This window comes from Bidens hawaiensis, unplaced genomic scaffold (assembly GCF_021521415.1).
Source record: "Bidens hawaiensis isolate Kalapana, Puna unplaced genomic scaffold, B.hawaiensis_p1.1 tig00021328_1, whole genome shotgun sequence".
NCBI lineage: Eukaryota > Viridiplantae > Streptophyta > Magnoliopsida > Asterales > Asteraceae > Bidens > Bidens hawaiensis.
The window spans coordinates 280,693-352,781 of record NW_027493298.1 but is presented as its reverse complement, the minus strand read 5'-3'; the positions used below and the strand labels follow the sequence as shown (position 1 = coordinate 352,781).

General features: G+C 36.9%; 5 protein-coding genes and 3 pseudogenes across 7 annotated transcripts; 4 read left to right on the top strand and 4 right to left on the bottom strand.

The window, feature by feature from the left end:
- Positions 1-5,610: 5,610 nt before the first annotated feature.
- On the bottom strand, positions 5,611-9,410 carry LOC143563172 (GDSL esterase/lipase CPRD49-like). Its single transcript, XM_077050778.1, has 6 exons — positions 9,171-9,410; positions 7,888-7,965; positions 7,570-7,710; positions 7,099-7,175; positions 6,860-7,006; positions 5,611-6,070 (listed from the first exon to the last, which is right to left on the bottom strand). The coding sequence occupies exons 1-6, from the start codon at positions 9,279-9,281 to the stop codon at positions 5,857-5,859; spliced, it is 768 nt and encodes a 255-aa protein (XP_076906893.1). The 5' UTR covers positions 9,282-9,410; the 3' UTR covers positions 5,611-5,856.
- A 14,704-nt stretch (positions 9,411-24,114) lies between these two features.
- LOC143563197 (protein yippee-like) lies at positions 24,115-26,595 on the top strand. Its single transcript, XM_077050797.1, has 5 exons — positions 24,115-24,222; positions 25,528-25,571; positions 26,001-26,109; positions 26,190-26,245; positions 26,324-26,595. Exons 1-5 carry the CDS (start codon positions 24,127-24,129, stop codon positions 26,403-26,405), a joined length of 387 nt encoding a protein of 128 aa, XP_076906912.1. The 5' UTR covers positions 24,115-24,126; the 3' UTR covers positions 26,406-26,595.
- Positions 26,596-28,357: 1,762 nt separating this feature from the next.
- On the top strand, positions 28,358-32,736 carry LOC143563192 (uncharacterized; annotated as a pseudogene). Its single transcript, XR_013140618.1, has 6 exons — positions 28,358-28,671; positions 29,687-29,798; positions 30,026-30,140; positions 30,231-30,484; positions 30,517-31,381; positions 31,907-32,736. The product of XR_013140618.1 is annotated as an uncharacterized LOC143563192 (transcript).
- A 2,184-nt stretch (positions 32,737-34,920) lies between these two features.
- On the bottom strand, positions 34,921-38,290 carry LOC143563171 (signal peptidase complex subunit 2-like). Its single transcript, XM_077050777.1, has 5 exons — positions 38,122-38,290; positions 37,131-37,295; positions 36,930-37,010; positions 36,069-36,214; positions 34,921-35,160 (listed from the first exon to the last, which is right to left on the bottom strand). The coding sequence occupies exons 1-5, from the start codon at positions 38,236-38,238 to the stop codon at positions 35,067-35,069; spliced, it is 603 nt and encodes a 200-aa protein (XP_076906892.1). The 5' UTR covers positions 38,239-38,290; the 3' UTR covers positions 34,921-35,066.
- Positions 38,291-39,829: 1,539 nt separating this feature from the next.
- LOC143563170 (syntaxin-31-like) lies at positions 39,830-42,788 on the top strand. The gene is made up of 6 exons (XM_077050776.1): positions 39,830-40,194; positions 41,166-41,416; positions 41,511-41,653; positions 41,781-41,819; positions 41,943-42,146; positions 42,473-42,788. The coding sequence occupies exons 1-6, from the start codon at positions 39,942-39,944 to the stop codon at positions 42,630-42,632; spliced, it is 1,050 nt and encodes a 349-aa protein (XP_076906891.1). The 5' UTR covers positions 39,830-39,941; the 3' UTR covers positions 42,633-42,788.
- A 1,067-nt stretch (positions 42,789-43,855) lies between these two features.
- LOC143563180 (putative zinc metalloprotease EGY2, chloroplastic) lies at positions 43,856-47,531 on the top strand (annotated as a pseudogene).
- A 10,099-nt stretch (positions 47,532-57,630) lies between these two features.
- Positions 57,631-62,574, bottom strand: LOC143563191 (anthranilate synthase alpha subunit 1, chloroplastic-like; annotated as a pseudogene). The gene is made up of 11 exons (XR_013140617.1): positions 62,220-62,574; positions 61,223-61,407; positions 60,958-61,145; positions 60,365-60,516; positions 60,179-60,294; positions 59,861-60,107; positions 59,732-59,788; positions 59,487-59,639; positions 59,334-59,414; positions 58,819-58,905; positions 57,631-58,061 (listed from the first exon to the last, which is right to left on the bottom strand). The product of XR_013140617.1 is annotated as an anthranilate synthase alpha subunit 1, chloroplastic-like (transcript).
- A 5,265-nt stretch (positions 62,575-67,839) lies between these two features.
- On the bottom strand, positions 67,840-68,548 carry LOC143563169 (pleckstrin homology domain-containing protein 1-like). The gene has a single exon (XM_077050775.1). The coding sequence runs from the start codon at positions 68,459-68,461 to the stop codon at positions 68,015-68,017; it is 447 nt and encodes a 148-aa protein (XP_076906890.1). The 5' UTR covers positions 68,462-68,548; the 3' UTR covers positions 67,840-68,014.
- Between the last annotated feature and the right edge of the window lie 3,541 nt (positions 68,549-72,089).

Genomic DNA, 72,089 nt, shown 5'->3' with positions numbered 1-72,089 from the left:
CAACGGATGTGTGGTCGGTACCTCATGGTTCGCCCGACTCATACATTTGTGTGACGGCTCATTGGGTTGACCCCGAGTCGTGGCAAATGATGAAACGAACCGTTGCGTTTCAATTGTTTGATTACCCGCACACGGGTAGAAATATTTTTAAACTCTTGGATAAAGTCATTCGACAATACAATATTGAACATAAAATCTTTTCAATTTCGTTTGATAACGCGTCCAACAATACGGCCGCGGTTGGCCATTTAAAATTAAAGTATAAACCTATTTGTGATGGAGCGTTTTTTCATAGCCGATGCATTGCACATATTATCAACTTGGCCGTGCAAGATGGGTTAAACGTGATCGAAACGCAAAGAAACAATTTTAAAAGAATGTTACGAGATGTTTTTAGCAACAATAAAACATTTTCAAGATACAAAAAATTTTGTGTAGAAGCTAATTGTCAATGGTTGGGGCCAAATTGGGATTGTCCAACAAGATGGAACTCGACTTGTGATATGTTTGAGAAAGCCATCCAACAAAAAGAATCATTAATTGCGTTTCATCAAATTTTGTCAAGTAGGGGTAAATGTGCACCGTACGATCCTAGAAACTGGTTATTGATTGAGATCGTTACGGAGGTCCTTCAAATTTTTAAATCTTGCACAACTAGTTTATCCGGGGTTTACTATCCAACAAGCCCCATTGCTTTACCAAAAATTGCTGTCATGTGCACAAAGTTGAGTGAACTTCATTGTAGGGGTGCACCTTATTTTGATATGGGTGTAAAAATGAAAGAAAAATTTAGAAAATATTTTCAAGAACTACCCGCTGTTTTGACATGTGCTGCTGCGTTAAACCCTTGCATCAATGTTGGTGGTGTTGAAGCTTTAATAGAAAAAAATTTGTGATGAGCTAGAGTTAAACGACGATCAAAACCCCTATTATAGCCAAACTTTAAAGAATGCTTTCAACACCACCTTGTCAAACATGTATGATGTTTACCTTACAAAATACGGGTCGTCTTCCCAAATTCATGACTCGTTAAGAGCTGTTGCCCAATCCCAACCCCAAACCGACCTTGAAATGGGGATGTACTACATGATTTGGGAAGACGCCGGTAAACGTCAAAAGGTAAACACCCCAAGCAGTGAACTTGGAAGGTATGGTGGTACCAACTTTGTGAAACACATGACTCCGGATGAATTTAGAAGTCTTGATTTGCTGGCTTGGTGGAGAGGTATGGAGGATGAGTTTCCGATCCTCGCCGCCATGGCCAAAGATTTACTAACGGTCCAAGCATCCACGGTAGCTTCGGAGTCTGCTTTTTCTGTTTCTGGCAGGGTTATATCGATTAGGAGGACTCGACTCACTCCACCAGCTATAGAGATGTCGATTTGCTACAAGGATTACTTGGACTCTTTAGATAGGGCATAACATCAACGCTCACTCGAGGGGGAAATGGAGTATGAGGCGGGCTTGTATGAAGACGAGGTCAATCAAGGACACACTCAACCAATGACCGATGAAAAAGCCGCGTACGACGATTACCTAAGGAATAGCTCGGGATCGGGTAGCGAAGAAAATTAGTTAAAGAAACAGCAAACATGGAGGCAAATAATGAGTAAGAAACAGCAAGTTGTTCATGTAATAGTGTCTAAGCATTCTTTAATGTTTGTATTTTTGAGTTACGAATATGCGATAACGATTTAATGTTTGTATTTTTAATGTAAAAACTATAAATGAAAGTTATGTGTTTTTAATCTTCCAAGCAAAGAACCCTAACAACGAAAGCAAAGAATGGCTTCGGTCAGTCCGTTTTGCCTTGTAGTTACCGGTTTGCCTTTTAGTTACCGGTTTGTTTATACTGTGAAAAAATAATGGTTATTTAAAAAAAAAAAAAAAAAAAAAAAAAACCGGTTATTAAAAAACCGGTTAATAAAAAAACCGGTTTATTAACCGGTTCTAAACCGGTTTCTAAACCGGTCCTAACCGGTTAGACCGGTTAGGGTTTTGACATACAAAAACCGGTTATTAACCGAACCGGTTTTTTTCCGGGCCAAAAAAAACCGGTCCGGTTAATAACCGAACCGGTTTTTTTAAAAAAACCGATTTGTGCACCTCTACCCATATGGGATGGCTTCCAAACCACATGGCAACACCACCCCATCTCATATGGGTAAGGTGCATGGTTTCATTTTATAGCAAATGTTTGTCACACAACATTGATTCATTATTGGTCATTGAAGAATTAAAATGCAATAATAAAGTTTTAGGGTACTTGTGGAGTTGTGGGTAGGTATTGCCTGTAATTTTATGGTTTGTGGGTAATTAAGGGTAAAAATGAGGTGGCAGTACATAATTGACAAATGCATGGGTAATACCCATGAGTGTCCCTTTCACACTCTCTCTCTCATACATATATATATAAATGCATTTATGCACATTATATGTATATAACTTTAATAATTTTTAATAGGTTCGTAAAGGTTGTTTTTTTTGAAAAAAAAAGTTGGGTTTTTATAAAATGTTTAGAATGTAAAGGTTGTTTTTTTTTTTAAAAAAAGTTGGGTTTTTAGAAAATGTTTAGAATGTGAAGTGACGATGATACGGTAGTTTGTAAAAGTTTGTTACAGTGATGTTTTTACTTAAAACTTTCACTTTAGTTTTTTAACTTCACAATTTAACAATTTTTAGGTAAATCTTTCACTTTAGTTTTTTTAACTTAATAATGCAACAACTTTTGACAAATTTATCTGCAGTTAAATCTTTTCACTTTTTATTTTGTTTCAATATAAACATGACTTCAATAATTAAAGTAACTTTTTACCTGTTTAAACTTATTAGCCTTTTAATTAAATTTTCCAACTTAACCTTGTCCGGTCTTGTCTTTGAAAATTGCAACCTTGAAGATAAGCAAGCAAGAAAATAACAATATTATTTGCTAGAATCATCCACTTTAATTACTGTTTTAGCAGAATTTAATCTAATATCTCAATTTACCCCAAAATTCATCATAAAATCACAGATTAACAAATTAACATAATACAAAATTAACATCATCAAACAACACTTATTATTATTAATATTATTATCTCTTACTCATATCATCCGCATCAATCTCCGATTTCCGTTGATGAAACACGGTGGAGAAATTCGTAGACAAGTCCGAATACAACGATACGATCTTCGAGACGTTGCTATTAATCTCTTGAATTAGGGCAACATTTGACACCATGCTTTCATGATTCTTCGATCGGTGATTCTCGTTAACCTGCTGGATCAATACTCGGTTCCGATCCAATACCGATTGCACTTCACGGAATCCATCGCTGAAGCTGCTCCACATCGCCTGAGACTCCTCGCTGTTTTGTTCATCGTCGGAGATGCCGCCGTCGCCGTTGTTGTGACGGTTGTTGACGGTGGAAGGAGGTGGTTGTTGGTGGTGGTTAGATGGTTCATGTTCATGTTCATCCATGGTTGAATCGGATGAATCGAGGGTTGTCATTTAGTCTAAGGGATTATTATTATTATTATTATTATTATTATTATTGGATTGTTGTTTTGGTTGTTACAAGTCCACGTGAACCTTACTTGTTCGGGTCGGGTTACGGCTCCACCCGGCTTTATCTTGCCTTAAAAAAGTATTCTTTTGTTTTCATAATTAAAGAAATTTTACTTTTTATTAAAATACTTTATCCATCCCAATAATAGTTTGTGTATTCCTTTTTTTTTTGTTTGCTCTATTACAAAAGTTTAATTTTAAAAATTATTACTTAATTTTCAGTTTTACTATTAAACACACATAACTAATTTTAATAAACAACATTGATGGACTCAAAGTTCTAAGGGCATTATTATCATTTAATAAACAAAAATATAATCATTCAGTCTACTTGAACTTTATGTTTGTCAAACAATGATACTTATAATGGGACGAAGGGAGTATTAATTATAACTAGTTAGGGTATCCACATTCAATCCATCAAAATATCTAAGTAAGTTTTTATAATGTTGGGAGTGATTTAGGATGTTGTGACTTGTGAGTGAAGAAGAGAGAAATGCAGTGATTATTCTGTATATTTGAAAAACAACTGTTCATTTCTTATAATTTTTTAATATATTTTGAAAGTCGTGAGAAAAATAAATGATAATGATAGTAACTTATCGGCCCATAAGAACCGAAACTTTGTTTTTAATAAGATTGGGTTTACCATCCAAAAGGGGGGGTTGCGGCGCAGCTTGTTGCCCGCTTACCTGCCACTTCATTGTAAAGCGTTTGAATGTTTTTAATGAAATATGGATTAGTCAACGATAAAGGTATAAAAAGGTATTATTTAATTAAAAATAAAAGAGAAAATGTAGTGATTTTTAGTGTAAGTTTGGATTTAGAGATAGGGGAAGGGATAAAACTGCTCTTACATAGTTAAATAAATTCTTTTTTAACGAAAAATGAAGCTCCATCACCTGGGTATACCAATTGGTAAAATACTAAAATGCCGTCCATTCCAAAGGCTCACTATGGTAAGACCCTTGGCTCGTACATGACATTTTATTACAAATGAAACTTAAACCGGCGACCTTCTCTAGAGAAAATTTCCGGGATAACCCAAGATTACTCCTCCTTTGTACCTCTGGGTATTGTGTGTTTCTTGGCGATACTTTAATTTCTTGTGTCATCCAATGATCCAATCGGCAAACAAACTATTTCAAAGTCTAGTGCGGGCGGAGGCCGAATATCGAGCCATGGCTAATGTCATTGCTAAAACTACTTAGCTGCAAAATTTGTTGCTCAAGTTACATAACCCGTTGTCCAAGGCAACAATTGTTTATTGTGATAATATATCCGTTGTGTACTTATCGCATAATCTAGTCCAACATCAACGAACGAAACATGTCGAGATTGATTTACATTTTGTTTCGAGAGAAGGTTCAACTCGGCTGCGTTTGTCTACTTCATGTTTCATCTGCATTTCAGTATGCCGATATCTTTACGAAAGGTTTATCTCATCAGCTTTTTGGGTCCTTCAAGTCAGTTTAAGCGTCCGTCGAACTACCGCGCAAACTGACAGGGAGTATTAGTCAGCATATTTCAAAACTTTGGTAGTTAAAGACCACTTACGAGTTAAGACTTCAATTTGAAATAATATAAAACACAGTTAGAAGTAAACTTTTAGAAAGTAAAAAAAGAAAACAGTTAAAACTCAATTTGATTATTGTACGAAGTTACAATTAAAAGACTCACTGAATCAAACAGACTATGTCCCAAGTTGATTTGACACTTCTTGACCCATACCATTTACCTTGCAAATTTATTGTCACCTACAATACTGCTACCTCTGTTGTTGCTCATTATCACCACTAGCCTTCATAAAACACATAGAACAAGAAACTTGTTACGTCAACCTACTTTTTAACGCGTCACATTTTTATTCCAACTCATTCTAACCCGTCACACAACCCAACCCAACTATTTTGCCACTCGTGACAAAACATTATCAATGTATTCTATATTTTACATGACTTACCCATTTTCTCACTTGTAATCTTTTCATACTGTTTTTGCAACATGTCTTTCCTTTTATTTGACTTATTTTTTTTCAGATAGTCATTATAAATTAAAAATACTGATCTAAGATACTTTGTAGTATGATAAACCTCATAAAACATATGGTACAACCGTTCGCAGTAAACAAGAAATCTTAAGAGCAATCCTACATGTAGATGTTGCATTAGAAAGTTGCAACATAAGAACAAGAAGTACATAAAACCAGATTAAAGATCACTAATACAAATCTCAGTTATTGCAATACAAACTAATCCATTTCAGTCAAATGCGCGTGTTGTGCGGCTACGAACAAAACCGTTTTTTTAATCCCACTGTATATCTCTGTGGAAAGTCCAGTCAGACGGGTTTAGGGTCGTTTTGCCATCCTTGTAGACTAAATCATAAGGTGAGTCTTCTGAAAACTCGGTGGGCATAGATTTCCAATGTAGACTCGGTTTCCATTCGGCTTCTTTAAGCACCTTTAGTATCTCCTCAACAACTACTTTGCTGCCCTCACCTGATAAATGCACCCCATCCCTGCAAAATCAGTTGTTTTGGGTCAGCCCGACCTACCCATTTTTCACCTCTCGGGTTTTTACTACTTGACAGTTAACATTTAAACACTTTGAAATAATTCACAGTCATAGAATGATACACAGCTAAATAGCTAATCCAAGAGCTAGCAGTCTCATACTTTGACCTAGGAGTGCGCAAGAAACTGAAAAAACCTATCCAAAACCGAAAAAAACCGAATCCAAAAAAAAACAATCGTTTTTTTTTTTATGTTTTCAGAAAAACCTAACTTTCGGTTCGGTTTTAGTTTGCATGTAACTAAAATTGAAAAAACTGAACTGAACTTTTGAATTTTCATTTTTAGTTTTCAATTTTTTGAAATATTAAATTTTAATTAATAGTGTAACCCAAATATTTTAGGCTTTTAGCCCAAGTGTATAATAATCGAATAATTGTAATTAAACAAAAAGATTTAGGCATAAATTCATTATTTTGGACCAATTTAACTTTGTCGGCCACAAATTTCAGTCCGAATTGGCAAAACCAACAACAAATCAAACCCAAACAAAAAAACGAAAAGAATACCGAAACCGAAACTTTTAAAAACTAAATAACAGAATTTTCAGTTTTTGGTTCATTTTGAGCCCTGAACCGACACAAACCGGCCCATGGTTTGACTAGTTGGACAGAGGCGAATGGGAAAGAAAACGGCCAACATAAAAGGGCATACTAAGCAGCTTGTCTCAACTGTCACACCCAAAAACCATCTCGACCAAAAAAATAAAATACAAGTGTAGAAAGGTTAACGCTTACGTAAAGCAAGCCTGCCAATCTTCTCGTTTCTGAATTGCGGTCCAAAGATCGATAACTTTTATTCCCATCTCATTGCACAGCTCGACACAGGCATCTGAATAAGTGTGGCATAACTCATTTGTTCTTACAAGTTCACTAAATATTGAGCTGTTTTACATCACAAGTCACTAGTTTTAGATGAATTACTAGTAGAATACACATATAAAAAAGAAACAAAAAAAAATTATCAATAAGTGTACCTTGTGTTTTCACCAAATTTGACCTCGTCCACTGGTGGGCAAGTGAGGAAAAGTAAAAGCGTCGTGTCTGAAAGCCCCTGTTCATATTTGTATGTGTGTGTGTTAAGTGTGTATTGAAAATGATTATGTGATACTGAATAATCATATCAGATAGACAGATAATAATGAGATACTTAGACGTTTTAAGTGTTTTGCGTATTCGAATTATTTAACAGCTTAGTATATAAAACGACCAAAAAGGACATCTTTTACATAAAAAAATAAATATGTTGTGAAATGGGAGTAAAAATCTGTTAATTTAAAAGAATAGTTAAATTATCATATAACCAGCAGGAGATGTGTTTATTCAAACATAACAAACTGATTATAACGACTTCAAGTCACAGTTTTCAGATAATCAGTTCCAAGATCTGGTTAAATTTTAGGTAAATTCATACATTTATAAAAAATAACAATTGGAGAAAATGGAACCTGTAGATGAGTAGCTATTTTTCTCATGTTTTCAATATACTCAGGAAGAGGGACATGAGGGCCTAGACCAGACGAGTGAGGTCCCATCGAATCATTGCCTCCAAAATAAGCAATGATCAGTGAAGGTTGGCATTTACCATCCTACATCATTATAACACAAAACCATCATAATCATAGTTTATAGCATAACAAACAGTATAAAAATGCCTACTTGCATAAAGACAATAATGTCAGACACCCCATTTCTCCAACAAAAAGTAAACAAATCAAATAAGTTAAACAATCAATTTAATCAACAAGTGGCAGTCAAAGATTGACCTTTGGAAAAACTTGATCAAGAACCTTCACAGCACGCCTGGAATTCCAACCATAATATCCACGCAACACTATATCCGCCTGCAGTAGATAAAAGCTTTAAATTCATGATATGTAGATACCGACTACCTAACTTTCATGAATGATGTTTTGTCATAAAATAAAAACTGAAAATTCATATTTATTCGGTGATGTATCAAACAAATTTAAACTAGAATCTATGAAATAAGTATAAGAAGTGCAAAACATGATGAAAAATTTTTACAAGTTCTGTTAACCATCTCTGTATAGTGTTAGTTAAACCATAATTAAAGCAATCACCTCAATTCTCTATCATAGATTCACAGGTTTATAATCTGGTACTCCTAGCTATAAATTGTAATTCCAGTTTGTTATAACAGAGAATTTAGCAGCACGTTTCACAGTTATCTTTCCACCATAACTAATTTATACAAACAACAGATCACAAAACCTATGCAGATCTCTTCTAACTCAAAATTCATTAGTTAAATAGCAAAATTACACCATTAAAACTAGGGGTACAAACGAGCTGAGCCGCTCACGAGCTACTTGAGCTCAGATCAATAAAAAACTCTAAACGAGCAGACCTTTTTCGAGCCCGAGCCTCAAATAAAGCTCATCTAGTTATCGAGCCCAAACTCAAGCCTTGTATGGGAAACTCGTTTAGGCTCATCGAACCTTAACGAGCATTGTGTACTTTCAAGTTTTACCTCCTTTTAATTTCTCTTATATTAATTTCACACTACACAGACGAGCTTTCAAGCAAACCAATCATCAAACAGTCGGTCCGTGGCATTAAGCTCGTTTAAGTTTTTTCTCAAAATATATAAAACTATATAAAAATAATAAAAAACGTATATAAATTAATTTATTAAAAAACAAATGCGCCTCGCCAGAGCTTGAAAAAAAAACTCACGCGCCGACCTCAAGCTTTAGAAAACGAGCTCGAAACGGACTCCGTCCAGCTCGTTTACTCAGGTTACACCCCTAACTAATACCTAAACTGAGACATCCATCCGGACGCAATTTAAATCATACCTACACCGCTACACACGCAAATTAAAAAAAAAAAAAAAAAAAAAAAAAAAACCCTAGGTGAATCTCAATAGTACGTACAACTACTAAATAAGTCTAATTACGCGGCTATTTCCGTAAATCGTTAAATAAATTACGATCAATCAGCTAAACAAAATTTTAAAATAATAATAATAATAATAATAACAAACGAAATATGATTTGATAAAAATAAGTGAAAATTATAATACCTTACGAGCGTAGACATCGGCGAGAATGGCGCCCCAACCGTCATTACTGAAACTGAGCTGAACAATTGACGATCCAAACAGTACAATCTGTGGCCTCTGTGGTCCGATCATCGTTCAATTTGAATGACGTAATAAGTGTGGGATGTTGATGGATTTATAGATGGAGGTTAGGTGATGGGTACAGTGGCGCAGGGATAGGAGAACAAGGAGGGAGATGTTTTGATTTATATTATATTATATTATATTTATTAATTCATTGGTTGTGTATGTATGTACTCAGAAGGTGGACACATTTATTAACTCCGAACCACCTCTTTATTTCATTTATTTATTTTTAAAACGGAATCCTTTCTATACGATACTGCTTAGATTTATTATATCGGGATACACTTGTTTTTCGATATGAGAAAAACCTTTATCTAAGACATAATAGTGCGGTGAGATAAAACTCGTTTAGTTTAAAGATCAACTAGTGAAAGTCACATACTCGCATAATCTCTCAGCCTGGTACATCTGAAACTGAATACTAAAAACATGAATTAAACTTGGGTTACATGAAACGCCGAATCTCTTCTTTACCATTTCTATTTATTATTTACTGTACAAAGAAAAGTCTTCAAAATTGTGTAGTACAACAGATAAATATCTAGGAAGATTAATTGCGTGTAACGAATATAGATGGAAAAGTTTTTATTTTATGGTACATTTCTTTCTTTTTCCTTTTTTTTGTAACTTATTTATGTATTTTAAACAATGAAACTTAATGAAATTCAATGAATAAGGATTTTTATTATTTTACTATTCCTGTTATAAATAAATGTTATAATGATTATTAAATAAATGCTCACGGTTTTTATTTTAAAACAACTAATTTTTTGTTCACCTATTTCATCCCTTTTATCAAGTAAGACTTGAACCCACAACTATTTGGTTGTATACAATACATTTTTGCCACAAGACCAAGCTAGTGGTTGTTCTCATGTCTTTGTCTTAGTCATCGACTTAAGGGTTTAGACAGTACTGTTTTTGTTGCGTAAATAGTTTTTTTCATGAAAGAAAAGGGTATTAACATAATAAATAAATTATAGATTAGTTTTTGCACGAAAAAGTATAGGACGAAATATATATTTTTAATGCACTTGTTGAAAGAAACAAATTATATTTTCATTTGAAAGATAGAAAATAAGATATGCTTATATAAATAAACATTTGTATTAGTTTAAAGAAACAAACTATATTTCCATTTATTTTAATGTACTTGTTTAAAGAAACAAGTTGTCTTCATACAATCGGCAGAAGTCCAACAATGCCATACAGTAGAATGGTGAATTACAGATGGGTGTGGTTCTTGGATAACTCAGGTGGATTTTCGGCCAAAAGTATAAACAAAGGGATCGGGTATAATCGGGTATAACCTTTCTTCACAAGATATTTACAAACATTGTTGGTTAAACCGTCTTCTAACAAGAAAAATGTTTGCAAAGACGGGTGTATAGCGAATGTCAACAACAGTTGTGTATGATGCAATGAATTGGAAGAGACAAGTTCTCATTTTGCTGGAAAAAGAATCATGGTCAATCTTACGGTTGGCAATAACACTACTCTTATCGTCTTAGTATGTTCGGTTGGTCGAATGAAAACAATTTTTAAAAAAATGAGAACTCTTTTAATTGGGCCAACTTGTTCGCTGGACCAACAATGAGTCGATCGTAAACTTGACACCAACAATACATTTTCCAATCCTAAACTAGTTTTGTAACATGTAAAATATCCTATGGACTGGTTATATATTTTTATTATTGAATATGCATATCATCTACAAAATCTAATTTTATAAGATTCTGATAGTAAAAAAAAATAAAATTTATTAATTTTTTTAACTATTATTTATGGTCCTTTATTTGATACAATAAAAGCTAATCATAGTATATATTTATTTAAAAAAAATGGTTGAGTTATGATTAAGAGTGAAAAATTATGTTTGGTTAGGTTGTTTAGTAGAAAAGAGAGATTAATTTTTAAATTAAAAGTTGGGTTAATTGTGTTATGAATGAGAATAGTTTAAGCCTTAAGGGGAGTAAAGTCAGTAAACTAAACCTATGGTTTTTTAAAACCAAAGTTCAACATATTAATAATTGTTTAATATTTTTTTAACAATAAACGCAGGTCGGGTCAACCACATAATAAGAGGATAAAACTAATTAAAATTTAAAAACATGATAAAAATAGGTCACTCGTAAATCATAGAAATCCCAAAAGGTTTTTTATGAAAATGATAATATTTAACAATTGGTAGTATTAAACAGAATTAGATTATGTGAACTTGATTTGGTTGGTTTTATTTTATTTTTATTTTTTTCTAGAAACGATCGTAGTCGTATTAAATTTTAAAAATATACAAAAATTATAATTATAATATACGAAAGTAACAGGAAACATATGTAAATATTAAATATCAAATAAATAGTATAAAAACCGAAAAGAAAGTGTGAGAGACTGAAAGCAACAAAAATAAAATAAAATAAAAATAAAAATAAAAAAGCCACAAACAACTTCCCTTTTGTTTTCATTTCCGATAAAACGAAAAGTATATTTAACTTTAACATAAAGAGAGAAATCGAGCTCTTCTTCTTCAACCACACTTCTTAAATGTAAGTTTCTTTTTAATGAATTAAGATTTCATTATATAAACAAACTGAGTACAACAAAGTAGCAGATAAACGGGCAATAAAATTGCACCACGACCCCCTTTTAAATAACAAATTTGACTATGCTAAAAACAAAGTTTTTGGTCCAAATGGACGTAAAAAGCATGATCCGCTAAATCAATAATCATGGTTCATAGCCTCCAGGGCTTTTGGTACATGTAATTTCTTCTTCTTCTACCTCCTCCATATACATGAATGGTATACAAATTTTGTCGTATTTATTGTTTTATTAAAAGAATACCAAATAAGGCATGCAATGTCACTCATGCATTTACTTGCTTAGCAGTTAGCACACACTTTCTATTCATTCCAACAACACCGTATTCCCACCTAGTCCCACTCCTTCAAAATATAATCTACCCATCCACCCTAAATAAATAATGCAATCGTTTTGAATTCACAAAATTTCAATGCAATTATTTTCATATAATTGGAATATCAATCAGCCAGTAAATAATAGAGCATACATTTTCATATTTATTCAAATTTCAATTCAAAGGTCCAATTGTAAGACCATTGAATGGTCTAAATGGTGCAATTTTAGTTTGATGTAAGTTTCCTTTGGTGTGGCCTTTCTCCGGCTTGTGGAGATGGGCGTCTTGTTGGTCTTTTTGGCCGTTTTTTTTTATAAAATTCATACTTCAAAAAAAAAATCCAACCTAAAACATTGATTTTGCGTTTGAACTTTAGCAATTAAACAGGGTTGCTAATACGAGTGGTGGATACACTTATTTTTTGTGGCATGGACAAAATCAGATTAAACCAAAACAAGTTGGGTCAAAACTAGTCGAGTCAAAATAAGACTATTGATTAGTCGTTAGCAGTTTTATTAGGGTGGTGGCGCAACCCGACCACACCTGCCTGAACCCACTGCTTTCTGTTTCCCCTAAATAAGAAATTATAAGTCAAACACTAGTATATGTATTAGCAATTGTTCTTGTTGTGGGTTAAATTTTTTATTTTTATTTTTTTAAACAATAATCCTAGATTTTTTAGAATAGATACGCCACAATCTGCATTCTACTGGTTTGGAATCCCCAACCATATGGTTTTGAGGCAATTACCTAACATGGATAGTGAACGAACACACTAGCCAAGTCCAATCATTAGTTAAATTTATCTTTCTTGTGGTCCTCATTGACTATGAGTGTTACATAAATCTAACTGTGCGACCTATAACTAAATATGCAATATCATTCTATGTTTTGTCGGAATTTTCCTTTTTGTTTTGTATTTTATCGAAGTTTTATATAATTTACTATAAAACGATTACAATAAAGTGGCAGGCAAACGGGCAACAAGTTGCGCCGCAACCCCCTTTTGAACAGCAAAGCCAATCCTGCTAAAAACGAAGCTTTGGGACCTAGAAGCTGAAGAGGTTCCGTGTACGACGCGCTGAACCCTACTCAAAAATTTCACAGCCTCTGGAGCCAGAAAACCAAATGTATCAAAGGCAAATGGTAGAAAGACATGTTGATTATCTAAACAAGCTTTCTCGTGTTTAACAACTTTGCCCGATTCAGCCTTCAACGCAGCCTGACCCACAACAAACCCACGGTCCCTGAGCCCAACAAGAGGAGACACTCCTGTAAGATCCACACAGGCGTGTTTCCCCCCTGCCCACCCGAACACAAGAATATCAGCTGGTCGTAAAGTAGACCTCCCTTCTATAGGATCCGTGAGAAAGTTAACAGGGGCCTCCTTTTTAGCAGAAATCCCTGCCCGTTTAAGAACATCACACAGAACATCCCTAACCAGATCATGTCTGTATTTAAAGCCAGGCAATTCTTTGCAATGCACCGCATGGTCACCAAAAGAATCCAAACAGACCTTACGACAAATTGGGCAAGGTTCATCCGTCGGGAACATAGGGATCATTAACCGGTACTTAAGGATAGCCCGATACTCCAAACCCGACATACGTTGGCCTAATCCTTCAATGGGGATAGCCGTTAGAAAATCCTGAGCCCGAGGAGCCCGAAGGCATTCAAACACCGCCTTTTGGCGAGGGGATAGATCAAACTTCACTTCTAAACTCTTGACGATTCCACTAAATAAGGCACTCGCCACAACATGTTGGGCTTTAGGGGGGGCGGTGTCCTTATTAGAGAACCCGCTAAGATCAAAATCTGGAAGTGAAGTACGTAAACGATCCATCGCACACCCATAATCAGAGTCCAACCCATAAATATCACAACCCCGAAGAATATGGTCTTGCAAACACCACGACTGTGCTCTCGAAGCCACAAAAGCATATGTAGATACATCCTCGGCCGAACAGAGACCCAACCCCCCATAACGGATCGGAAGTGATGCCAACCTCCATTGGAGATCCCCAAAGAACGGACCTCCACAAACCACGATGTCCTCAATCGCCCTTCGAAGACCATTGTCAAATATAGAAACAGCTTCCCCCACATACATAGGTTGGCATGTTCTCAAACCGAACAAAAGCTTGGCGACTCCCATACATGAGCGAAGCAAAAGAAGCTCGCATTGAGGATCCCGAAGTCTTGGGAGACAGCTCATCAGTTCCACAGCGCTAGATGCCCTTTTCATAGCCAAACTGCTGATAAACCCCGCATCCTGGCTTACAGCACCACCAAGGAGTTTCACGCCAAGCACCGGCCTTCCAATCCCGCAAGGGAACAACCCCTCCTGTGCCTTCACCCCATTGCATGTTGGCCAAAATAACTCTGTTTTCTTAACGTTTAATTCAAGACCCAAACGAGGCCCCTCAGACCTGATAATATCTAATGTTTTGGCTACCTCTCTAGTATCCCCGATAATCGTGCCATCATCCAAGTACCAAGCATGAAAGAGAAGCTTGCACCGATCTCTGATTTGGTGAACAAGTGGGTGCAAAGCTAAGGCAAAAAGGAGAGGCCCAAGAGGGTCCCCCTGTTGAACCCCAGTGGTGGATTTAATAAAAGTATCACCCACATATAACCTAGCCGATTGCCCATATAAAAAATCCACCCAAAGAGAAATGGAAGGACATCGACTCCGAACCTCATGTAGAAGGGTCGTCCTATCTACTAAGGTATGGACTCCGAACCTCATATTAGGAATTTTATATTGTATGCAGCTGCGGGAAAATGTATCTTATACAAATGGTGTATTACAAAAAAAAAGAGAAAAAAATAAACTTTATTACAACAAATATACATTGAATTAATAAAAACGTGTCACCCTGTTAAAAAAATTAAAAAATAAAGTCGTAACATGTCAAAGAAATGTTTTTCACATCTATAATGACTATGAAATTGGATGAGAACCTATTGTTCCATTGATCCGTGAGAGGTACCGGTTTTTTTTTGGTCATCGTCTAAATCCAAAAATGGTAAACGATTTAAAATAATGATAGTGAAGAGATGTGATTGCTCTAAGAGCATCCACAATATGCTACATTTCCCAAGGTACAATCCCGTATGGCATCTTATAAACTTGGAAGAAACCAAACTTCACCATTGTAGAAGATTATGGATTTACGAAGGTTTGCCACTACAAACTCAAACTTAGAGTGTGGGTCCCTCTCTCTCATACAGACACATATCATATAATATACACATATGCATACATGTTTACTATTTTTTTAATAGGGTTGTAAAGGTTTGTTGTTAAAGAGAGTGGGGTTTTTGAGAAAAGTTTGAAATATGATGTGGCGGTTTGTATGCGTTTTTAATTCCGGCTCATGTTTGTTTTGTAAATTTGTTAAAAGAATTGATGTGTGAATTCATTTTAATTTCAAATCTGGATTTCGTTTCCAGTAAGTTATACCCAAAACATAAAAAGTCGAATGCTGGGATACGAAGAAAATGCATGTGGGTTCGATAGAGATGATTACGTAATCGATAGGAAACGTGGTGGGCCCACAAAATGAGGCTGTTAAAGAAAGGAGAACTTGGACCAATAGACACCTCCTTTGGGCCCAATTACGAAGCATTATTATTTCAAATTTAATGCTGGTGAATCGGCTTGTTTGGGCTTGACTGATAGGCCAGGTGAACGGGCTTAATATTTCAACTGATCTTCTTTAATTTATTTATTTATTTATTTATCTTAATTTCAAAGGTATGGACACCGGGGTCACCATGAAAAATAATCACCCTTCCGCCCGGAAAACTAAACGTGATGACCCTACCCATTTGCCACTCACACAGGGGAAACCCATGGATGGAAAAACCAGCTGCCTTAACTTGGTTAATACTACAATTGATTATAATCGAGAATTCAAGATCTATAAAAAAAACAACAAACATTTTTTTATTCATACATGATGGTCCATTACGCAATTTCGGTTACATATAAATTATTCTTCGTGTGTAATTTTTTTCATACCAAACACTACCTGAAGGACTTTCACCTTAACTAAGTATACACCTTCAGACCTTCATTTTCATTTCAACCCATTTTACATTATTATCCACTAAGTATACACCTTCATACCTTCATTTTCATTTCAACCCATTTTACATTATTATCCACATGCAATACATGCATATCAATCAGTAGCTAAGGCTTTCATTTTACTACCTCTACACCTCAAGACCTTAATTTACATTTTAACTACAGACATTAATCATCAAGACATGATATTCAACTCCTAAGCCGTACAAGGATAATGTTTTGACGTGGATGCATCACTTAATGCTATTATAATGATCGAAGACACGTCGTAACTTTATTCATCATAAACTTTAAGTATTTCAATCTTATTATACTATTAAAGCAATACAAGATATCAACATGGCCTAGCATGTCTACATGGGCTTCAAAGTCATCTGTTTTTCATCTATAGAATTACCACATAATTTGCTAATTAATAATTTCTACAATCATAACCTTACTAATTAATGTTTTCTATAATCATAACCAACTATTTCATTTCAAATTATTTAAATACCGATTTTGACCACAATTAATTATGTATAACTAATTTTGCGTTCCCTTTTTTAGTATGATTATTATTTTTGGAATTCAATGATTTGTATAACAAGATCTCATTTCACAATTTAAACATATTTTTCCTACATCTTGTGGTTTTGCAGAAAACAATGTAAAAATTTCTTATGATATCTACACACATATATAACTAGTTTGAGGCCCGTAAACTACACGGTAGTTCTTGAAAATACAATATTTAATAATAATCATTATACAAGAAACAATAAACCCGTTAAACACTATTAATACAATTGTTGTACAATAGTATTTAAAACAATTTTAAAGTAAAAGATAATTATAAATATCAAATGTTTGAAAAAAAAATTAGGAAATAAATATTAAATTCTTAAATTCACAAAGTTTGAACTTTGAAGCGTCAATTTTAAAAAGGAAAATTGGATTTTAATAATCCCAATTTAACGCGGTTGGCCGATAATAATCCGAACTTTGAAAATAGCTGTCACTGGTCCCAACTTTCATACTATTTGTTTTCATTGGACCTCCGTTAAAAAAAATTAAACGACGTTAAGTTTTTTCCAAATTTCAATCGGATATTTTAGGGCTTTTGATCGGAATGAGAATACGAGTCGATTGATATAAAACTTACCTCTAAAAGGTGGTCCAAACGACCAAAGGATGTTTCAATTCTGGTGTTTAAACTTCTAATTAACAAAAATCAAGTTGTTTGAAGTATCATTTCGAGTTAAGTTTTACAACAATCGATTTGCATTCTCATTCCGATCAAAAGCCCTAAAACATTAATTTGAAATTTGAGAAAAAGTTAACGTTGTTAAAAAAATTTTAACGGAGGTCCAATAAAAACAAATAGTGTGAAAGTTGGGACCAGTGACAGCTATTTTCAAAGTTGAGATTATTATTTGCCAACTGCATTAAGTTGGGATTATTAAAATCCAATTTTCCTTTTAAAAATGATAACTATTATTTTACTATTATGAATTTGTTAAAAAGGATGAGGTTTAATGTAGTAGTGACAAGTGACAAAACTTGTATCATTTTATTAGAGAGTATAGATGTTTGAAATATTTTGCACTTGTGTGTAACACGGGACAATATCCTTGTATTATAATTATACACGGGATAATTATATCATTGTAAGAGAACCGGTTCAATTTGGAACCATTTTAGGCCGTTGATGTGACACTCGTCAATTTCAGATTAACTCCGTTAAGCCGAACTCCGTTAATTCAAACTTAAGATCACACGAACTGTAACGCATATCTCATTACATTTAAATTAGGGTTTAAATGACGCATGACAATCACTACACAAGTAGTCTTTCGGAATTTCACCGAAACACACACGAGTCGACTCAAACCGTTGGTGAACAAACGATAAGTAATTGATAGTTATGTGTTAATCTATGTGTTACTTGATATTTATATATATATAACACTAAATTCAAGAAGCAAAAGCCTAGTTTATGCTAGAAATTGATTAACTAGAAGTTCAGGGGGCTAAGTGTAACATAATTAATAATATAATCAAATTATTACACAACCCTAACTCCCTCCCTTCCCTTGTACGATCGGTCTTCCCTCTCTCCCTCTCTTGGCAGCCGTAACACACACATACAAGTATTTTTCAAGTTTTGTTGGAGGATTCAAGGTGCAAGATAGGTAATTAACATCCCCTCTAGCTATTCTAATGATTTAATTATGACATTGAGCATGTTAATCAAAACCCTAAATCTTGAAAGTGATGATTGAAGATGAGTTAGGGTTTAATTATGTGTTTGTTGATGATTGCTAGTGAATTGATAACTAGTTATGCTGTTATTGATTGTTAATTACATGTTTCTTGAAAATTAATCTTGAAGTAAAACCCTAATTGTGTGTGTAAAGTGAAATTGAGATGCATGGTTGGTGAATTATGCATCTAGAGGGTTGTATGTATGACTTATAGTTCATAGGTTAATGATATGTTGAGTTTTGATGAAAACTGATGCTGGACAGATTATTGAATTCGTGTTTAAATGACTGTAACTCGATGTTAATTATATGTTCTGAAGTGATTTTTGATTCTATGATGTAGTAGGTCGAGTCTAGTTTCTAAAGAGTCCAAATTTGTAATTTTTGGACGTGTAAAAGTTAGTTTTTATCATTTTACAAATATGTTGTGCAAGTCTGATTCGGGAAGCCTGCTGGTAAGCTATTTTGCGACTAAGATATCTCATAAACGACAAGACCAAATGGGTTGGTTCCACTTCTAGAAGTTAATATTTTGAGTTAGGAATCTAACCCAATTGGTCTTGAATTAATTGAATTTGTCATTTAACAGTAATAACAAATAACATTCTGTTGCGCATGATAATGATTGTTGTGTGTTTACTGTGATATTTTGATCATTGTGATAAAACCGTATATGATAAAAATATAATAAAAATATTTTTAGAAACCTAACTCACGTGTGCTTCTATGATGATTTTTGGTGATTTATTTGACATGTTAGGATTTATTGAATAGAGTAATATTCTTGAGTGAAAATCTGCATGGACAATTTAGCTGCAGAACTACTTGGATTAACATGAAAAGTGTATAACCGATCGATGTTTGCTATGTTTTGATTAAATTTCCCTTGTGGGGGATATTACTGGTAATGTACAATGTTAATACTTGACACTTAAGTAGTTGTTCACACATGTAACGTATCACCAACGTGTTTGTCGAGTTGCACTTATTTCACAAATGGAACACGAAACGCATCTCATGCGTAAGTTGTATGTGTCGAGTCTAGGGACTCACTTGTAGTTTAAATACTTAAAAAAATCTCATTTTTGTTTCTAGAGCACTAGTAAGGATTTTCTGTGACGCACACCTCTCTCGGATTCTTATTGATTTTCTTCGCAAACAGTGAGTTTCACGTCCCTTTTTTACTCTTTTTAAACGCTTTTATTAGGGGGAGATAACTGATGTGTGTCTAACGATGCTCTCACAACTAAGCTTTAAATTTATTAAACGAAAATCCTAACGAATCCACACGCAACCGGCAAGTGTACCGATCACTAATAGTATAGACCTAAGGAAGTCCGAGTATCGAACACAAGGACACTTGAAAACGTATATGATACTTAACCCTAACCAAGACTCACCAAATAATATTTAAATGATTTTTAATATAATTAACTACTTAACCTAACTTACTTTAACTAAATTAGTTAACTAAACTTAACTTAATTAAATGAAACTCTTGACGAAACTTGGAAACTTTACTACAGTCGGAGAAAACGTCTACCTAGGTAAGAATCATATTGAAGGTATAATAAGGTAATGGATTGAAGACTCTCACGACACCGGTTCCTAAGGATGACTCAACTAAGGTTCACTCAAAAAAGCTAGATCACCTCTCAGTCTCACTAACAAACTCTAACTTACACTTAGTTGATTTTAAGAACAAACCGACAAACGAAATGTTAAAGTGCTCTAATGTCGACTCTCCTCTCGGACTCACCGACACACTACCCTAATGGAGACGAATACTACGCAACCAAGGATAGAGGAACAATTTAGTTTAACTTAAACTAGACCAACTAATCGCTCAAAAACCCAAACCCGACAAGAACCGAACCCGCTCTCGCGCGATCCTAATTCTAACAAGCAAAAGCTATGAGACGAGTTTACTTCCTATCACCTCTCGGTCTCTAAGAAGGTGTTCACCCGCTGATTATATTCAATTAAAACACTCACTTAAACCCTACGGTTGATCACCCCGCAAACAAACCCTAAACACTAAGTAAAGAGTCCTAACAAGCAACAATCAATCAAAACTCATTCAATTAATTAAAGCAAGAGGTTTATAAGTGTAATTAACAAATTCACAGCCACTAAACACAACCTAATTCAATTTTAAACCAAACTTTTTATTAACAATTCAAGTCATGATAATCAACAATCCATATTACTCATTAAAACCTAACAATAAACATCTAACCTAGGTAGAACTAACAAGTTTAGTCAATCATAATCAATGAACAGTAGATAAAATAGATATAAATGATAAACATGCTCATGTAAATCTGATTACAAAAGGTTTGAATGCTTAAAAACCAAAAACGAACTCACAAACGTTAAAATAGTCAAAACCGACAACCGAAGGATAAAAGATGTAACCGTAAGCTTGTCCTCCTTGGTTTCTCCTCAAGAGCAGGTGTGGGATGGCTGGAAACTTGAATAAAATCGTTCATAGGGTTTTAGGGTTTATATATATGTTTAAACACCTCCTTCCTAATATAAAATATGTTAAAACAAGCCCATTAGGCCCACTAGAAGACAAAATAGACGTGGTAGCTGATTCTTGAACATTCTTGGCAGCCTTGGGACATGTTGGAATCTACCACATGCTTCTTGAATGGTATGACCTGGTCGCGTAGCTCGAACATGACATTTTCTGACATTTTTCGACTTTCAGCTCGTTTATCTTCGTTTTTGAGTACCGGCTTCTTCCAAGCTCCGTTTTAGCTGATTCTTTTTCCATTTGACTCGTTTTCTCGCTCTCTTCAACATGGAACCTATCACATACACAAACATTTAATTTCATGCAAGAAAAAGTTATATTCGTTAATAGTTTAAGCACAAAACGACACAAAATCGGAATAAAACTCTATGTGTTTTACAACACATCAATAACATACTCCAACGCTGTAGATTTTGTTAGTTTTTATATATCACTTGTAAGGCTAAGTGGCAAACAAACCAACCAAAGTCCTTCATAACATCGAACCGGTTAATATTTGGATAATAGCGAGTCACTGTTGAGTAGTACTACTGGGATTGACAAACCCCACCCAACTCTAAACTCAACTGTAGGTCGAGTGGGTGTAATCTTGGCTAACACATTACCATGGTCGTGGTTGACATGGTGGCAAGGCAATTGATAAACAGTCAGTTTCGGTATCGAACACTTAGTAATACATGCTTGATAGGTTAGCTACCTATTGATATATAATTGACTTAACACTATCTGGTAACGCAAAACGCAAAACGTAAACGCAAACGCAAACACTTTATTTATATAAACTTGTGAACTCACCAACCCTGTGTTGACACTTTTAGTATGTTATTCTCAGGTAGCCGAGGCGGGCACGCGGTATAGGAACATGCATTTGCTAAACACCATTGCTTTAGAAACTTCTTTTAATTATTATCTTGATAACTTGGGTTTTTAAGTCGTCCTGTGTGGCGCAAACGTTTTGGTTTACAATTTATGCTTCCGCATTTTATTTAAGACTTAATGTCTTGTTGGTTTGAAAACTTTAAACATGGTGTTTGATTATAACTAATGATTCTGATCCTGTTAGTTCACACCCTTTGACGGTTAAGCTCCGCTGGTGGATTTTGAGGGTGTGACAGTTGAGGTTTTAAACCAGTTCCTGTTTCAAAAGGAAAATATAGAGCACTCGACGACTATCTACGAATATAATGCAACTTACATAAGTTATATACGTGAACAAATGATACATCAAAAGTGACAAACAAAGTGCATATCGCAAAAGTTTTTGCTCGGTGTATGATAAAAAATGAAAAAGCAAATTTTCCCGGTGAGCTAAGATGGTCTAACAACGTGTCAAATTTACTTATTGCTTGAATACTTACTTCAAACTTTGTCATTCTAAGTTGAAGCTTCAAGTTAGAAACTTGATTCACAATTTGAACGTTTATATGTTTAGTTAATTGAAACACACCGAACACTTTGTTTTTGTATGGGATGTGATCCTCATACACCACCCCCACATGCCTATACGGCTCGTATAGGCCTATACGGTCGTATAGGGTACACATGCCTGACAAGTGGACAAAAAAAACAACTTTTTGCAGCCTATACGACCGTATAGGCCTACACGAGCCGTATAGGCATTAAATGGCTCGTATTGCCTTCTGACAAAACCATAAAAGCTATACGGTCGTATAGGGCTATACGACCGTATAGAAAACATTTGTAGAAACATTCAGGCTGCCTTAATCGCTGCCGGAAAACGACTATACGGGCTTATACGGCCCGTATAGTGCTATACAACCCGTTAACATAAACGAGCCAAATACGACCCGTATAAATCATATATATTGTATATATGGTCATCATTTTTTTTAAAAAAGTGCCTATACGGTCGTATAAGGCTATACGACCGTATAGAAAACATTTGCAGAAACATTCAGGCTGCCTTAATCGCTGCCGAAAAACAACTATACGGGCCTATACGAGCCGTATAGTGCTATACGACCCGTTAACATAAACGAGCCAAATACGACCCGTATAAATCATATATATTGTATGTATGGTCATCATTTTTTTTAAAAAAAAGTGCCTATACGGTCGTATAAGGCTATACGACCGTATATAAAACATTTGCAGAAACATTCAGGCTGCCTTAATCGCTGCCGGAAAACAACTATACGGGCCTATACGAGCCGTATAGTACTATACGACCCGTTAACATAAACGAGCCAAATACGACCCGTATAAATCATATATATTGTATATATGGTCATCATTTTTTTTTAAAAAAATGTCTATACGGCCGTATAGGCCTATACGACCCGTATAGCCCTATACGAGGCACTATAAACGATGGCCGACAACCTCAGACACAAACTGACTAGATTCAGGTCCTATACGACCGTATAACCCTATACAAGTCATATAAGACAAAAAAAATGATGTATAAGAATCCGGGGTGATGTGGAAGAATCCCATGGCTTTTGTATTAATGTTTGGATCATCATTCTCCACATTGCATATTCAATAAATAAATAAATTAAAAAACCAGAAAAAGTTAATCGCCATCATCCCCATAATTAAAAAATAAACACCTCTGGAGCCGTGTGTAATCTACACACTACAATTCTTAACTTTGGTGGGATGGTAAAGGCTTTGGCCTTTTGGTGAGAGGTCCAGGGTTCGATTCCTGACATTGGCGGTATAATGTAAATAGTAGGAGGAAAGATTTGAATGTTCAAAAAAAAAAACAATTCTTAACTCTAGATACAAACTAAAAGCGATACCCTCTACAACAACATTCATTAACTCTCTGCAATTAAAATAGTACTCCATGCATGTTAACTTGTACCATCCCATAAATTTATGAAAGGTGGGGCCCACGACTCCATCAAAAAGATTAGTGGGGTCAGATTGCGTGAACTTATTGTTATTATTATTATTATTATTATTATTATTATTATTATCTATCGATTGAATGCTTTCAAAACAATCGTCATTCGTTCTTCCCCACTTTTCACACAATCACATTCACATCTTCTTCCTTCCATTAAACAATTAAACAATATCAAATGGGCCGATTGTTTCTGGTAGCATTAGAAGCCAAGATTTACAGTTGCAAGTACTGCAAAACACATCTTGCTCTTTGCGACGACATCGTTTCAAAGGTCTATTTTTAATCTTAATCCACCATTTCTGATCGATCCAATTTATCCAATTCATTCAGTTTTGAATGAATTCAAGTGAACCCATATCGTAATTATGAATCGGTAACGGTTTTCACTTTTGAAGAGACACTAACCTGACCCCGGGCAGATTACTGGTAACCTGGGGGTTAGATAGATGTTTCCCACGAGGGGTTAGACCCTGAGAAGATGGTTCTTCTGATAACCTGAAACCGTGAGCTTGTCACTGAGAAGGGGGGGGGGGGTTCCTCCTTGTGACCACCCTCCGGCGTGAGAATCAGACTAGATTGCTCTTTAAATATAAGTGTATATTAAGAGATTGCTAGAGCAGATATCAGGTATAATATGATGATACAAGATAAGATGAGATGGTCATACCATTTGTGGTATTTATAGCCGAAGGTAGGTTTCCAAGGAGGTGTGGCCGGCTGCAACAGTGTTCCTGTTCCACCAACAGTGGCCTACGCACGTGCCCTGCTGGTAGTTGGTGGGTAGGCAGCGGCTGATAGTGACCAGGCCTGCTGTGTACTATTCCTTTTCCACCAACTGCCGGCTACGCAAGTGGTATGGCAGTAGTTGGTGAGTAGGCAGTGGCTTAATAATGACACAGTACATGAGCATTCTGCTCGCCATACTGTTGTCAATAAGCTGTCGTATCTTTAGTCAGATCTTTTTCCCATACCTCGTCAGGTACAGTACAGAAGATCTTCCTGTATCGTACGGACTGGCTTATTTGGGCGGGAGTATTCCCCCTCCCGCCCTTGTGCGGGATTGTTCCCGGCTTTGCTCATTCCCTCAGGTGACACTGAGTGATTGAGAGCTAAGTGCCTTGTGCGTGTAGCCTTGCTGCGCGGGTGGCCTTCCCTGATGGCTTGTATCCGAAGCTGCGGGAACAGGCGGAGTCCTTCACCATCGGGAGGCATTTCCTGCGGGACCAGCTTGCGTACTGCGCGTAAGGACGTCACGTCTCTGAGCATGGTTGGTCCTGCGGATCCAGTTGGTTTCTGCGCAGACGTCCCTCTTCAAGGTGAGTCTTGCGGGTCCAACTAGGCTCTGCTGGGACCTACCTCTTCAACTTTGATCTGACCTGAAAACCTTCACAAAGAGTTGAGATTCACAGGCTAATTTGATCGATTTGTAAATTTGTATTGAAATTGGTTAATTGGATTACTGAATTGGTGGTTAGTGTGATTCTAGGTCGAATTATTTGTATAATTAGGTTATTGATTTGTTCAAATTAGGGGATTTTGCTGATTAGGGTTTACTCTGTTTTTTTTGTTATTATAGTCGTTCCATTGCAGACATGGGAAAGCTTATCTCTTCAGTAAAGTGTAAGTTTTTATTGCTCCTGTGTGTTATTAACTTATTATTGTTGGTTAATTTCGATTTATTTCAAATGCTTTCTTTATAATGTGGTTTCTATATAAAGAGAAAAGATGCAACACAATAATTGTTTAACGTACAAGAATACTTATTTTTCATGAAATCGATCCATGAAATCACATGACAAGATCTCGAAATCGTCAATATATATCCAATTAATCATTGGCTCACCGAAATAAACAGTTTTGGATCGTTAATCGATCAATTTTTTAATTTTCTTCACGAAAACGTTTTTGAGGGGTTTTTGAACTTTTGGCTAAGCGTTTTAGATTTTTGGTTGAGCGTTTTAGTATTTTTGCCTTTGAGCGTCTTGCGTTCTCGACCCTCTATATAAATATGCAATCGCAAATCATAATTATGTTTCTAATGTTTTACAGAGCAAATGTGACAATTGGAGTTAAGGAAGATAGAATGATGATGACGGGATTACACACAGTAGCCGGCATTTTCTGTGTTAAATGTGGGTCGATAGTTGGATGGACATACGTAAGATCATCTATGAAACTTTTAAGTTTAAGATTTAGCCGACCCGTTAAGAAGTTTGAACTTTGATTTGTGACATTTAGGAAACCGCTCACGAAAAGAACCAAAAGTACAAGGAGGGGAAGTCGGTGCTGGAACGGTTTGTGTTTGATTAAATGACGTGTTTATGGACTTTGAACGAGCGGGAAGTTAATATTATTGGTCTTGGATTATGTAGGTTTAAGCTTTCGGGACCGGATGGAAGTAGTTATTGGGTCAGTCATGAAGCACAAATAATTCGAAGCGAACAAGAAGTTTGATGACTTGAAAATTGGAAATTGGAAGTTGTAAATTGTAAATTCTCTCACGCGTTTCATCTTAATGTTATCTGTGTTAAGAAGGTAAGGATCGGTTCGGTTAATGTGTTGAATGTGGAATTATGGATTAATTGTTGCTGTCAATGAAATTCAAGCATATTTTATTTATGAATTTGATTATTGCTTCTTATCTTGATCAAGTTTAATGTGTTCTCTAATTTGTCTAGATCAATTATGCTTTAGCTAAAGTACATTATAGTCATTGTGAACGACTTTTAGTTTGTCAGATAGCTTATAAAAAAATGATGGTACTAAACATTGGCGAAACTTGGACGAAAATGTTGAGGGGGCGGAACGAAAATGTATATACAAATTTTCTTTAACGGAGGGGGTCAGACTCAAATTTTCAGACGAAAACGGATAAATTTACACCACTGAGCAAAATTGATGGGGGCCAAAGAAGCTTTGCCAATGGTTTTAGCTAGCATACGCGATGCATGCCTTTTTGTTTAGATAAATAATATAACTTGCAACACCTTTAGATATATAATATAACTAAGCATGCGTTATGCATAGTTAAATGTTGTAGCACAGAAGCTGGCTTGATCTGGAACTCCCCAAGTTTCTTTAAGATTCGATACTAACATGATCCAACAATGTTAGATCAAAGATTTATATCAGTGTTACTCTACAACCTTAATCACATATAAATAATTTCAATCATTGACTTCTTCGTGAGGGAATAGTACATATGTAAGCATTATTCCTTGTTTTCACCACGCTGCTTGCCTCGACATCCCTATTGTTATAGTCGTAGCTCATGCTGCCACAAAATATTGTTGTGCATGTTGATAGGTCGTTGTATTGCCACCAACATGTTAGTACAGTAAATTGGTAATACCAAGTGTAGAGGGTGTGGCTTTGGTGTGGAGCAAGAGAGGTTGGAAAGACTAAGGTAGAAGCTAATGTGGCGCGTCGGGGTTTTCAGGAACACCATTTTCGCCTTTTTTGTATGGAGCGGGATGGAGCAAGACCGAGTTAGCTCCACAAAATTAGGAAAAAAGAACACAACAAATAAAACAAAGAATTGTGAATACCCAAGTACACATTAAATGTGATAAAAATGCGGAAATGTTATTCCCGCTCATTCACTATGATGCCACTTGCATGAAAAAACAGGATCCTTTCATACTCAATTTAACAAAGTTTGGAATTACTCTTATTACAAAAATAAGCTTTTCTGAGATGAGATGTTAATAATTCATATTAATTTTAATGTTGTAAGCATGATTCATCCAAGAAGTGACAATAACATCATCAATTAGAAAATCCACCAATTTAAGGAGACTCCTTTGAGTCAAATTTCAAAACTAAGTCCATAAAGATTTCAATTCTTAACCCTCGCTTTCATATCTCTCCGTATTAATAACTATTATTATTAGTATTATTGCTGTTATGTTTCTGATATCTACTGTCACCGTTATACACATATTCTTATATTCTAACATGTCAGCTCCACTTATGCCGACATTATTCATCGTAACTCTCTTATTTATCTGTGTTAACATTAACACTTTATTTAAAATATAAAATGCAACAACTTTAGTCGGTAAACACCTTGAAACAACAAAAATATATTTATATATTTCTTTCTAAACAAATAAAAACTAATTCTGTCTTCTTATACCCAAAAGAAACCCCTTAAAGCAGTCCTTATTTACACAGCTGCCACCAGCTTGCTTCTATTCTATCTTTCAAATTGACTACTACTACTGCATTCAAATTGACTACTACTACTACACTCCTTCCACCTTTCTCTCTCTAACCCGTGTCCCATTTTCTCTCTCCAAACCTTCATCTTCATACCACCTCCAACGCTTGCCTTCTACGCATTACAATTTACAACCAATTCATCTCAAATTCCAGATCTACATCCATAATATTATTCCAAATTATCGTCACATAGCTTATAATTAACTCCCTTGCTTTGGTTTCCGTGCATATTATTATTATTATGTGTTTTTATGGTTTAGGGTTTCGGAGTTGTGAAATTTGTTTATTGTGGCGATGAATCGAAGCTTCCGGGCGCCGGAGAAAGGAGTGCCGGCGGGATTGAAGCCACGGCAGCCGCAAGTGATGAGTTTTAAGAAGAATGTAGTGAAGGAGAAAGAAGATGAGTTAGGGTTATTTTTGGAAATGAGACAACGAGAGAAAGAGTGTGACCAGCTGCTGCTGCAGAATACAGAAGATGAGTTTGATTCATCACTTGGTAATTTACTAATTTGTTTATATAGGTTACATATTTTACTGTTTGGGATTGCTTATTTTATCTCTTTATGACTTATAAGTTATAAAACTTGTGTTATTTGGTGTTTGGGAAAGTTAAAGATTGTGATTGTATAAGTCATAAGTTAAAACTTTGTAACTTATAACTTATGACTTATATAAGTTATATTGAGGTTCCCAAACACCCCCTAGAAGATGAGTTTGATTCACTCGGTAATCCATAAACGAATAATTTCTGTTAATTGTCCAATGTAATTTTTTTATTTATTTTTTCGGTTGTGCGGGTTGAAAATGGTTAGGTTATGGTGTTCAAAACTTAATTATGATGTTTCGAAGCTGAAATATGTTGGTTCTGAGCTTGGTTATGGTGTTTCCAAGCTCGGTTATAAACCGTTTCAGCATGAAATCAAATGTTCGAATCTGGAGATGGAGGTATAAAAGATGAAATTTGTGGTATAAATTTCGATAGAACACAAACAGACGAGGTTTGGTGCGGTTTCGGTTAAAGTCAGTATAATGAAGACCATTAACTGTAGCCATAAGTTTATAACCGAATGATGATTAATCAGATTCACTAAACTATAACCGATTGGTTTTGTCGGTTATGGTTAATTTTTTCAGTTAACGGTTCGGTTTTCGGTTGTGGTTCTGTTTTTGCTCTCCCATTATTCATTATTATTTGAAATTGACTATAAAAGGATACACTTTGTTCATTGGCTAATCAATCAACTAGGATTGAAAAATATTACATTTCAATTTAGGTAAAAAAAAAAGATTTGGCTCAGGGTGATCTATTCGATACGAGTAGGAGAAGAACCATTATTACAAAATAACTTGAGAAGAGTAATTAGTTGCCTAATGATGGGGCTTTTATGTAATTAGTTGTATATGTTCCATGATTTATAAATGCCATTTTAAGTATGATGCACAAAATGGCCAATTTACTTGCATATGTAACTTGATGATGGATTTGTGTTCTGTATTGTTAGATTTTGCAGGATCGGTTGAAGGAAGTTCACATATGTTCAGTATGCCTTCAGCAACTGCTGCTAGAAAGACGGGTGCTGATGAGTTTCTCAACTCTGAAGATGATAAAAATGATTACGAATGGTAATTTGTGTTATCTTGTCTCTATTTCATACTAAACTTCCCGTCATTATGTGATTGTTGGCACTAGTTTGTTAGGTTAATGCCACTGATGATACACATTGTTCATAAATCTTGTTACTGGATTTTGTATCCAGTATTGGGAGCATATATAATTCGTTTATATTCATGCCATATTGGCTATAGGTTTAATTCTATGATTGTTTAGTGAACGTTTTTTATGTTTTCAGGCTTTTAACACCACCTGGCACACCTCTTTTCCCTTCATTAGAGATGGAATCACAGAAAACCGTGATGGCTCAAACAGGAACACCTAAGGCCCGTCCTACTGCACTAAGATCTCGAGTAACGTCAATTCTTTGTTCTATATTCAGTACCTTTATATAAATTTTGCATGCATTCTAAACTAATAATATCGTTTACTGCTTATTATAGCTATCATCAAATAACCAACCGGAGGCTACCGGTAGGAATAATTTAGTATCTAGGAATCAAGTATCCTCACCTGGATTAACCACTTCAAGTACCGGACTTCGTAGGCCTTCATCTTCAGGAGGCCCAACTTCAAGGCCTGCTACTCCAACCGGCAGGCCCGCTACTCCGACCGGCAGGCCTGCTACTCCCACAGGAAGGCCTGCTTTGGGCACGTCAACTAGGCCCATAACAGGCTCAACCAAAACAGTTTCAACGCATCTAGACCAACTTCAACTACCGCATCTAGACCGACTTCAACCACCACATCTAGACTGACTTCAACCACCACATCTAGACCGACTTCAACCACCACATCTAGGCCGACTTAAACCACAACATCCAGGCCTTCAAGATCTTCAACTCTTACTTCTCGGCCTACTGTAGGGTCCACTAAGCCCACAGTGCCAGCTAGATCTTCAACACCTACACCAAGATCCACTGCAAGATCTTCAACTCCCACGAGTAGACCAGTTTTACCTGCAACCAGACCTGTGTCACGGGCCCCAACACCTACACATAGGCAACCGACACCGACAACCTCAACAAAAACATCAATCGTTAAAACTCCAACAGTTACAAAACCAGTACCAAATACAAGAAGTGGTGCAGGGACACCACGATCTAGTTCACCTAGTCCTAGTGTAAGACCAAAACCGTGGAAACCACAAGAAATGCCTGGTTACTCACTCACTGCACCGCCAAATTTACGAACCTCGGTTACCGATAGACCGCCTTCGGTTACACGTGGAAGACCAGGTGCAGCGAGCACCCGGTCTTCATCCGTTGAACCAGTGGCTAACGGAAGAGTTAGAAGGCAATCGTGTTCACCCTCGAGAGGACGGTTACCTAACGGTTTGCTTCATAGTAGTGGGAGCTCGGTCCCGGTTCCTGCACTGAACCGTGCGTATGCGAAAGCTAATGATAATTTGAGTCCCGGACTCTATGGAACAAAGATGGTGGAACGTGTGATTAACATGAGGAAACTGATCCCACCGAAGCAAGATGACAAACATTCACCTCTTAGTAACTTGTCTGCCAAGTCGTCTCCTGATAGCTCGGGTTTTGGTCGATCACTTTCTAAGAAATCCTTGGATATGGCTATACGGCATATGGTATGTTTCTTCTTATTAGGCCTGTAAATTAACCAAATGAACAGAAACAACTAAATGAATGGAGTTTTCTTGTTTTTGCCAAGTCATTAGAAACTGCACCTGTTTGTTTTTGCGTTCCTTTATGTTTGTTCATTAATACCGTAAACAAATGGCTCACCAAATATAAGTAACGTGGACATAAGTCTGTCCTTAAAAGTTAATAAAACGAGACTGAATTGTGATGTTTGATATTTTAATTTCATAAAACTACATTAAATTGTAACGATTCTAAAAATTTTAAATGAATATTTAAATGAACGAACTCAAAGCAAGTAAACTACCGAACATAGATGAATGAAAAAAGGCACGTTCATGTTCCTTCGTTTACTTAAATGAACAAAAAGTTATGCTCATGTCTGTCCATTTATATATAAGAGAACATAAACAAACGGTTAACTGAACAAAATGGTTAACTGAACATTTGGTTTTTTACGGACCTACTTCCCATCTTACGAGATTTGAGTCTAAATTGCTTGCTTGGAACAGGATATAAGGAGAACAATACCGGGCAATTTGAGGCCATTAATGAATAATATTCCAGCATCATCGATGTACAGTGTGAGAACGGGTCCCACAAGGAATCGCACAGTTGGTATTTCAGATTCACCACTTGCTACTAGCAGCAACGCAAGCTCGGACATGAGTGTGAATAATAATAGTCTGTGTTTGGATGGGAATGTAGATGATGAGATTAACAGCGAAAGGCGGATGCTTAATATACGCGGGAGGTGATTCGGTCATAAAGTGTTGTTATCTGACTTTTACTTGATTTGTATGTTAATTAATTAATATGTTCAGTACTTAAGCATGATTAACCTGCGAGTGATATAACCGGTATCATCTAATTTAGTTGTTAGTCTGAAGCAAAGATTGATCTTATGTGATTGTGTAAATGTGGTTCTCAAACAGGAGATAATGTGTTAAAGTGTTTGGGTAGATGGAATCTATTCCTGATGACGTGGCATTATGTGATTTGTTGGTCTTGATGTGAATTGTCATGTTTTGTTGGAGTCATGAGAATATGAAGTCTTGTGATTCTTGTTTGTCATATACTGTTGTTTTTACGATGTCATTCAAGATTTGAATGAATTTCATGTATAAAATGGTCCCAAACAGAACCAAAATCCGAAGGGTTGATGAATTTCTAGCGTTAAATGAGACGATAAGACAACAGGTGTAGACGGGTCTACCCCGTAATCTGTTTCAACAATCGAATCAACTGTGAATAGGAGAAAAATATCGAGTGATAGGGACGAGTTTTTAAATATCTTTTGGGACAACGACCCAACCCGACCCTTGTTCCAAGATTGTTGAGAGAAAAGATATCGAGTGTGAGACACAAATTTACAAATATCTTTTTTGGACAGTGATCCAGTTCGGCCCTAGTTTATGCATAGTAAATTAATAATGCATCACTCTTAATTAGGGGTGTAAACAAAACAAGCGGAGTCTTAGTTTGACTAAGCTCAACTTGTTTCAAGTTATATTTTTTACCTTTTTAGAGCACAAGCTTAGATTTGACTTTGTTCTTTAATATATACTTTTATTTTTATACATAATATAGTATATAGTTATTTTTCTCACAACTTTATAAATAATTAATATTATACAAATGAATTTTTTACATATTAATATATAAATACAGCTCAAGAGACGACTCGAGCTCATTTATTAAACAATCGTATTTTACGCTCGGGATCGAGCTGATTTAAGTTGAGATATATTCAAGCTTTAACAAACCAATCACAAGTGCATTACGAGCAGGCTAAGTTTAGATCTAGTAATATATCTTGAATCTGGCTTGTTCGTATTTGGAGCTCGAGCTTTGCTTGTTCACCAATGAGCTAAATGCAGCAGAAGCAGTGGCGGATATACCAGGTTACCCCTCAACTTTAGCTGCGTAGTGCAAAATTTTATTTATATTTAACTGTTTGATATATCGGAACCTCTGAGCGAAAATTAGGTTACCCTGAGTAAATATTATACAAAAGAGAAAAAGTAAAACTTCATCGGAATTTTTTTTCCGGTAATATGTGGTTGCAGAAAAGTGAAAGAGGAATATAAAGGTAGAAGATGAGTTTGTATTTCATTTATCGAGGTAAAAAAGAAAAGTGAAAATTGACAGGTTCCTTTCATGTCATTTCATTTGATTTTTAATTAAATTATAAGTATAATATATTTTTTAAAATGTATGTGAACTGAAAGTTCCATCTTGAATTTGGATTTTTTCTATTCAAAAATGAAAAAAGAAAGAAAAAAAAATTGGATTTCTACTTGTCATGTATTTATACATTTGTTGATAACTTGGTATATTTCATTTAATTGATCTTATTTGCTTTGTTTTTTTAACGATTAATGAATAAAGACCAGTTACCCGAGGTAATGAATAAAGACCGGTTACCCAAGATAATACAATAACAAAAGACGATCTCATACACCCACGATGACAGACAACATTGGGTAGCCCGAATCGATCATCTTCTGTTACGACTTGCTTATTTTTATCTACGATATAAATTTTATTCACAACAAGCCAGTCTATGTTCGACGTAAATTTTATTCAAAACGAGTTAGCTCAAACATGATGATAAACAACTAGATTCGTTAGACGTTAAACCCAATTTAAAATTTAGAAAATAAAAAAATAGAGGCTCCTTGTTACACTCGTACAAGACCTCGAGGGTTTTTGAATTCTCATTGACGACCCTGTATGAATGTACGGTAAAAAAAATTAGGTTACCCCTTAATATTTAATCTAGATCCATCACTGAGCAGAAGAATATGTGTCAAGAATGCAATGCTTAGCCATCTTAGAAAAGAAACTAATACAAATAAAGCTCTTTAGATACAAAAATGAACTCTCACATTAAAAGCTTAAAAGGGTTAGTGTGCTATAACTATTTTTAGAACGGCGACTTTCTTGTATTTAGGCTATCGCACTCTTCAAATTTGGAGAGCCCCGATACTCCACTCTGGCCAGACTATGTTGTCTTAACCGGGCCCACGCTGGCTTCAGAGTTTGGCTTGGGCATTCCCCCGGGAAACCATACCGCCGACTGCCACTTGACATTCGTTGTGCCACCACAAGAGCATAACTCTCTGGCGTAGCACACGATGGGACGAAAACCCGGGCGGGCTCAAGATTCAAACTGACAACCGTTGTACAAGGCCTAGCTCATATATATCATTGTCAATATCCATCCAAATATGACACAAGTGAGACTCGAACTTGAGTCTTTACTGGAGAACCCAGACCTCCTACCACTAGACCACAAGTGGAGATAGTGTGCTATAACTAATTTAAAGTCTAATAATCTACCATTCTACCCTCATATGTGGCCATTAGTAAAGTAAACATGTCCAGCTAACATTTGATACTAAGGCCAGTGTTCAAACTTGTTACTAAGATCATCAGGTTTTACTGTTTGGTGTTAAACTAGCATATAAATTCTAAGTTTATACACTTGTTGTTTTCAATCACTATCATTAAACTCCACACATAAGTCTAAATGGGATTTCATTCTAAACCAACTGTGGCAATAGGAGCAACACATCAAAGGTTATATGTTATGATTAAAATCTATTTGGTAAAAGTTTTCAATGTCTCAATTTGTATCCTCCTCCTATCAACCACAATCATTCCTTTTCACTTGCTCTTTTTGCTATCTTTGTAGTCGCTTATTAGGGCTTCAACGTCTTTCCAGAACAACCCTTCCACCAACACGCCATCCTTCGTGAACCTGTGAAATCAATTACAAACAGAGAACGAGTCAGAATGAAACCGAGCCTAACACTAAGCTTGTTTAATAAACGAATCAAGCCCGAAGCTTGAATAGGCTCACAAGCCTAAACTAGCCTATTATTTATACGAATATAATTCTTTTACTATAAAAAACTTACACGGTATTTATTAGGTTTGCAAACAAACCGAACAAACACAAATGGAGCATGTTTGTTTAACTTTAACTGAACAAACAATTGAACACGAAAACTAAACAATGTTCATGTTTGGTCACTCAGAAAATGAGCATGTCTGTGTTTATATATGTTCCTTTTTTAACAGTGATATAAACGAATGGCTCACCAACGTAAACAAATGAACATAGATGAATAAACATAACCAAGCTAAATCCTTTTAAAAGTAATATGAAAAACAATTTGGGCACCCGGACCTAAAAAGTTAATAAATGAGCGTAAACGAATGAACTTAAACAAATGTAAATTAATGAACATAAACGATTTTAAATGAATAAACATAAACTAGCATTCACGAACATAAATGAAAGAATGAGATGTGTTCATGTTCGTTCATTTATTAAATAAACGAACATAAACAAACTCCATGACAAACGGTTCACAAGCTGTTCACTGAATGTTCAGTTTGTTTACACGCCTAGTGTTTAATATTATAAACAAACCTATGATTAAAATAACTACATAAGTCATATTAATAAATTAAATTAAAAAAATATATAAATAACCTCAGGCCAATCAGGCCTCGAGCTTGAATAATTACTCACGAGCCAAGCGCCAGCTTTAGAATAAGAGCTAGAAATGTACCGAGCTCAAGTTTAAGCGAACTCGGGCTTGGCTCGTTTACAGTTTAAACCCTTATGTATGTGTGTGTGTGCAGAAGAAAGCGATGTACCATTTGGTGACGCTTTTAGTAAACTCGACAGTTGGCTTTGCAGAAATAGATTTAGGATCCGCGCTGGCAATCGTGAGAGTATACATGTCAGAGAATCTGGGCAGCTTAGAAGACACCATCAAGCCAGTGCTGTTATAAGCTGAGCCCTACAAATGTAACAAACTTCATGAATGAACAAGGATACCATACGTAAAAACCTATTAAATCATACAAGGGTAAGAAAACCTATTACAGAACACTTTGTTTCACTTGAGAGGACAAAAAAAAAACCATTCATTATGCATTGTGCTTATTTTAAGGAGACAGATTTAAGAAAACACAAGAAGCATGAGCTACTTTCTTCAAGCCTACCGGGATAAGTTTTCTCTCTCCTTTCCTTTACAACTTACAGACCAAATATTCAAACCAAATGCCACCCAACAAGTTAAATATCGTACTGTTTCAAAAAAAAAAAGAAGAAAATCTAGAAAATACACACAAACACTCGTAATTGTGAAAGACAACACAAAACATTTACACAACCACAAAGTAACACACTTTATTCCCAATTTACCTTAACTGCATTAAACTTGATTATAAAACATCGTAAAATTCAACTTTCTATATGGAACAATACAGTAATCCAGATCCTAAATCCTAATGCTAGCCTTCAAGAAATAAAAACAAATCAACTTAAACATATTATATTTCAATATTAATCCAGATTTTACACTCATCGACAAAGTAAAAAACAAAAGTTCCACTGCTTTTAAGTTTTAACTTAAAAAACAATTGTATATGAGAACAAATATGAGAGCAAAATTTTTAAAAAATATATTAATCAATCAAAACTAGTCTATAACAAAGGAAAATAAAACTTACTGCAGGAGGATATGTGAACAAAAACGCATTCTTTTCCTTGGTGTAGATGATCAGCTGCAATATCGCATTGAACAGCACATACTTGCCATAGTTAAAGATCAAACAAACTTAAATTATAAACGATTTAAAACTGCAGATCAGTTCAAATAAATCTAATTTTGCGGTAAAATTAATATATAATAAAAATTCAGTTCACAGAACTATAAAAGGATATAACACGATGCACCCGATCAAGAAATTCTTGTTATCCGGAAACTTCTTGTTGAAAAACTGAGCAAACAACGCAATGACGATAATAATAGCTCCGATGAACAACCTAACGTTACTCATCCTCACATCTTCCTTGTACCCGCGGCTAGTCACGATCTGATTCAATTAACAAAACATGTACCGATTAAGCATAATTAAGAAATTTAAATTGAAACTGAAACTGAACCCAGATCAGAATTTCAAATCTAGACGCTGAGAGTGAAACTGAAACCAAACCCATATCAAAATTATCAAAATTGAGATTATTAAAGTTAAATTGAAACTGAACCCAGATCATAATTTCAAAATTTATATACTTAAGAGTGAAATTGAAACTGAACCCAGATCGGAGTTTCAAAATTTAGATAGTTAAAATGAAATTGAAACTGAACCCAGATCATAATTTCTATATAGAGATTATTAAAGTGAAATTGAAACTGAACCCATATCGAAATGATCAAAATTGAGATTTTTAAAATGAAATTGAAACAAAACCCTTTTGAGATGATTAGAGTAAAACTGAAACTGAACCCAGATCATAATTTAAAAATTGAAACTGAACCCAGATAGTAATTTCAAAAATAAGATGATTAGAGTGAAAGTGAAACTGAACCCATATCAGAATTTCAAATTTGAGATGATTAGAGTGAAATTAAAATCAAACCAAGATCGGAATTACAAAATTGAGATGATTAGAGTAAAATTGAAACTGAACCCAGATCATAATTTCAAAACTGAAACCAAACCCAGATAGTAATTTCAAAAATTAAGATGATTAGGGTGAAAATGAAACTGACCCAGATCGGAATAACAAAATTAAGATAATTAGAGTGAAACTGAACCCAGATCGGGACTACAAAATTAAGATGATTGGAGTGGAATTGAAACTGAACCCAGATCGGAATTACAAAATTAAGATGATTAGAGTAAAATAGAAGTATACCTCATTGACAGTTTCGTCGAGCAAGTGCTTGATGGAGTTGTGATCCAAGAGATTGGTCTTCTTAGGGGTTTTGGTGGGCGGAGTGGCGGTGGTGCCGTTAGTCGTCGCCGTCGTCATCTCCGATTTCGATTGCTGTGTTTTCGATTTGAGAGTTTTTAGGTTTTGTCTGAAATGAAATGAGAAACTGGATTTGGGGGTTTTGTTTAAAGCTGCATTCTGCAAGTAACGCTCAAGTTTATGGGCCTTGACTTGACTAGTTGTATTTAGTTTTGGGCTTTTGGCCCTTTATCAAAAGTTTTTTTTTGTTTTTTTGTTTTTTTTTTCTGTAAAAAAGTAAATTTGGCCTGATTAGTCAATTTCATTTTAACTAAAAAAAATCTAATTACAATTTAGAGGCATGTAAGCAGGCAACAAGCTGCGTCGCCACCCCCGTTTTGAATGGTAAAATCGATCCTATTGAAAACGAAGTTATCGTTCTTCGGCGTCGTTGAGTTATTGTGCACGACCCATTTAACTCTTTTTAGAAACGTAGCAGCATCGGGGGCAATTGACCAAAATATATCAAAAGCAAAAGGAATGAAGTCATGTTGATTCTCAACACACGACTTCTCGTGCTTAGCATTTTTTTTTTCCTACTTCTGCCTTTCGCACGACCTGCCTAGCAACAAACCCGGTGTCCCTAAGTCCGACAAGAGGGGACAACCCAGTAAGGTCCACACAAGCATGATTCCCCCCGCCCACCCAAATACAAGAATGTTTGTTGATCAGAGAGTAGAATGTCCGCCACCCCCTCCCTAATTAGTTAAAAACATAATTTTTACTCGATTTTTTTTACGCTAATAACCTTCTTTACCAACAATTTAATATTTCTTTTATTCAATTGGGGTAAGAGCATCTACAACAAGGTGTCTGAATCTACATGGCACCACTGCAAACTAATTAAAAAAATAACTTCATCATTGTAGCAATTAAAGTTGTGAATGAAGTCATATTCTGCAAACTTGTAAAGGACTTCAAAATGTGTCCCACTTTCTCTCTTTCTCTCACATGCATATATATACACACACACTATATATATATTTTTTAATATTTTTTAATTGGTTTGTAGAGGTGTTTTGTGGGAAAAAAGTGAGGTTTTGAGAAAATATTGAAATCAGATGTGGCGATGAGGTGTCGGTTTGTACGAGTTTGTTGTTGTGGATGCTCTAATAGATGAGTTTCCAACCAAGTATGAATTATATAACTAAATTTATACACAGAAGGGAGACAAACGACTTTAAGAAAAACAAGGTAGAATGTTTGGCAAATGTTTTTCTTTTGAGTTTTACACCCCATGCATAAGGGTGGCAGTGGAATTTTGTTGGAAAAGGTAAACGTGTACATGTAGCATGTAGACCTATGCATCGTAATGGACAACAAATTGTGTCATTATCTTTTTTTTGAATATAACAATATTAAGTTGTTTATATATACATTCGTGAAACACACACGACTAAGCAGCTTCGTAGCCTCATACGGAAACTAGTAACACGTGTTTTGTTAACGCAACAGGACCCACCATGGCACCATGAAAAGACAAATTCACAAACTCCTCCGTTAGATCTACACATGCTAGTTTCTCTGAATTTAATTATAAAACAGGGATCACCTTGACCCACTTTCAAAGTGACGGGTTTGGACAATGACCAGTTAGACACGTATCGTAATCCGATTTGACCACCTACCAACACAAATACTAGACTTCAATATGACGCCCGTGTCCGAGTCTGAAATGACTCAGTGACTATCAACCAACCGACTGAACGGACCACCGGTCAGCAATGGCGTCTGCCGGAATTTACACCTTCCGTGATCGGACATCTGAATTCCGATCACTCTTTGATACATTGAAGAAATTCGGTAGAACATCAGCAGCAGGTGGATCACACCAGCAAACCGATCCATCCACATCTTCTAAGCCACCAGCAGCTGCACCATATTCTTCTTCATTTCAATCCAATTTCAATAAGAAAGCTTCTCGTATAGGATTAGGCGTCCATGAAACCTCTAAGAAAATCGCCAGACTCGCTAATCGTATACATTCGTTACTTTCTATATATATTTTGTTAAACCTAGGGTTTCAAATTCTGTTTATTATCATTTTGTTCACGTGTTGATTATATCTTCGTAATGAATCAACTGCAAAATTAAATTAGGTATGATATGTAGTACCGATTAGCGATTGATACATACTGCTGGATAAGTGGATAATCTGTTAGGTGTTATTGGATCTATACTCATTGATAGACTTGTAACATCTTTTTGTTAGGTTTTTATATGTTTTGTTAAACCTAGGGTTTCAAATTCGGTTTATCGTATTTCGATTCGATTCAGTTCGCTCGTTACTTGTTTTGTTTCGATCTCGTTTTGTATTGATTTTTATCTTCGTAATGAATCAACTGCAAAATTAGGTATGATATGCAGTACCGATTAAAGATTGGTGATTGATATATGCTACGGGATCATCTGCTAGGTTTTATTGGATCTATACTGAATTCTAGACTTGTAACATCTTTTTGTTAGGTTTCTATATCTTTTGTTAAACCTGGGGTTTCAAATTCCGTTTATAATATTCAGTTTCAAGTTACTTGCCTTGATTTTGATCTCGTATTGATGATATCTTCGTAATGAGTCAACTGTAAAATTAGGTATGATTTGTAGTACCGATTAGCGATTGATGATTAATACATAGTTCGGATCATCTGTTAGGTTTTATTGGATCTATACTGAATTCTAGACTTGTAACATCTTTGTTAGGTTGCTATGTATTTTGTTAAACCTAGGGTTTCAACTTTGGTTTATCGTATTCCGATTCATTTTTGCGTTACATGTCTTAATTTTGATCTCATATTGAGTATATTTTTGTAACGAATCCACTGCAAAATTAGGTATGATTTGTCGTAGTACTGATTAGCGATTGATACATACCGCTGGTTCATCTGTTAGGTGTTATTGGATCTATACTGATTTCTAGACTTGTAACATCTTTGTTGGTGGTTATGCAGTGTCTAAGAAGTCTTCAATTTTTGATGATCCGTTGAAGGAGATTCAGGAACTGACAGCGTTGATAAAGAATGATATTACAGCTCTGAATGTAGCCATATCTGATCTGCAAACTCTTCAAAATATGGAGATTGCTGATGGTAACTATTCAGAAGATAGAGTTGTCCACTCTACTGCTGTTTGTGATGATTTGAAGAACAAACTTATGGGAGCTACAAAAAAGTTTCAGGATGTCTTAACAGCAAGAACTGAGGTTTGTATAATCGTATTGTAGTTGTGAGCTCAACAATCGGAAATTATCTCCCTTGTATTTCTTTATGTCTGTATTTCATCTGTTTGTATGGCAGAATATTAAGGCTCATGAAAATAGGAGGCAGATATTTTCTACTAATATAACAAGAGAGAATCCATTAAAGCAGCAGCAAACAAAGATGGAACCACCTCCTTGGTCAAGCCCATCTAAATCAGCTGGAAATCTACAACAACCTGAGTAAGTCTTTAATAATATTAAATTTATATTTGTATGCGTTTAATCTCATATTAATATCCATCTGTTTGATATTCTAGACAAGATACAAATTAATCTTATTTGCCTTAATCGGCTTTGTTTTTCTCAGATCTTCTGGAAATGGAATTCAAGTTGGAAACCAACTAAGGTGTGTTTATATGGTGTCCTCATAATTCTTCTTTTGTGCCATATATTCATTTTGTTCAAGAAGACTGTAACTACAGTCAGGTATGTTTATTGAATATGACATTTATTATCTTTGTTAATGAAGACGACGGTTAGCTGCTGATGGTCCACCTTCAAGTTCCCAACATATGGGAGCATCAATGTTGCAGCAGGTGGTCCCACAACAAGAAACTTTTTCTCAAAACCGTGCTGTTGCTCTACAGAGTGTTGAGTCTACAATAACCGAACTGAGTGGAATCTTCACAAATTTGGCTACTATGGTTGCACACCAAGGGGAGCTAGCTATCAGGTTAGTCAAATTTACGTATATATCCTTCAAAAGTATTAAAAAGTTGATGGTATTCATTAATTTAAATCAAATCTTAATGCATCAAGCCATCAATTGTGATTACAAGAAACAACATTCTACGATCATAATCTGGATCTTTTTATAATACATTATAAGACGTATGCGTTAAAAGTAGACTTTGTGCGCGTTTGAGTGGTTCCCTTTATTTGACTGATGAACAAGTAAAATAATTGAAATTGGAAAATGGCTATTTTTTTTCTTTTTAAATGGATTGTGTTTGTAATTATATAAGTTTTTGCGTGACGGAAATGAAATTTTGGTATCAGGATTGATGACAATATGGAAGAAACATTGTCAAATGTTGACGGTGCTCGTGGAGCTTTATTGAAGTACTTGAACTCTATATCATCAAACAGGTGGCTTATGATCAAGATATTTTTGATTTTGATAATATTTCTCATCGTATTCCTGTTTTTCCTGGCTTGATTAATATGTTTTATCATTATACCCAAAGTTATATTTTTGACATATTAAAAGATAGGAATTTGTGAATTGTATGGCAATCAATTTTCCCGAATTCCATGGTTTTGTGAACGATTATACATTTTATATTGGAGTATAAATTGAACATGAAATGATATTATCATATGGTTTGTGACTGTTTGTATGTGATGAGCTTGATATGTTTAAGAATGGTGATTGTAGGCATGGTAAAATATATAGCTGGGTTCGGGTTCGGGTTCGGGAGGGTCAAACCAGGTTCAGGTTAATCGCGTTAAAATTGAGCACAATCAACAACCGGTTAACAATCTTATGAAGACCGATGTCCTGACCAATTTTAAAATTAAATATTGCATATGGTCCTGACCAAACGTAAAACTGCGGATTATAGTTTTAGTGGTTTATGTTAGTTTCAAAATCCATGTAACTAACTTTTATCATCCTCCATGCTAACTTGTAAGTTCAAAAGCACCTATGAAAGTATAATTGATCATTTAAAAACATTTTCAGTCAAATTAAACAATCAGTTAACCAAATCACTATTTTAGATTCAGATTAGCCACCAATTACTTTTACCAGATTTTTTTTACAATTTAACTTTGTATTTTTTCATCCAAATCAATCTTCATTATAACACACTTAACATATTATTAGTTATTACATGCTCTACGTCAAAGCTCATTCAAATATAACAAAAACTTATATATATATATATATATATATATATATATATATATATATATATTCAAATTCTGGGTTGCGCTATACAATGATCAAACACACCAACAAGTTCTAATCTTTAAATAAGATATCTTAAATTATAGGATGACAAATAAAGTTGTTATAAAAGTATAAATTAATCAACTCTTATTCATATCTATTTAATATTTTTTTCTTAACAATATATTAAATCTTTTACTTTTTCTATATCCACAGCATGGGTGTTCATGCTGATGAATTATGGCTGACACCATTCCATATTTCTTTCATGTCACCTTCTTTCATTTTTACCAAAGATAGATTTTAAACTCTCCAAGTATTCATTTCCTTATTCCTTCACCTTTAACAATATCCAAAGCCTCCAATTCCCTACTAAAACTCTAACCAATCCAACAATTTCAACTTCACATGCTTTAAGATGACTTCGGCATCGACTATAATCACGCCTGTGTGTTTTTGCTGAAACTTTGTTCCTCAGTTGCAGTGCCATGACCTCCGACTGCAGCCGTGTGTATCTTGGTGTGTTGGTTTAGTGAATTATTTGTAGTTTTTGAACTTACGCTATGAATTTATGTTTGGAGTATAATGTTGTGTTATATATTTAGGTTAAAGGTTCGTGCAGGCAACCGAGTGATAAAATGCAGAGCTACTGAAAAGGAGACTAGACCAGATGGGGATAAAGTACGCATCTATCTTAGTTTTCTAGCTTCCTTATTTGGTAGTGTTCGGGTTGACTTGTTTGACCCTTTTGTTAAACGGGTTGTGTTTGAGTTGATACATTTAACATGCTTATATAGTTATATTTAAACAAGGCTACCTGTCAAACTATTTATAATTAGAACAAAAAAAATATTTATACGTAAGGTCAGTCCATCTACGTATTTATCATCCTACAATCCGTTTAGAATCTAAACTTTAGATAAACAAGATACACTGGTCGTGAATTAACGACATCTTATATTATAAAAAATGTAGCCCGAATGGAAAATCAAATATCTTTGTGGATTGATAATCCGAAAAATGACATGTTAACATGAAAATATGAGGAGCTACTTGTTGAAAATTATTTTTTTGTTAAAAACATTTATTTATGAATAATTAAATACAGTTAAATTTTGATTTTAGAACTAATTGATGAGTTTTGTTGTTAGGATAAGGGGCAGCCTAATCAGTTGGAAATAATCAACAGATTCATGCAGGATAGTACAAAGGCTCAAGGACTAAATGAGGTGATATGTTTATTAACTTAAATAGGATAAAATTACAAAATACTAATCAAGTTTCAATATTGAATTTAATTATTTAGAAATTCTGATTAAAATTGTTCTTGTTACTTCTGAAGGATAAATGTTATCCAACTCGTTCTAGTCAACTTGAGGCGCTTAACCGGTTACTAAATAAAGATGGACTTGAAGCTAAACCACAACAAGTCATTGAGGTATTATTCTTATATCATTGAGGCATGTAGTTCACTAAAATTCAGTTGAAATATAAATTTGATGACATATTATACTACTATCAAGTATCAACTCATTTTTTTCATAACAGGAGACTCATAATATAGAGATTACAAATGGATCACACCTACCATATGTGAAGGTGAATAATTCATTAATAACACTTCCACTTTTATTCATATCATATTATTCTCTCTTGTTAACTCCTACTTATATTTAACAGCCACATCAGCTTGATGGCATCATCACAATCCCAAACGAAACAACCAAAATATTAAAAGACCAAGTGTTTGGATTCGACACCTTTTTTATTACCAGCCAAGAATCATATCAGGTCATAATACACATAACTAAGTGACTAAAATAAATCTTGATAATTAATTTACATTTATCTTTATGTTACAGAGGGGAGTGTTGTTTAAAGGAAACCTGCGAGGATCGCCTGCTGTAACTTACGACAAACTTAAAAAAAGACTACAGGTTAGTTATATTTTTTTTAACCGTGAGAACCCGTTAGGGAAAGGCTAAATATGTAATTTTTTACATGATGTAAAGGATACTTTTGGGGATGAATATAAGCTTTTCCTTTTGGTAAATCCTGAAGATGATAAACCTGTGGCAGTTGTGGTTCCTAGAAACACCTTACAACCGGAAACAACGGGTATTATTAACTATTAATATTGTCTTTGTTTAAGGAGCTGTTTGTTTTTTACGACAAAAACTGTTTGCAATCCGATTTCATCTGATTTTATGTCTGCAACTTAAGATGCGGTCTGAAGGTCTGCAATCTGAAAATATAATACTGTTTGTTTTATAAGATATCGTCTGCATAAGCTGAAAATTAATGACAATACATAGAAGTCATTTAACGTTTGTAGACTGCTAAAATAATTGGTAGTGGTGTATGAACTATGGAAGTGGGTGGTGGTGGACGTTTGTGGTAGGTGGTGGTGATGGACGGTTGTGGTGGGTGGTGGACGGTGATGGTGGCCAACGATGGGTGGTGGTGGTGATGGACAATGGTGGTGGGTGGTGGACGGTGGTTGTGGCCAACGGTGGGTGGTGGGTAGTGGTGGTGGACGGTGGGTGGTGGTGGATGGTGGTGGCGCACGGTGGGTGGTGTGGTGGACATTGGATGTTGGTAGGATGATAAGAAGTGTGAAAAAGCGTGAAGATGTTGGATATTAGCTTATTATTTAAGACCATATAAGCAGTTTTCAGATCCTTTTTTTTTTTAAACAAACTGTCTTCAAGAACTTATGTCTGCGCGCCCACAGACATAACCCTCCTGCAGACGTTTGAAGCAAAAACAAACACAGCCTAATTGTCTATATGTTCTTTTTCATTAGATTGTTGTGGTTAATTCTATTGTTTTTTTTCGTTAAAGGCATCCCTGAATGGTTTGCTGCTGGAGCTTTTGGATTAGTTATAATATGCACGTTACTATTACATAACGTGCCCGCATTGCAGTCAAACGTATTGTATGCAAATCTATCCAATCATTCTAATAGTGTCTTTTATGTTGATTTCTATTAATAATAGTAACGCGCGTATTGTGATGTTCAGATCCGTTTTTGACAATATTGACTTATTAAAGGACGGGCTTCCCGGAGCCCTTGTAACCGCACTTGTTTTGGGTGTGCATGAAATCACCCACATTTTGGTTGCCAGAAGAGGAGTTAAACTTGGGGTCCCGTATTTTGTACCGAGTTGGCAGGTGAGGTTTGTATACTTAGTCAACTAAGTCAACTTTGACCCCTTAAGGTTATTTGGGTTATGCTTGATCTCTAACGGGCCAAGCAGTCTCTAGTAAAAAAATTGACTTAAAAAGACAATGGTTGAACATGCTGAACAAGAAGTGTTTTGTATCAACCCGATTGACGCGTTTTAACCCATACAAAAATAACCTGTTTTGTCCCTAACTCCCTAAGCCTTCTTGACCAGTTAACATATTTTTGTGGCAGATAGGCTCGTTTGGTGCAATAACACGGATTCTAAACATTGTACCAAACCGTGAGGCTCTTCTTAAGATCGCAGCAGCAGGCCCTTTAGCGGGCTTTACATTGGGCCTTGTTTTTTTGCTTTTGGGCTTTTACTTGTCACCAACCGATGGTACAGGGATCGTTGTTGATGTTTCTGTATTTCACAAATCATTTCTTGCTGGTGGGATAGCAAAACTGCTTCTTGGTGATGTTCTTAGAGAAGGAGCAATTATATCAGTCAGCCCGTTAGCGATTTGGGCTTGGGCGGGCTTCTCATTAATGCAATTAACAACATTCCTGCAGGCGAGCTAGATGGTGGCCGAATATCTTTTGCAATATGGGGCCGAAAGGTTCCATTCTTCGCTTCATGATGCTTATTTTGTTTGAAATGGGCCGGCCGGGCTAGTTTGGGTCGAAATAGTTTTGGTTTATTTTCAACGATATGAAGTTATGAACACTTTGGTTGTGTTTTGCAGGCTGCGTATCATTTATCGGCTGCTTCTGTTGTGTTGCTGGGGCTATTATCATTAACAGATGACGTGGCGTTTTATTGGTTAGTTTTGATATTCTTTTTACAGCGCGGGCCGATTGCTCCACTGGCTGAAGAAATAAGCGAGCCCGATAATAAGTATGTTGCATTGGGAGTATTAGTTTTAGTGATGAGAGTACTTGTTTGTTTGCCTTATCCCTTCCCTTTCACAAGTGAATCAATTACAAGTCTTTAGTGATATTAGTACAATACAAGAGCTCAGAGCTCTTTAGTGTAGTGGAATAATAAAGATTATGATCATTCGTGTGGCAAACAAGTTCTAGCTCGACAACATGATGTATAACTATGATATATATCACTTAAGCCTCCCAATGGTGAAGGACTCCGCCTGTCCCCGCAGCCTCGGATACAAGCCATTAGGGAAGGCCACCCGCGCAGCATGGCTACACGCACAAGGCACTTAACTCTCCCCAGTGTCACCTGAAGGAATGAGCAAAGGCGGGAGGGGGAAAACTCCCGCCTAAATGAGCCAGTCCGTATGATGGAGGATCTTTTGTGTGATACCTGACGAGGTACAGACAAAAGATCTGACCAAGAATGCGACAGCTCACTGACAGCAGCATGGCAGACAGCACGCCACAGCACTGTGACCAATAGCCGCCGCCTACCCACCAACTCCTGCCATACCACGTGCATAGCCTGTAGTTGGCAGAAGAGGAAGAGTGCACGACACGCCTGCTCTGTGTCAGCCGCTACCTATCCACCACTCACAGGCAGGGCACGTGCATAGGTTACAGTTGGTAGCGTGTTGGGCCGGCTAAACCCCTTGGAAACCTACCTTCGGCTATAAATACCCCAATGGTATGAACATCTTATCTTATCATATATACCTGATATCTGCTCTAGCAATCTCTTAATATACTTTTATATTTAAAGAGCAATCTAGTCTGATTCTCACGCCGGAGGGTGGTCACAAGGAGGAACCCCCCCCTTCTCAGTGACGAGCTCACGGTGTCTGTTTTGCAGGTTATCAGAAGAACCATCTTCCAAGGGTTTAACCCCTCGTGGGAAACAGCTCTCCAACCCCCAGGTTACCAGTAATCTGCCCGGGGTCTGGTTAGTGTTTCTTCATTGGCGCCATCCGTGCATAAAGCTAGAACTTCATTTTTCTCCAGTTTTTTCAAAATTCTAGAAAGATGGTTAAAGAAACTCCGGTAACCACAACCCCAGCTACTGGAGGGAATACCGGCAACACAGTTTTTACAAACACTACCCCGGTTACCCAAGCCGGGGCAAGTGAAGTAAATTTTACGAACACTACCCCAGTTACCCAAGCTGGGGCAAGTGCAGTAAATAATCGCCCACTGGGATTCACCGATACCCAGTTTAAAAAACGAACAAGACTCCCCCGCCAAACTCTCGATGAAGTTAAGGCATGGGCGGAAGCACGACAAAAGGAATTCCAAGCTGAGTTGGACGAACGCTTGCGTTCCGTCCAACAGGCCGACGAATTCGAAGAATACTTGGACAATGACTCGGAGGAATCCGACTCCGACGCGAACCCTCGCCATAGGGCAAAAGGGAAGCATAAGGAAACGGACTCCCAACCGAGAAGGCATTTTGGACAAGCCTTCAAACCAAAACGCACAGGTGGAAGTTCACGAGACTTCTCCAAAACGTTCAGACCGAACGTTGCAAATGCGGGAACGTCCAAATTTGCAAGGGACATTGCGGAAGCAATTGCCCCAAAAAGTGCCAAACAAATGCCCAACATAGGCACTTATGATGGTATGTCCGACCCAGACGACCATTTGAACAGGTTCATAGCAGGGGCAACCGTCAGCAACTGGACGGAACCCACGTGGTGTTACATGTTTCAAATGACGCTGGTGGGGGCTGCTAGGGTTTGGTTTGATCGTTTACCGGTTAACCACATTTACGACTGGGCAGACTTCCAGCAGAAGTTTAGCCAACACTTCAGCCAGCAGCGAAAGTATACCGAGGAGCAATGGACAATCCTCAAATGCATACGGGAAGAAGATGAATCTCTGCCAAACTTCATCACTCGCTTCAACTCAAAGAAGTTAAGTTTGGGCAATATCAGCGAGGATCTTGTTCGCGCAGCCTTCATCCAGGGCGCGCAGGACCCAGAGCTTATCCGCACCCTAACGGGTAAAGATGGAATGCCATCCACATGGGATGGCATCATGACAGCAGCCAAACGCTATGCGGAAACGGAGAAGCAACTGGGTAGAGACCTTCCGCAGAGCACAAACCTTTACACCCAGAGGACGAGAGAGGACAACGTCCTCACCGCCCGATTGAACAAAAAACGGAAGCAAGGCATTTGGCAGTCAAGGGTAAACTTTGACACCTCATCCGGCTTACAGCACCGATCGGGTGAAAGGGATAATGTAAAGCTGCACCGGAACTCCAGATGGACGCCACTTACCAAAAGCGTCACTGACATATTTGCTACTGAAGAGCTCCCATGGCCAAAGCCTCCAGTAATCCGACATCGTCACGATGCTGATCGGAGCAAGTACTGTGACTATCACAGAACAAAAGGCCACAACACTGAAGAATGCATAGACGTAAAAGACATGGTCGAAACATTCGTCAAAGATGGGACGCTCGCACACCTCGTGGCGAAATAAAAGTTAAGCAGGCATCCAGGTGCGTGTGGAACCATGGCTGGGGTAAACATGAATAAAAAATCAGCTTCAATATGGAGACTACATGCTGCGTAAAGAACGAGATCCCGAAACAGGTGCGTGTCGGCTCGATGGCACTCCTGTCCCAACATGGAAGGGAGTTCAATTACACAGTTTGCATGTAATCAATTCCAATTTGTACAGAAAAGGCCAAGAGCCACTTCTAATGGAAATGATTCTCTTTCAAACGTCGAAGCTGATGATTTACATTTATACTTTTGTACACACTAATATGCCGGTTTTCACCGCATAATTACAAAAAACGTCATTGCATGGGAAGGCGGTCCTACCCGCACGAACCCAAAAAGCATGATAAACCTTCACGCAGGTCAGTTGAAGGGAAAAAAGTTACCATATGAAAGTGCTGGTCTATCCGCATGAATCATTCGAGGGAACTGCACCAACCTATCAACAACCGCGCGTGGGACGGTTCAAAATTCTTAAGAGGAAAAGATAAACCTATACGCAGGTCAGATATGGGTAAAGTTATGCCATCCTACTAAGTGCAAGTGACGGGTCTACCCGCACAATCACGAAAGAGGAAGCAAAACTTCACACCTATTATCAGCCACGTTCAAAGGTTAACTTATCCTCAACAGGCAAACCTTCACGCAGGTCAGTTGAAGGAGGAGTTCAATTATTCCATTAAATGAAAGTGCCGGTCTATCCGCATGAATCATGAAAGGAAAATGAACACTAACCTATCAACAATCGCGCGTCGAACGGTTAAAACTATCCAACACTGGTGACGGCATTCACATTACGTGAAGTCGTTGCGTGGGAAGGCGGTCTTACCCGCACGAACCCAATAACGTGGCAAACCTTCACGCAGGTCAGTTGAAGGAGAAGAGTTCAATGATTCCATTAAATGAAAGTGCCGGTCTATCCGCATGAATCATGAAAGGAAAATGAACACTAACCTACCGACAACCGCGCGTCGAACGATTCAAAACAAAATTCTTAAAAAGGTAAGAAAAACCTACACGCATGTCAGGTATGGGTAAAGTTTTGCCATCCTACTAAGTGCAAGTGACGGTTCTACCCGCGCAATCACGAAAGAGGAAGCAAAACTTCACCTGTTATCAACCACGTTCAAAGGTTAACTTATCCTCAAAAAGTAAGAAAAACCTACACGCAGGTTGGATAAAAGTTAAAGTTTAGCCATCCTACCAAGTGCAAGTGACGGTTCTACCCGCACAATCACGAAGGAGGAAGCGAAACTTTAACCCACTATCAACCACGTTCAAAGGTTCTTATTCTAAACACTTGGAAAATTGCTATTTTAAACTAAGTATGCAAGTCATAAGTTTATAAAGCAAAGAATCCAATGAAAGGAATAACAATCGTATATTTCAATGATATATTACAACAGTGGCCGGGTAACTACCCGCCTAAAAGAAATCTATACAAAGCTAAGTCTATCCTAGCAGTGGGAAGGGATCTTCAGGATTAGGCTTCAGGGCCACCTCCGCTTGGACCAGCACCGTCAGAGAGCGGCTGCCCAAGGAAAGCCTTAAGGATGTTTAGCCCATCATCAGCAGCAGCAGCTTCATTCACCTTCTCCACCACTGGATGCGGGAAGGCAGCGTACTGGTTCACAGCTTGGTCATAAGCAGCTTCAGTATTAACATTGAATAAAGGGAAGTTGGAGGGCGGAAAGCCTCTCTCAGCAAACCCTAGACCAAGCAGGAAGCCAGTCTTCTCCCCATCCTCATGAGAAGCGTTGAGGGCTGCGCTCATCGCATCATCATAAGAGGTCTCAGAAAGGACCCGACGCACAACCTACAAAAGAAAATTACAAGTTAGAACATTTTCTAATTACAAGTAGAAAGAGAAGAAAAAGAAAAGAGGATACCTGAGGCAACGCTTCTCGAAGTAGCCATTGGAGGGTAGCTTGCACTTCGTCACGGGCGCGTTCGGCTTCGCTTTGGTTCAGATTGGCAAGTAATACTTCCTTTGCGGCAGCCTCTTCGACGCCCTTAAGCTTCCGCTCGGTTTGGTCAAGCACCCCCCTCTGGTCAAGAATCTCTTGCAGCTTCTTGGCATCTTCCATTGCCAAGGCGTCATGAGCATGCTGAAGAGCCTTTAATTTGCATTTAAGCTGCTCATTCTCTTCGCGAAGTGGCTCAGCAACAGCTTCAGCCTTGGCAGCCCTCTCAGTTGAGTTTCGCGCAGTCTCCTTGGCCAGCCGAAGCTGTTCATTCACAGCTTGGGCAGCCTTGGAGCGGGCCTCGAGTCGCGCCTGGACTTCAACCTCGAGGGCCTTGAATGCCTTCTCCTTCTCGGCTGCGGCAGCGGCCAACTGCCGGTTCTCCTCCCGAAGAGCCCGCGCTTCAGATACATCTTTGGCGCGCGCTGCTTTTAACTTGTCGTTTTCACGACAAAGCAGCTCGACGCGGGGCTGCGTCCGGGCCTGGAGAACCCGAAGCTCATTGGTTAGCCTACCCTCTTGGTAGCTAGCCATGGCTTCCCCCAACGCACCATGAGGAGCAGCGTGGCGAGCCCAGTCCACGCACTCCACAGGGGTGCGAAGGGTTGTTCCTCGGCGTATGTTCCATCTTGGAACATACACTTCATTGGAATCCGACACTGCAAAAGAAACAAAGGCAGTTGGGAAAAGATGATAAAAATATACAAAGGAAAAAGAACCCTACGTACCTGTAGGGTCAATAACAGGCCGATAGCCGCCAAACCCATCACCTGAACCTAAAGGAAATCCATCCAACAGGTCAGGCAGACGGGAAGGTGGCATAGATCGGCGGGAAGCCCGGCGCGTACCTGATGGTCCGGCCGTCGGTAACGGTGGCGCAGGTATAGTGGCAGCCGCTGTGGTAGCCACTGTTGGCGTTGCCTCCTCAGCAACAGTAACCGCCGGCTCCGTGAAAGATGCTGTAAAAATTGCACTCACGGCCGGCGGAGACACCTTCTCAGCTGGAACAGCCTCAGGAAGGCTGGAACCAACGGAAGCAGGCGCAGATGCCTGGGTCGACGCCTCGGGAAGGCTGACCGAGCCTTCCCTCATTGGCGGGGGAATACTTGCTCCAACTCCACCCTGGAATGCGTCAACACCCACACCTGCACAAGCAAAAGTGTTAGAAAAATTTATTTGAAACAACAAATCTAGACAAGAGTTATGGGGGTACTTACGGGGTTTCTTGAGCTTGAACGTACGGACGAGCGGGGGCGAACCCGATGGAGCCGGCCTCTTGACACCGGTAACCGTCGTCGTCGCTGCCTCCCCGGAGGTAACAGCTACAGCCTCCGGAGCGGTGGTCTCCTCACCACCGGGCTTCCCCGCCACCTCTGCACTATCTGACTCCGAGTCAGATAGGACTACCGGGTCGGCCGTAGAGGCCACCTTCTCCTTGCCTTTCCCGACGGCAGCCTTTTTCTTCCGCACGAGTGGAGGACCTTCTGCGGATTCCTCAGAAGAAGAAATGTCAACTCCAGCAGCAGGCACAACATTGAGAGGTTCAGGGTAGAAGATAGGCTTACCTGGCCGTCGGTGGCTCAGGATCTCTTGGCCTGACGGGTAAACCTCCACGAACCGACCCGCGGTCTGCTCTAAGATGGGCAACTCGTTCTCGTCCAGAGCACGAGTACCCATCCGCGCGGGACCATCTTCCTCCCGCGGGTTCAGGAGCGACTGAAGATCGTTCCCCTCTGAAATCAACAAGAAAGTTAGAAAAAATCGAAGTCAGCAAAATGAAACAAGACGTACCATAAGGGACAGAGTTCGAACCATATTCAAGGACGATCGGAACCTTATCCGCATTCGCCGCCTTCCACACCCGGCTCATCCCCAGCATCACCATCGCCGACTCCGGAAAACGGAAAACCGGGGACTGGACCCGGGATATCTTCGAGAACCATTCCGCCTCCTCGTAGTTGAGGGCGGGAAGGTTCGGAAGCGCCTGGCCATTCTTGAACTTCATGGCGATGGGGATGGCGCGAGCGGATATGAAGAAGAACTCTCTTCTCCACGAGCGAAGACTCCGCTCGGTGGTACAAATCTTTAAACCCTTGATACGGGTTGTAAGAGTGTACCACCCCTGGATGCACCTCCAAGTGTAGAAGGTCATCAGACGGTCAACGAGGGGCTCAAGGCCCAGTATCCGGCACACCCACTCAAAGTGCCGGACCTTGGCAATGGCCATGGGGTGCACCTCTGTCAGGTGCACACCGTGCCTCTCCAGGACACGGTACACAAACTTTGTCAACGGAAACCTAAGGTTTCCGTAGACAAAGAATGCAGCATAAACCCCGATCTTGCCACTAGGGGCATCGTACACAGTATGGTGGGGCTCAGGAAACTCAGGCTCGAGAGACTCGAGCATGAACTTCCTGACGATATACTGGTACAGCTCGACAGGAAGAGAACACTGGCATTCGCCAGCAGTCTTCTGATCATCAGCATCGTGAGAAGACATGGTGGAAGAAAGAAGAAATTTCAGAGTAATGATTTACCGAAAAAGAGAAATTCGCCGGAAATTACTGGAGAAGAAGAGATGAAAGTGGAAAGTGTGAATTGCAAATAACCCTCTCCCCCTTTATATAGTAATCGCAATTAATGCGATGAATTTAATACGGAAGAGAGAGAAATCAAAGGTGCAATGAAACTATGACGCGTGGCAAAGGCAAGCTGGCAACAGCTGTCAAAAGGACGTGTGCCAGAGATTTCGCGGCTACGCGCCCGAAATCCCGTGCCCACGCGCCTGAAAAAGCAACTGGAATGACCATGTTCTGTCACGTCACCATAACTCCCTGCACGTCCTGACACAGTCAGAAGAAACCGTCGCACGACGTTTCAGAGGTTTGGACTTATCTTTTCACCAACTCTTCGAATTTCAAAATTCAAAATTCGAAAATATTAAAAAGTAAGCGGGAAAATACCCCTTACTCCTTGGCAAGCAAGTAACCGTAAGACGGATGCGGGTACAGTGTAAAGGCAAAACCCTTCACATACCTAGCACCCGCAGGGAATTGAAGCCAAATAAACCTTGGCAAACAAATAACCGTAAGACGGCTGTGGGTACAGTGTTAAGGCAAAACCCTTCACATACCTAACACCCGCAGGGAATTGAAGCCAAGAAAACCTTGGTGAACAAGTAACCGTAAGACGGATGCGGGTACAGTGTCAAGGCAAAACCCTTCACATACCTAGCACCCGCAGGGAATTGAAGCCAAGTACCTCGGCAACCAAGTAACTATAAGACGGGTGCGGGTACAGTGTAAAGGCAAAACCCTTCACATACCTAACACCCGCAGGGAATTGACGCCAGGAATACCTTGGAAGTAAAGTAACCGTAAGACGAGCACAGGTACAGTGTTAAGGCAAAACCCTTCACATACCTAGCGCTCCGCTGGGAATTGAAACCAAGAAGGATCTTCCGGGCAATGCTTGCGGAAACGGAAATAACATCCCCGCATAGCGGGAACGTCGAGAACTACGTTGTTTGAAGCTCCAACATGGAATTGGTGGTCTTAACATAATTGATCACTATGTTCAAAACTACCAAAACCTCATGGAAAATACATACAACTGGGACTCAATGCTCCTGACTTGCGAGGAGGTTACAGACCTACCCGCATCATACCCAAAGACCAAGCAGGAAACTCGGGCATTTCTGCAAGTGACAAGGACTTCCGCGGAAAGAATCCCCATGGAAAACCTTACAAAACCCTTTTCAAAAACCCTTTGCTCAAGTCCAAAAGTTCACCTCATTTTATTAAACACTCATGAGAAGAACATTGGACTGGGGGGACTTGAAGAGGTAGGTCCCAGCAGAGCCCAGTTGGACCCGCAAGACTCACCTTAAACAGGGACGTCTGCGCAGAGACCAACTGGATCCGCAGGACCAACCATGCTCAGAGACGTAACGTCCTTACGCGCAGTACGCAAGCTGGTCCCGCAGGAAATGCCTCCCAATGGTGAAGGACTCCGCCTGTCCCCGCAGCCTCGGATACAAGCCATTAGGGAAGGCCACCCGCGCAGCATGGCTACACGCACAAGGCACTTAACTCTCCCCAGTGTCACCTGAAGGAATGAGCAAAGGCGGGAGGGGGAAAACTCCCGCCTAAATGAGCCAGTCCGTATGATGGAGGATCTTTTGTGTGATACCTGACGAGGTACAGACAAAAGATCTGACCAAGAATGCGACAGCTCACTGACAGCAGCATGGCAGACAGCACGCCACAGCACTGTGACCAATAGCCGCCGCCTACCCACCAACTCCTGCCATACCACGTGCCTAGCCTGTAGTTGGCAGAAGAGGAAGAGTGCACGACACGCCTGCTCTGTGTCAGCCGCTACCTATCCACCACTCACAGGCAGGGCACGTGCATAGGTTACAGTTGGTAGCGTGTTGGGCCGGCTAAACCCCTTGGAAACCTACCTTCGGCTATAAATACCCCAATGGTATGAACATCTTATCTTATCATATATACCTGATATCTGCTCTAGCAATCTCTTAATATACTTTTATATTTAAAGAGCAATCTAGTCTGATCCTCACGCCGGAGGGTGGTCACAAGGAGGAACCCCCCCTTCTCAGTGACAAGCTCACGGTGTCTGTTTTGCAGGTTATCAGAAGAACCATCTTCCAAGGGTCTAACCCCTCGTGGGAAACATCTATCTAACCCCCAGGTTACCAGTAATCTGCCCGGGGTCTGGTTAGTGTTTCTTCAAGCAATTATATCAGTCAGCCCGTTAGCGATTTGGGCTTGGGCGGGCTTCTCATTAATGCAATTAACAACATTCCTGCAGGCGAGCTAGATGGTGGCCGAATATCTTTTGCAATATGGGGCCGAAAGGTTCCATTCTTCGCTTCATGATGCTTATTTTGTTTGAAATGGGCCGGCCGGGCTAGTTTGGGTCGAAATAGTTTTGGTTTATTTTCAACGATATGAAGTTATGAACACTTTGGTTGTGTTTTGCAGGCTGCGTATCATTTATCGGCTGCTTCTGTTGTGTTGCTGGGGCTATTATCATTAACAGATGACGTGGCGTTTTATTGGTTAGTTTTGATATTCTTTTTACAGCGCGGGCCGATTGCTCCACTGGCTGAAGAAATAAGCGAGCCCGATAATAAGTATGTTGCATTGGGAGTATTAGTTTTAGTGATGAGAGTACTTGTTTGTTTGCCTTATCCCTTCCCTTTCACAAGTGAATCAATTACAAGTCTTTAGTGATATTAGTACAATACAAGAGCTCAGAGCTCTTTAGTGTAGTGGAATAATAAAGATTATGATCATTCGTGTGGCAAACAAGTTCTAGCTCGACAACATGATGTATAACTATGATATATATCACTTAAGGTTTCTTTTATAAACAATTAGTTGCTAAGAGCTAAGGGGTGTCATGAACTGCGGTGAGCTCAAGCTTGTCAACTCGTTTAACTTAAGAAAGCTTCAACTCGGCTCGTGAGTTGTTTTTCAAGGTCGGGCTTGTCTTAGGCTCAGGTTCAGCTTGTTTATTTCAGTTTTTATACTAATATATTCGGGTTATAATATATGTTTTTTTAACCGAATCCGAACCTCAATCGGACATGCTCATTGTTGACCAATTTAATAAACTTTTCTAAAAGGTATTTATGTCAAGAAACTAAATTTAAACATAAATAGATATAAAAGCAATTGTTTTGCACTAGCAACATAATTGCATTTCCCACATGCAATTAACATAACCAACCACATTCTAGTTCTGAACAGATTAACAACCCAACCTTAACTCACTCACAAAAGGCTGACTCGGCTAGATCAATGGCTCGAGCCAGACCAGCCGCTTTGTTTTCACACTCTTGTTGCTCATCCTCTGGAACACTGTCGGCTACAATACCCGCACCTGCTTGAAGGTAAGCCACCCACTGCTTCCTCTTGCTGTCTTCTTTGTACAAGTACATTGTGTCATAACGGGTTCCCGCTGGGAACACCATGGTCCTGAGGGACAGGGCCACGTCCATCTCCCCTGAAAAGGATACCCACCCGAACCCGCCACTGTAGGGCCCACGTCTTGTAACTTCTAGTTTATCAATTAGTTCCATTGCCTTCACCTGCATCAGATTGGTGTGTTAAGAGTTTTGAGTTTAGAACCTTCACTAACAGAGGTGTTAATTTGGACCCATTTACTTCTTTTTGGGCCGGGTTATGATTTATCGTTAACGGCTCAAACAGGTAAAATAAAAAAAAATAGCTGAAAAGGAAACGTGCCGAAAGTATAAAAAATGTACTTCTGGTGTATAAAACCTCACAATCATTTTATTCAATAAAAAATATTATTTTTTTAGATTTTACGGGAATCCAATAGAGATGGCGATTTCAACCATCTATTTGGGTTATTTTTTATCTCTAACAGGTAAAAATGAAAAAAAATGAACTTAAAAAGAAAACGGGCCAACAGTCTCGAAAATTGTATTTTCAATGCATTAAATCTTAATGGAAAAAAAAAACTAGATAAAAACAAAGCGGGTCAAAATCAAAAGTTGCATGTTTAATGCATTAAATCTCAATGCAAAAACTAACTAAAAATTAACTGGGTCAAAAGTCCCAGAAATTATATTTTTAATGCTATATCTCATAAGTGATTGATTCATATAAAATTTCATTAAAATAAATTTTTTTGGACAAAAGTTATTTTGGGATAAACTATAATTTTTAACTGAAATAATAATTTTTGAATAAAAAGTGTTTTGGGATAAACTTGACCCTATTTGATTAAAAAATTATAAAAAAATGACCCAACCCAATTTGACCTGCTACCCGACCCGCCAATTTTTCAACTTTTAGAAGGCAATGGTATAAAGAGCAAACCTTTGGAGCACCACTAACAGTTCCAACCAGAAGTGCAGCAGAAAGAACGTCCCAGCAAGTCAGATGATCCAGCAACTCACCAGTCACCTTTAACAACCGAAAAGAAGCAATAATGATTTAATTATAAATAATATGAATTCTTAAACCAATTATAAATAAACCAGTTGATGTATAGTGTTGAAGAATCTAACTAGAGGTGGTAAGTTTGAAATTTAGAGTAACGGGTTTAGGCTCAAACAGATCAAAGTCAACATGGGCCAGGTCGTGTTGACCAGCACTTTTTTTTTAAATAGTTAATGTGTTAATAGTTATTACAAAAACAATATTATGATGAAAATTATAAATCTTTGAAAAGTGTATGCATTAAAAATGGAATTGTTTTGTTGACTTTCAACCCGTTCTAGCTAAATATTTTTATGTTACCCGTTTGCGATAAAAACACAACCCAGATTGATTCATTAATAAATAGACGAGTTGAAATTACAGAAACAACAGACAAAATAGTAGTGTCTTACGGTGGAACTAATATGCATCACATGGGAGTACCGTTCAATGTTCATAAGCTTTTCCACGTTAACTGAGCCAGGTTTTGTGACCTGCATCCGAGTCATATGTCAGAATCAACAAAGTCAACATTTTGAACTAGTCAAACTAAAAAGTCAAAGTACCTTTCCAACATCATTCCTCCCTAAGTCAACCAGCATGATGTGTTCTGCGCATTGCTTTTCATCTTTTAACAGCATCTTCTCCAACTGTTCATCCTCATCAGGAGTCCTTCCTCTTCTAACAGTCCCAGCTAAAGGTCGATTAACAACCGCACTCTGTCAAAAGATAAATAAATGTTTATAAATCTTTTTGAAGTTTTACAATAATAAGATTATCTATAACTAAAAGAAGGAAACTGATAACTGACATTTTTCACACGAGTGAGAATTTCTGGACTTGAACCAACCAAGATACACCCACGAGCCTGATAACATGAAGCATCACAAAAAGTTAAGTGAGAACAATAACTGAAAAAGATTAATTATAAACAATGTACCTGCAAATAAGTCATGTATGGACTTGGATTCACGACTCTTAATGCTCGGTAAATCTCAAACGGATCTGCAAACGTGCGGCGTTCAAAGCGTTGACTTAAAACAATTTGGAAGATATCACCTGCAAGAATGTGTTCTTTTGCTTGTAATACTGCTGCTTTGTATCCTTCACTGGTCATGCTAGACTCGTTTAAAGGAGTTCCAAATTGTTGTGTGCTTAATTCAACAGAACCCGGAGCTAACTTTGGCCTAATGATTGAAACTTGTGTGAATATATGGATAATAGAATCCGAATGCTATATAGAAGATAAGTGACTTACAGATCAATATCATGTACTTTAGACGCCAATATTTCCAGTCGTTTTAGTCCATCTTTATAAGCTTCTTCAGTGGATGCATACTTTTCAAGCCTCACCCAGTGAATAATATATGCTTTCTGGAGATCAAAATTATTTATTATGATAAAAGTTTAATGAAGAAAAAGTATATTATTATGATATGAGTACCTTTTGCACATGATCGAAAACAATCACATCTTCATACAATCCAAGATGAATATCAGCTAGATTCCTGTCATCTGGTGGTGCATCTATAAACAAGAGTTTTTTCTTCTCCACATAACGAACTGTGTCGTATGAAAAGTAACCGACCCATCCACCTATACGTAAAGCAGTCCAAAGTTACAATAAGATCCTTTAAAATGTCACTTATGCATGTAAATTATAAACTTTTTGTTAGTATACAAGTCAACATCATGATTTGGTCAATTTACCCCCCCCCCCCCCCTCTTAATGCATTTGAGGTTAAATGAGGAAGCAAGCAATTAATGTTCTACCAAACAATACCAAAATTTAACATAATGATTAAATGCGTATCTACAAAGTACAATGAACGGTCGCCTGGTCAAAAGCTATGAAACACGACAGCAAGAACCGGACGCAAAAAAGATGCATTCCAACTAACAAACAATGTTTAATTATGTCCTACACTTTGTTCAACTACCCTGCCACATGAGGATTAAATCACACCCTTCATTTCTACATGAAGATGCACATTTAAGAACCTGTACTAGCAGTAAATAAAGAGTTGTATATCATACCGCAAAATGTATCAGGAAGATCATCAAGAAGCTGAGGTTTCCAACTATCAGAGACTTTTTGGAATTTCCATAGGGTTATCAACAACCTTCTGAATAGAACTTCCTTTCTCGTGATCCACAATTGTCACACTGTTTTCTTTAGCAATAATTTCAAGTGTTGGATTAGACCCTACCACACTGTACCGACCCTAACAAATTGAAATCACCATGTCAGAAAATCATACACAACCAACAAACCGAAAGAGATTAAAAACATTAATCTTACAACTTGTGAGGATTTGAAACCAGGCTCCACCGACTCAAAAAGGAAGCTAGGAGCCTCTTTATCATCTTCGTTGACCAGACAACGGTAAGCTAGCACCGGCGTTAAGTGATCGGCGAATATGCACTTTTTAAGTGGCACCAAATTTCCTTTCCTTGAAGCTTCGACAAATTTCGCTTCATCGGCAACTAGAAATAAAATGTTGAAAATCAAATTTAGTTATTCATCGCTTTCCAAAATTAGTTAAACTTGTTATCAATCAACTAAAAACCCTAATCCAAAACAGATTTCTGATATAAATCAGCTGAACAACAAGACCTAAAATTAGTTACTGATACTTCATCACCTTTCAAAACTAGTTAAACTCGTTATCAATCAACTAAACAACCTAATACCAAAACACATTTTCAATTTAAATCAGCTAAACAACACAACCTCGAATTAGTTACTAATGCTTCATCACCTTTCAAATCTAGTTAAAACTCGTTATCAATCAACCAAACAACCTAATTCCGAAACATATTTTCAATTTAAATCAACTAAACAACGAGACCGAAAATTAGGTACCAATGCTTCATCACCTTCCAAAACTAGTTAAACTCATTATCAATCAACTAAAAAACCTAATTCTGAAACACATTTCCAATTAACGAGACCGAAAATCAGTTACCAATGCTTCATCACCTTTCAAAACTAGTTAAACTCGTTATCAATCAACTAAACAACCTAATTCCGAAACACGTTTCCGATTCAAATCAACTAAACAACGAGACCTAATTACCTAAATCAACTACTGGTAATCAAAACAACTCAATGCAATACCTCAAACGCATTAAAAGTTAAAACATTACATAGAGACGGAGACTGAAAATTAATAATCATAATAATCAATCAACTAAAACTAGTTAAATTCATAATCATAATAATCAATCAACTAAAAAACCTAATTCCGAAACACATTTCCAATTGAAATCAGCTAAACACATTAAAAAAATATTACCTACAGACGGAGACTGAAGAACACATCGAACCGGACTACGAACACGAAACGAAAGCGAACCGCGTCTGTTTCTACTTCCACCGGAGCATTCGCCGTTCAACGGCGGAGAAAACCGGTGAAATGACGGTGACGAACGGAAGTTAAAAGCTAGGGATTGCATTATTCAGTATTCACTGACTTCAAAATGCACCTGAAGATTCTCACTGTAAGATACAGATAGATACATACATGAAATGAATGTGTATGTGTGTCTATATATATATAGATATAGATATAGATATATGATATATAGACACAGAAATTAATGCAGGTCGGAGCTCCGGGAGCTGAGATGCTGCTTTACGACTGCTGTGTTTCTACTTACAAAATATATTGTCCAGATTCATAATCATGATTTTCACACTGTCTATGCATATACCACTTGTACGTTTCGGAATAATATTTGTACATTCTTTAGTGTTTTTATGATTTTTGTATTTTTGGGGTTTTATGTTTTTATCACCTTTTATGTCATAAAAGGAACAATTTATATAAGGTAACGGTTTAAAAAGGTGCAGATCAATCACGTGTGTAATATTAATTTTTCCTCTAATTGTCTATATCTATACGAATAAATATATTTCTATGTTTGTTGAATACCAGCTTTTATGTTTTATGAATTTTAAATTTTTTTCCATGAATTGAATTACGGTTTCCTTGATGTACTGAAATTGGTTTCCTTAAAGTGGGATTTATTAAAGTTTGAAATTGAAAAGGCAAAAAAGTAATTTATAATTAATATATAAATTAATATATTATCACGTGGGAATATATTGAATTTCAAACATTTTTTAAATATGATTCAATAAAGGAATACCTATAACTAAAATGTGTTGTATGATATTTTGGCGGGTTGTTTTCGTGTTTAAATATAGTCTAGCGCCTTGCTAGTTTAGTGTTTATTTATTAATTAATAAAATTTGATGGTTCAGAAAGATAAGAGTTTTGTGACAATTATATTTATTTATGATTTTGATTTATCTATTAAACATGTTTTTTAAATGAATACGCATATACATATTCCAAAATTAACACTACTATATAGAAAACTATGTTAACATTTCACAACCCCAAAGGCCAAAAACGTGAAAAAAGTGAAAGACAACGACCCAATGAAAATATTATGTCTAAAAAGGTAGCATCGTTAATTAAGTAAAAATAAAATATTTATGATTTAATAAACTAGAATTTGAAGTTCACGTTTTAAGCCTTCCAAATTAATATTTTGTCCCATTTATTACTTGTATTGCTCAAAGTAAAAAGATTGCAATTCAGTGACAAATAATCGGACAACAAGCGCCTTATAGCCCCCTTTTGGATTGCAAACTCAGTTCCACTAAAAACAAAGTTTTGTGTCTTAAAAACCGAAAAAATAGTTATTTGATCTATATGACCATTTGTCTCGTGGTCCACGATCAGACCATGAACCGACATCAAATTAACGTTCAACATTAACCAGATCATGTTAAAGTCTTTTGTTTACTATCGTTAGTACGGTTATACAATAAAGAAGGACCATAGTTTATGTCACGTTGAAAGGAAGCCCGCATTAATGAGTTTACAAGTTCAAATTCAACATTCAACAAAGCCACGTTGAAAGGAAGCCCACCGTTTATGTATTGTGTATCGTGCATCAACCATATCATATTTGAAACAACTACCATAATCACGCCTTCAACAATGAGAAATGAATATTGCGTTAACATAATACCATATATAAGAAGAGTAATCTCAAAATCAAAACAAGTCAAACCAAAACAAATTGGATAATGATCTTTCAAAGTGTAAAGAAACAAATGGTAAATGGGTCTTACAAGAAGAAAAACCGCTTAATATGTATATATATTTATAAAAAAAGAGTAAAGTGTTAAAATCATCAATGAGTTTTGATCACTTTTCCAACATCCGTCTAAAAGTTTTTTTTTTCTTTTCTTTTTTTGTTTGCAATTAGACATTTTAGGTTTACCATTGTTGCCAATGACATCCAAATCAATAACTCTGTATATTTTTAACATTAACACATAAATATTAAATTGTCTCCACCTCATCAACTGGCCTCCACCTCCTCACCACAATTCTTGTTTAACGCTCCCATCTACCGGAAAAAGGTGGATGTGGCTTCAATTGGAGAAGAACGACGAAGATAGTTATTCAAGACGGGTTTGATGGTGGTGACGGGTTTATGGGGAAGAAGAAGTCTATGAAGTTCTAAAACTAAATATAATATTAAATAGACTTAAAAGACAAATTTGCTCCTCATCTAACGTTAAAAAACTGTCTGAATTAACAATTGGGAAACCTAAAGGGTCCAATTGCATAAAAGAAAATATATCTTTTCGGATGAAAATCGTAAAAGTGACTAAATCTCAAGGACAATTTTGACAGTTTACTAATTCTCTTTATGTCTAAAACATTATCAGAACAAAATTATATTATTTTGTGGAAATTAAATAATGTTTAAAGAGTTGTTAAAAAGTTAATGTTTAAAAGAGTTAAAATCAATATTTTGGATATTTATAAATGCATATGTTTTTGAGGCATGTTAACATGACAGAAGAGGCTCGGACGATACACGATCCTACCGTAGATCTCAACCACCCTTCATATGGATTGTTTTTGTTTGTCTTTTCTTTTTTCTCATCGGGTGTTTGAGCATCCCATTTTAACCTTTCAAAACCTATCCCTTACACTTTTGAAATTAGAAAGATTTTTCGTATCGTTGAGTAATTCTATAAATTCAATATAATTGCCAAGATACACAAGTGTAAAGACATCAAGGGAAAGAGCGTGTAACCAGTTCATTGTAATATTTTGTTTTATCGCCCATACTGGTGAGGTAGAATCATCTATCATACTATGATCACATGAGATTTGTAAGGGTGAGAACTGAGAAGAAAACTGTTATGATTACTTTTCTAGTGAGAAATTTAAAGGGGTGACTACTCGCTTAGTAACGCTTTGCAATAACAATAACATATAATCCATAAAAACTATTCTTATGTTGATTGAATAATATTTTCATCTTCGGTATCACATACCCACACTTAAAATCCATTTTGTACACCCCACATTAGAGATAAATAGTCAGTTACGAGCATTTTATCATTTCATCCTCCGTCTGGTGTCAAGAGGTACTTTACCCACTCTCTCCTTGGTTTTAATTTAATAAACGGTGATTAAGTCATTAAACCATATGTTAGCGTCATCGTTACAGCCCTTCGAGACTAACCTTCAAAAGATCAACTTTGATGTTTTAGTCAGCCCGTTCATCATTTATCTAAGCCCTAAGGTCTAAAATACCGAATTAAGTTGGTTGCAAAGAGCGAAATTTGACCCACAATAATGAGAAAATGACCATGGCTCAAAGCGCAATGCATCTTTTTCAATAAGCTAAAAAAATTCTTGGTCACCTCCCATTTTAAAACTTTTTGAAGAACATTCTCCTCCAAATTAATTTTGTATCATATTTTTAGAAACTTAAATTTATAAAAAATATGTCATTTTTAAAACTTATACAGTTTTAGAGACTAAACTGTATCCCCATATTATTGTGGAAGTTTGACTTAAATTATTTGCATTGATTCAATCTTAAGATTTATGGTTGGACGGTGCATATGGACAGTGTATATCTTGAGTTTTTACTTGAACCTCATCAACTGTGGATCCTTTTGATCACAATGCTCCGGTTTTGAGACAACACAATTGGCGTACGGCTGATCCACGGCGTCAATCCTGTACCTCTGTTGTAATCTTGTTTTGACCACTTTGGTTTTCGGTTACGATTAACTAGCATTTGACTTACACATTATCACTTTAATCATCATCAAAAACACGTGAATTTTATGATCGAGCATGTATACCACATGAAAAGAATATGAATTTAACTATAGTATGTTTAATTTTTTTTTGTACCAACCTACATTGTATTAATTTAAATATAGTATGAACAGAATATGAAGATATGGTCACTACAGTATTCCATAGACCATGAAAATGACACTATTATTGTGATTCCCACTTGATAGAAGATATACAAAAGCATAACCACCACAGAGTGTGATTCTTTTAGGATAAGACGCAAAAGACATCACATTATGTAGCAATGTTTGCTACAGCTATTGAAACTGAAGGACATGTGTCATCAAACAGCCTAATTTGATATCAAAATGGACCACATGAATCACACAAAATCAGATCTCTTATTACAAAATCAGTAAATTTCCAATGTGGAAACTCAATTGATGCATTCATAGAATGCAAAACACAGCGAAAATCGATCATTTTACTAACAAGATATTCAAATTTGGTCAACATTACTGCTTGCATTCCAATACTGCTAATAGTAGAAATTATTTTTCACTAAAAAGTTGTGTTATAAAAGTCGGATTCCAAGGCCTTGGAATCGGGAGATTCCAAGGTCCTCGGACATCAACCTTGCCGCCTTTTCCCAACTCAGCAACTATTACTCGCCAAGGTCTAACTCGGTCAAAAGTCGGAGTACTCGGCCACCAATTAGTTTTTTTACTCTTTTTAAGTAAAATATTAAAAATAACAACAAAACACAAATTTTTTGAATTATGCTTTTTTTTTTCATATGAATTATGCTTATTTTGACGTGAATTATGTTTGTCTTAACATATATATATATATATATATATATATATATATATATATTAGCTTTAGAAACCCGTGTATTACATGGGATAAATTAACTAAGCCTCTTTATATTATGTAAAAAATGTATTACAAATATAGTTGTGTTATATCATTAAATATATTTGACTTTTAAATCGAGAATGAGTTGTTCTACAATCAATATACGATAATGAAGCAATGCCACTGAATGAAAATTTAAAACAATGAGGCCTTTCGATGTGAAAGATAAAGCTAAACTCTTACACAAATTTTCAATATTTAATAAACATGGTTTGTTGTAGATTTTTGAATTTCACCAAGTATGTTGTGAAATATATATTCTAACAATGTACATTAGTATAATATGTAAATATTTATTTGTATAAAAATGTATAGATATAATACAAATAGAGTTTAAATAAAAGTGAATAATTTAATTAGATATAATATAAATATAATGTAAGGAAAGTGAATAATTTTTTATATTTACCATATATAAGTTTTGGAGGGAAAAAAATTGTAAGGATTAACCACAAACTGACACGTGTCACAATTATTTTACTTTATTAGAATAGGTGTATATATATATATATATATAATATCCAATAATTATTTTATGCTATATTTATCATGTCCAAGTACAAGCCGAGTACTCCGAATACTCCTTACAAGAGGGTCAGCCGCCTAGGGACCGCCTAGCGAGTTTTACAAACCTGCTAAAAGATAGTGTTTACACATATACAAAAGACAACTAGGCAACAAGCTACACTGCTAGCCCTTTAATTGATCGTTTAGAAAGAGTTTGTGCATATTCTAGCTCAATAAACAAGCAATATAACCAAAATTAATAACAATTGCAGTTTGTGTAAGCAATATAATCTGGATCATCAATCATACAAAAAAAACCCCTAATTTCAACCTTTACCGACACAAAACGAGACGAATCGGCGAATTCAACATCTCAATTATCCATCTCGATTATCAAATTAACAACGAAATCATTATAATTATAACAGTAATTAGATTCACAACCAAACAAACCAAAAGCTCACAATACCAGATTATACATGTACGCTCACAAAAACCAGAAACTAATAACAACAATAACAATAACAATAAAATCACCTATTATTATTATTATTACTATCGTAATCAACGATCTCATTAGCAGTAACTGACCTCGAGTGCTGCACGATGGACCGTCCGATGGAATTAATCCAATCCTCCTTCTCTTTCTCCGAATCCGCAATGAAGAACATGGTGTCCGAACGAGTGGACAGCTCAAACGCGAACTGTTTATTAATAACGTCTTCGGCTCCTTTGACGGTGAGACAGGTGGCGACAGGTATGACGCCACGTGGCCTAGATCCGCGAGTGACGATGGCGTCCTTGAACCAGAAGAGTTTGCCTTGTTTGAGAACGAACCAGCGGCGGCGCCAGGTTTTGATGTACTCGCCTTGTTTGGTGAGCCAGCCGGTGCGCTCCGGGTTTGACCAGTACTCGATTCCGTCGTAGTCGTCCGGGTTGGGTGGTGACTCGCCCATCACGGCTCGCCATAGGCTGGCCATAGAGGTTGATTGACTATGAGGTGTGTGATAGATTGGGTGTCCGATGGAAACAAGAGTTGGGTTGATTATGTGTGATACATTATTAAAAGAAAACATTACTATAGAGGGGAGAAGGGGTAGAGGACGACCTAAATTGACTTGGGATGAGAGGATTAGGCATGATTTGATAGACCTAAACCTCTCCGAGGACATGGTTGAGGATAGGAATTCGTGGAGAAGTAGAATTAAAGTTAAGGATTTTTAGAGAGAATTGAATAACTTAGGGCTTAGACTTAACTTATTTAGGTCACATACCATAATGGTATTTCCCTTACATATATTATTATTATTATTATTATTATTATTATTAGCTTTTATATTGCTGTTAAACTGTGACCTTATTATTAATATTATTATAATTAGTAGTAGTTTTTATATAACTGTTAAACTTTGATTTCCTTTATTTTGCTTCATACACATGTACTTAGAGCCGAGGGTCTCTCTGGAAGCCACCTCTTTATTCCTTTGGATAGAGGTACGGTGTGCCTACATCCCACCCTCCCCAGACCCTACCTATAGCTTTGCTGTCGGTGGGATTTTACTGGGTATGATTGATTGATTGATTGATTGACATTATTAAAAGAAAAGAAAAGAAAAGAAAAGAAAAGAGGGAATAATATGTTTGTGTTATAATATTAGCTCTAATTATAACAAGATTATTGAAATGATAATTGATCTTTATTATATCTAAGAGACAAGAGAGTGAAGAAATATATGTGAATTGTTAATTCTACCGGGGGGTAGTTCACTTCGTTACAAATACATTCTATTTATAAGGCAAAAACTACTGTGCAAAAAGTAAATTACCGACAATCTAAACTATTGATGAACATTTCAATAGTTTGACAATTGTGAATAAAACGTGTGAATAAAGATGTTTGACAATTGTGTCATCCACCATTCACCAATAATTCATGTTCGTGTGAATAAAGGTGTTTGACAATTGTGTCATCCACCATTCACCAATAATTCATAACACTCCCCCTTGGATGACACCATTTCAAAACGTCGGGGTCTTGAAGAACTGCCTCATTAAAAACCTTGCTAAAGAAAAACCCAATGGGAAAAAACTTTAGCTAAGGGAAAAAGAGTGCAGTATATAGCTCCCCCTCAAATTGCAGGTCGTTACAATGTTCGTACATGGCGCATGCCAATATCATGAACATGTTTCCTGAATGTTGCTGTGGGAAGTGCTTTTGTGAAAAGATCAGCTGAGTTGTTGCTGGACTGGACATATCTCATTTCAACCTGATTGTCTTTAATAAGGTCTCGAGTATACTCAAAGTATCTTGGTGGTATATGCTTTGTTCTGTCACTTTTGATATATCCTTCCTTCATTTGCGAGACACAAGCTGCATTATCTTCATAGATATGAGTTGGAATTCGATCTTTCTCTAGTCCACAAGAAATCAATATGTGTCGTGACATAGATCTTAACCATACACATTCTCTTGAAGCTTCATGCAATGCAATGACTTCAGCATGATTTGAAGATGTTGCAATGAGTGTTTGTTTTCGAGAACGCCATGAAATCGCAGTTCCTCCATTCTTAAATACATATCCAGTTTGAGATTTTGCTTTATGGGGATCAGATAAATAACCTGCATCTGCATAACCGACTAACCCTTCTTTTGAATCGTTAGGATAAAATAAACCTAAATCAACAGTTCCTTTTAAATACCGAAAAATATGTTTAATGCCATTCCAATGTCTTTTAGTAGGGGATGAACTGAATCTTGCCAATAAATTAACTGCAAAAGAAATGTCAGGTCTTGTACAGTTAGTAAGATACATAAGTGCTCCAATTGCACTGAGGTATGGTATTTCGGGACCAAGAATCTCTTCATTATCTTCGCAAGGACGAAATGGATCATTGTCAACATTGAGTGATCTAACAACCATCGGTGTGCTTAAAGGATTTGCTTTGTCCATATTGAAACGTTTTAAGAGTTTCTCAGTATAAGTTGACTGATGCACAAGTATCCCATTATGCGTATGCTTAATTTGTAAACCAAGACAATATTTGGTTTTTCCAAGATCTTTCATTTCGAATTCTTTCTTTAAAAGAGCAATTGCTTTATTAATTTCTTTTTGTGTCCCAATTAAATTTAGATCGTCAACATACACAGCTATGATCACATATCCTGATGTTGTCTTCTTGATGAAGACACATGGACAAATAAGATTATTTGTGTATCCTTTGCTTATCAAATAATCACTCAAACGATTGTACCACATCCTTCCAGATTGTTTCAGTCCATACAAGGATCTTTGTAATTTGATGGAATACATTTCCTTAGGCTTTGAGCTTATTGCATCGGGGAGTTTAAATCCTTCGGGAATTTTCATATAGATGTCACTATCTAGTGATCCATACAAGTAAGCTGTGACAACATCCATAAGGCGCATCTCTAAATATTTAGAGACTGCTAAGCTGATTAAATATCTAAACGTAATAGCATCCATGACAGGAGAATACGTTTCTTCATAGTCAATTCCTGGCCTCTGAGAAAAACCTTGAGCTACAAGTCTTGCTTTATATCTTGTAACTTCATTTTTCTCATTTCGTTTTCTCACAAAAACCCATTTATATCCTACAGGTTTCATTGACTTTGGTGTAATGACAATAGGTCCAAAAAACCTTTCGATTGTTTAGTGAGTTTAATTCAGCTTGCATAGCATCTTTCCATTTGTTCCAATCTTGTCGATTTTTACAATCATCTACAGATTTTGGTTCAGGGTCATCATTTTCTTCCATGATATCGCTTGCCACAGAATAAGAAAATATATCATCAATATTTTCCATTTCATCTCGATCCCACATTATATGTGATTTACCATAGTTTATTGACAATTCTTTATTGGAATCATTTATTTCTTCCTGAGGAAATGTTATATCATTTATTCTTTCCTGAGGGAAGGTTTTGTCAATCATTCCTTCCATAGGGTCAGTATCCTTCTCAGAACCCTTTCTTTTTCGAGGATTTTTATCGTTTGAACCGATTGGCGTTCCACGTTTTAAACGTTTTTGAGATTCATGAGGCGCATTATTATGGTTTTGCTTGCTTGGAATCTCAACTCGAGCTGGAGCATTAGCAGCTGGTATATGAGATTTAGTGACCCTGTTTATATCAGTAAATGCATCAGGTAACTGATTTGCAATTTCTTGTAGATGTATTATTTTTTGAACCTCTGTCTCACTTTGTTTTGATCTTGGGTCTAGGTGTAACAATGATGGCACACACCATGATATATCTCTTTCTTGCTTTTTCATTTCTCCCCCTAATGCTGGGAACATTGTCTCGTTAAAATGACAATCAGCAAAACGTGCTGTAAATACATCACCTGTTAAAGGTTCAAGGTATCTTATGATGGAAGATGTTTCATATCCAACATATATTCCCAACCTTCTTTGGGGACCCATTTTTGTGCGTTGTGGTGGTGCAACAGGAACATACACAGCACAACCAAAAATTCTAAGATGAGAGATATTTGGCTCATTTCCAGAAACAAGTTGTGTGGGAGAGTATTTATGATTTGCACTTGGTCTCATGCGGATTAATGATCCAGCATGCATAATTGCCTGACC

Coding starts and splice junctions, on each gene's coding strand:
- LOC143563169 (XM_077050775.1), bottom strand. CDS start 68,461: ATGGCCAGCCTATGGCGAGCCGTGATGGGCGAGTCACCACCCAACCCG.
- LOC143563170 (XM_077050776.1), top strand. CDS start 39,942: ATGGCGTCTGCCGGAATTTACACCTTCCGTGATCGGACATCTGAATTC. Junction 41,417..41,510: donor TCTTAACAGCAAGAACTGAG/GTTTGTATAATC, acceptor TTTGTATGGCAG/AATATTAAGGCTCATGAAAA. Junction 41,820..41,942: donor CAAGTTGGAAACCAACTAAG/GTGTGTTTATAT, acceptor TTGTTAATGAAG/ACGACGGTTAGCTGCTGATG.
- LOC143563172 (XM_077050778.1), bottom strand. CDS start 9,281: ATGATCGGACCACAGAGGCCACAGATTGTACTGTTTGGATCGTCAATT. Junction 7,711..7,887: donor TTGATCAAGTTTTTCCAAAG/GTCAATCTTTGA, acceptor ATAATGATGTAG/GATGGTAAATGCCAACCTTC. Junction 7,007..7,098: donor AAATTTGGTGAAAACACAAG/GTACACTTATTG, acceptor GATGTAAAACAG/CTCAATATTTAGTGAACTTG.
- LOC143563197 (XM_077050797.1), top strand. CDS start 24,127: ATGGGCCGATTGTTTCTGGTAGCATTAGAAGCCAAGATTTACAGTTGC. Junction 25,572..26,000: donor GCTTATCTCTTCAGTAAAGT/GTAAGTTTTTAT, acceptor AATGTTTTACAG/AGCAAATGTGACAATTGGAG. Junction 26,110..26,189: donor CGATAGTTGGATGGACATAC/GTAAGATCATCT, acceptor TGTGACATTTAG/GAAACCGCTCACGAAAAGAA.
- LOC143563171 (XM_077050777.1), bottom strand. CDS start 38,238: ATGACGACGGCGACGACTAACGGCACCACCGCCACTCCGCCCACCAAA. Junction 37,011..37,130: donor TCGTGTTATATCCTTTTATA/GTTCTGTGAACT, acceptor AACTATGGCAAG/TATGTGCTGTTCAATGCGAT. Junction 35,161..36,068: donor ACTAAAAGCGTCACCAAATG/GTACATCGCTTT, acceptor TTGATTTCACAG/GTTCACGAAGGATGGCGTGT.